General features: G+C 48.9%; 1 protein-coding gene across 1 annotated transcript; it reads right to left on the bottom strand.

The window, feature by feature from the left end:
• Positions 1 to 12,719: 12,719 nt before the first annotated feature.
• Positions 12,720 to 65,846, bottom strand: LOC119975860 (flotillin-1-like). Its single transcript, XM_038815738.1, has 13 exons — positions 65,647 to 65,846; positions 55,038 to 55,100; positions 39,063 to 39,138; positions 35,051 to 35,141; positions 31,524 to 31,667; positions 30,668 to 30,787; positions 28,598 to 28,693; positions 27,017 to 27,169; positions 26,203 to 26,384; positions 18,250 to 18,295; positions 16,645 to 16,782; positions 14,106 to 14,270; positions 12,720 to 13,655 (listed from the first exon to the last, which is right to left on the bottom strand). The coding sequence occupies exons 2-13, from the start codon at positions 55,081 to 55,083 to the stop codon at positions 13,626 to 13,628; spliced, it is 1,287 nt and encodes a 428-aa protein (XP_038671666.1). The 5' UTR covers positions 55,084 to 55,100; positions 65,647 to 65,846; the 3' UTR covers positions 12,720 to 13,625.
• Positions 65,847 to 72,089: the final 6,243 nt, after the last annotated feature.

Genomic DNA, 72,089 nt, shown 5'->3' with positions numbered 1-72,089 from the left:
AACACATGTAGGGACCATATACTTTGTATTTCAACAATTTCATTCGGACTTTAACCATCAAGTCCTGGGGATAGGATTCAAACCCAGAGCTTCTGGCAGAGGCTGGGTCACCACCTACTGTGCCACAAGACCTCCTCCTGATAGGTATAAGCTCTCAGTTTTTGTACTGCTTTATTAAACCTTTTTCAGACCGCATCCTTTCAATAATCTGGAGACCAGAGCTCAGTGCTCCAAGTGTACTGTAAGGCTATTTCTGCAAAGAAGGGACTGTTGAGGCACGTTCACTTGGAAATCAGGAGCAACATTCTCTGAAGATTTCTCAGTGACAACTTGCGAAACCTCCTCACCCCTGCTGGTTCCACGGAGGATTGATCACCAACCACAACCAGTGAGCAAAATCTGTAATTTCATCTTTTCCTGTTTCATGGGCATGACCTCACCTAATTACTGATTTGACTGGAATTCTCGAGTCGTTACAATTCACTTCCTGCCGTCAACATACTCCCGCCAGCGGGTTCCCCAGCGGGGTATGAAATGAAATGAAAATGACTTATTGTCACAAGTAGGCTTCAAATGAAGTTACTGTGAAAAGCCCGAGTCGCCACATTCCGGCGCCTGTTTGGGGAGGCTGTTACAGGAATCTAACCGTGCTGCTGGCCTACTGTATGTTGGCTATAATGGGAAATCCCATTGACACATTGGGGGGGGGGGGGGGAGGTGGTATAGAATCATGTCGCCAGTGAAGAGCACACCGCCGGAAAGCCGCGGCTGGCGGACAGGAAAATTCCACAGCTCATCCAAAAGTCTGCTACTCTTGGGGCAGTGAGAGCGAGAGTCAGGGAGCAAGGGAGAGATGGGGAATGATTAATAAGTGAAGTGTTGGCGCAACATATGTGCTCCACACCTGGAAGCGGCCAGCATTCAGACTTCCAAGCCTGCCGCCTAAAGACACTGAATAAAGTGTCAATTGGGCCAACTGAGAACACTGGGTAAGTTCCAGGCCACAACTGAGAGTATCCCACCCATCTGGGAGGGGGTGGAGTAGTGGTATCAGTCATTGCACTAGTATTTCTGAGACCAAGGCAAATGCCCTGGGGACTCCGGAGGGTTTGAATTCCATGCCAGATTGTGGAATTAAAAATCTAACAATCATTGTCGTGTGGAGTTTGCACATTCTCCCCATGTCTGCATGGGTTTCATCCCCACAAAGATGTGCAGGTTAGGTGGATTGGCCATGCTAAATTGCCTCTTAATTGGAAAAAAATAATTGGGTACTCTAAATTTAAAAAAAAAGTCTACCAATCATGAAATCATTGTCATAAAAACCGTCTGGTTCACTAATGTCCCTTTCGGGAAGGAAATCTGCACCATCCTCTCAAAGGACACCCTACCGAGGCCCAACTTCCTCCTACCCTATCCCCGTAAACCCATATAACCTTTTGGACACAGAGGTAATTTCATCGTGGCCAATCCACCTAACCTGGACATCTTTGGACTGTGGGAGGAAACCGGAGCACCCAGAGGAAACCACGCAGACATGTGGAGAAAATGCAAACTCCACACAGACAGTGACCCAAACCGGGAATCAAACCTGGGATACTGGAGCTCTGAAGCAACTCTGCTAACGACTGTGCTACCATGCTGCCCATAGAGTCATTTCAGAGGCTGCAATGGGAGAACTTTTACCTCTGGATTAATGAATAAAAAAGGGTCAAATGTTCTCTTCCTCAAACCTGTTGCTTTACCTTGCCATTAAAATGATGCAGCACTACCCTCTGCTGGTGGATGGATGGTACAACGTGATTAGAGTAAAAGTCACCAGGCATTCATTACAACGAAAGTCAAGTGTACGGGTACAAGTGTGATCATCTGGGGGCATAAATGCAAGTGAACCTAGCCATGTTTGGTACAAATGCTGCAAAGAAAGCCTGCTTCAACCTCAATTCTGAAACCGGGCAGGAAAAAGCGAAGAAAGCTCTGGTGACAAGTCATCTTGATCTGAAATATTAGATAGTGTCCTCCCCTGTTGAGTGATCCCTCTTTATTTGAACGGTTTCTATTGACTGTGCTAATGGATGGGCATCAATGGCAGCCTGCGGCCCCCACAATCACGCACAGTTGGACAAGATGCCCATTGGTCACATGGGTTGGGCAGTTCTGGTGGTGCAGGATCCTGAGAGAACATTCCGCACACCTCCACAAAGCCCTTCAAACCACTGATTTTTATTTTCATTCTCCCCACCGTCAAATCAGACTTTCACTTTCCTCCACTTAGATTGAGATTACGTCAGATGAACCCCAACCTCTCCAAGGGGCCTGCACCACCAGAACCACCCCAATCTCTTAAAGGGACCCTGCACCACAAGAGCTGCCCCAACATCTTAGGAACTCTGCACCACCAGAACAGAACACCACTTAAAGGGACTCTCGAACACCAGACCTGTCCAACAGGGACCTGCACCACCAGAACAGCCCCAACAACCTAAAGGGAGCACAAGATTTCAGAGGTGCTCTTTAGTTTGTTTAGGACACCTAAATAGTTATGCATTCTAAAATAGGGTAAATAGCATGAACCTGTTGAAGAAAAGCAGGCCCGAGTAATTGAACATTCTGTTAGAGATGCTAGACGCTGGAAACTAGGGAGGTATTTTATTCAGCAAGGCCCGTCAAGTAATATCAGACGGGAGGGATATTGAATGGTCCTGACAAACCTGGCTTAAGGATATCAATGGGGTGATTTAATCCTAGTGACGAGAAGCCCTGATCCAGGTGAGAATGTGAAGCAAGGGTTAATAGCTAAAACCATCTAGAATTAATGGGACACATTAGTGGAAATTTACTAAGGAGGGAGTTATCATTGAATTCGTGAGCCGATTCATGACTGTAAGCCAAATAGCCTTGAGAAACAAGGAAGATGGCTGGATGACGGAATATGAAATGTAAGAACCATTGATAAATCATGGCTGGACACCTGGTGTTTTGCTAAAATTGCTATACGCTCATGTGCCAATAGATAACCTCAATGTCTGTAAAATTATATATTGAAAATATGACAATAACAAATTAATCATGTACTAAACATTTGGTAAAAACAAGCTGTAATCTGTACTGGAGGCAAGTTCAAGTGAATGTAAGGGACAGCCCCTTAAAAAAATATATAAAGATAGGATGCTTTGGGAAAAACTTTGGCACACTCAGAGGTGTTTCTTTGGAATACCTAGAGGGCTGCCCAATAAAGAATATTCTAAGTACGAGCGTGTTCGAGACTTTCTTCCGGACTCATAGATAAGTGAATTAAAGAGACATTCACATTTGGTGTCAGAAGTGGGATTTCAAAGAGTCTCCGCTGGGCCTGGCGGCATAAGCGACTGATCGAGTTCGGGAGCGAAGGAGGAATTGGGCCACCATTGTGAGTAAAACTTTTGCCACTTTGGTATTCCCCTCCACTGTACAGTCCACAATTCGGCCCCGCTGTCAGCGCTCAGGGACGCTCCTACGAAATCCAGGTCAGTCCGGCGAACCCGTTTAATGGAGGGAGTGTAGCCCCTACAGTAATAGCTACAGGCACAGTCAGGGACTAGTGCATTTAAGGGAGGGAGTGTAGCCCCTACAGTAATAGCTATAGGCATAGTCAGGGACTAGTGCTTTAAAGGGAGGGAGTGTAGCCCCTACAGTAATAGCTACAGAAGAGGTTTCGGCATTATCATGATCCTTGCTTTTGTTTAAAAGTGCCCCCGCGATAAGAGGCTTTAGAAGGGTGCGTGATAAAAATATAACAAGGACGTTATAACCTTGTAGTTAGATAGGCTTGCAGGCACGGATGAGCCTGCCTGAATTGGGCAACGGAGCAGGATAACTCCGTTTAAATTTATGATTGAATAAAGTGATCCAGGACCATTTCGCTAAATAAACAATAATCGCAAGGATCATTAACTGCCAATAGTGTTAAAGATGGGTAACACGTTAGATACAACCTCTGATAGTGGAAGCGCGCTTCAAACCTTGTGAGAACAATATCCGGAATATTCCAAGCAAATGAGACAATTGTCAGAAGAATTGCATAAAAATTTAGAAGAAAAATGGCCACTGGGGGAAAACTAATGCATTAAAATTGGGTATAAAATTGACAGAGAAAGAAATAGTTAAAACAGCCAAGGTCTTAAAAAAAAAGGAAGGCACATATGGGAAAAGAACCAAGTCATTAGGCTATCCGCCTTGAATCTGTATATTAATTCATGTGAGTTTAAGCTTAAGTGAGATAAGGTGCTGTCAGGGACTGCGGAGTTCCCAAATCTTATCTCCCAGAATTCTGACATAGTAAACTGCTTTGTTACTGATATTCAGGCCTTTGTGTGAATATTTTCAACCCTAACATTTAGTGTAAGTCTGGAAGGATTTGCTGAGCTGGACGCCGTTCGAGCCGGTGGACAAGGTGAGTAGTCAAACCTTTGACCGCCTAAAATTAGAATCACTTGGCAAGGCGGACACACGGTGAGGTAAAGTCCAATAAATCTAGTATCAAGGCCAAATGAGTAAAAAAGTCAGTTTAAAACATTTTTTTGGTTTTTGAAGAGCAAAATACTCTGGTAATAAAAAAAAATGATCAAAGATGGGTGTGATTTCTGTGGAACAGAGAAAAATGGTGAGATACACAGAAGTAAAGATAAGACAAATAAAGTTCTAAGCACAAATTATATAAATTAAACCTTCACACCATTTGGAAGACAGGCTGGCTTAAAGGAATTGAGCTCTAACTCCTTTAAGCAAAGCAATCAAGTGGGTAAAGATAGCATAAAGACCTCACAAAACTGCCAACAATTACGGCTAACGACTGTCCTGGAATGTCTCAAGGAGAGAAAAAAAAATCAAATTAAGTGAAGTCCAAAAGATCAGAAAGGGGCTAAAACACTCAATTAGTTTTGTTCAGGAATATCGGAGGATGACTAACCCCCCCTCCCAAAACGAAAAAAATGGGGAGGAAAATCAATACAAGGTTACGGTTAGAAACTTAAGAATGGATACATGTCGAGAATAACTTCAGATAGTTTCAAGCCGTCCAGATAAATTCAGCAGTAATTCAACTCATTTGAAATAAAAGAAAAATAAACATCCAGTAATGTCTCTTTCCAAAAACCGGTTAAATAACGAACATTGAAAATTGAAAGAAAGGATAGGTAATGTCTAAGGTCACATAACGGATGGAGATGGCATCATGCCAAGTTCTCCACCACTTTTGATTCTGTACAAAAATTTAACCATTTCAGCAAGCAGGTCATCTGCACAAAGAAATATACATCTCTAAGAAAAGCTAATGCCTCTAAAATTAATCAGTGAAAATTGACTTAAATGGAATGACACAGATAAAGTTTTCGAAGGAGAATGAAAAATTTTGTTCAGTATTTTAATTTTGTTCCATTTTAGAGAAAGAGAGACAGACAGAGTTACGTAGAAAGAGAGAGACTGATAGAGACAGCGAAAGTTGAGAGCGAAAGAGAGCGAGCCAGGGAGAGAGAGAAGGGGAGGGGTAGTTAGATAAAGAGAAAGAGCGACAAGAGTTCCAGAGACAGACAGAGAGAGAGAGTTTTAGGCATTTAAACTTTGTTCTAAACTATTCACTGTCTTTGTATTCAGACTTTGACTTCAGACTTTGACTTTTTACGAGCTGTGATTATTTGAAAGCTTCAAATTGTCTACGCATTGTCTTTAAAGGGTAATTTTGATACACAGGGAATTTTAATCAGGGTGCAAAATCACGTATGTAAGAATAAGAAAATATTAGTTTTATGGTGTTCAGTGGAGGTTAGGATAGTTGAAATACATATGACAAATATGGTCAAGCCGGTGTTTCATTAGTTCAGGGTTAAAACTTCCCTGACACAAATAATCTTCAGTAGGGTGAAACTAAACTGTCTCACAACGCAGATGTTTTAATTATGAGATTGCAGAATTACTTATAAACAACTGATGGGTAAATGAAATATGCCCATGAGTTTCAATAACATATTGTGTTCCTTGAAAGACTTGATAATGGGAATTTGGCAGCACTCCAACTTTTACTCCCAGCCATTTGAGTGAAAAATATAAAAACAAGTTTTGAGATGCAAATGGCATCATTCCAATTTATCCACCCACTATACGCCCCTTTTTGTCTCTGCAAGACAATTAACCCTTTCAACAAGCTTTTGTGTGTAATCCAGAAGATGTCTTGACACTCCCATGCTGGTTTGCCTGTGAGCTCTGGCTTTTAAATTCTGATAAAGTAATGAACAGTCCACACAGCTGAAGATGCATTTTAATTGGAACTTACAAATCTTAAGTTTTGAATTTTCACCCTCTTAACGACCCAGACCTGACCATGTTCACAGATGGAAGTGCTTCCATCGGTGAAAGGGGGGAGCAGTTATCAGGATATGCTATAATCAACCAGGGTGGGGAGACAGTAGAATCAGCAGCATTTGAGACTCCGTTTTCAGCACAGCAAGCAGAATTGTTCGCACTAATACGCGCATGCGCAATAGGAGCAGGCAAAAAGTAAATATTTATACAGACTCCAGATATGCTTTTGGAGTTGTACATGATTTTGGACAATTATGGAAGGACAGAGGATTCTTAACATCCGCTGGCACCCCAATTTCCCATCAACAGCTAGTAACCCAATTACTCCAAACTCTTATGCTCCCAGAAAAGGTAGCAGTGATAAAGTGTACTGCCCATACGAAAGGTAAAACTCCAGTAGATGAAGGAAATAGGCAGGCAGACCACCAAGCAAAAGAAGCCTCAAAGTCAAAAGTCATGGTAGTGCCTAAAATGATGAGCCAGACTAAAAGCTCAAAAGACAAGTCTCCCTCTAAAAAAACCTATGCCGACCATTACTGATGTAATCCAGCTACAGGAGGACGCTCCTGCTAGCGATAAAAAGTTATGGGAAGAATTAGGATGTACATATGATAAAGAAAGTAAGCTGTGCGTCACCCCAGCAGGGCAGACATGTATGCCCGATGCTTTGGCAGCCTGGGTGACCGAATGTGTACACTTTGCAACTCACTGTGGTGCTCATGCTACGGGTGATATATTGTTAAAAACCTGGTGGCATCCCAGACTGCAGGAGATAGCCCAACGAACTAGCAGTCACTGCTTGATATGCCAGCAGTATAACCCTGCTAAGGCAGTGCCCTGTGAGCAGGGGAAAACACCATTGCCCAAGGGTCCCTTTGAGACCCTGCAACTGGACTACATTGAGTTGGAAAGATGCCAGTGTTATAAGCATGTATTAGTGATTGTTGATGTGTTTAGTAAATGGATAGAGGCCTATCCTACTGTAGATAATAAGGCTTCAACTGTAGTAAATGTTCTTATGCATGAAATTGTACCAAGATTTGGAATTCCCTATCGTTTAAGCTTTGATAATGGACCTCACTTTGTGGGACAGATCAATAAAGAATTTTGCACTCAACTGGGAATTAAACAGCAGTTACACTGCGCCTACAGACCCCAGGCAGCTGGGATAGTGGAAAGAGCTAACCAGACTTTAAAGACTAAGCTTTTTAAATTACAAACTATTACCTACTGCACTCCGCACTCCATGGGATTGTGAGATTCCCCAAGAGGTCCAGTTCCACCACATGACTACAGAAATGGCTAATTACATAATAGCCTTGACTAAAGTATTAAAGAGTCTCCACTTATGAGTACATGCCACACAAGAGGAAGTGCCACCCTTAGCTAGCTCTGATATTGTACAACCAGGAGATCATGTGATGATCTGCAATTGGACACGGAAGGGGTTGGAACCACGTTGGGAAGGACCGTTCCAAGTTCTCCTAACCACCCCCACGGCAGTCAAAGTTGAAGAACGCAATGCGTGGATTCACACCCACCACTGTAAGGTAGTGAAGTTTTTGTGATTATTAACTCTCGTTTTAAGTTTTAGGTACATACGACCTTACTCGGAATAGGAGCAGGACCCCACGATGAAGCTGCTCTTTTAACTAGTGATCCTCGCCAGCGCCATCCAGTTTACATTTACTAGAAACCGGCGATGTGGACCCGGTGGAAGAATCCTGCACCTTTGCCGTAAGGACACTTTTAGCTGTGCCAACAGCACCACAGATGAGACCTTATGGACAGCAACTCCGGTGGATACTTGTACCACCATCATTCATCAAGACGAGCAGAAGCCTTGGTTCCTGACTATCCGCGGATCCCTGACCTGCGATCGCTACGCTTGCCGGTGGGACTACCGGTGTACGAGGGAAAGGCAAGCCACGAGTTCCTGAGTATAAGACTATTCATACTCACCCGCCTACCAGGAGGAAGCGGGCAACGCACCATGTGACTGTGAATTCATTCCTTTTTATGTCTTGTACTTATGCAAAGAAATTGAATGTCTCCTCTTGTTGGGTATGTACGCATGTTCCTAGCCATGCCCATGGGGGTATTCCTTTGGTCCCTCTTTCTTATTTGATCGAGGAGGTCGCAGAATGGGCTCTGCGATGTAATCGTACCGACCCTGATAATGATACACAAGATATGATAGATTGGCGATCGGCCGGGTTCAATATGAGCAGATTTAAAGGATGGTGGTGGCCAAAATTTACTGCAACCCGTCAGCCACCCTACCTGATCCTTCCCAAGTATGCTAAATTTCCAAAAGGTAGTATATGTTTTAAAAAGGATCATGCCAATGGGACCCACCCGGTAGGCACCAGCCAATGTAACCAGACCTTGATTTGGCAACCACCCAAAACTAATCTTACACAAAAAGGCTTGTTCACATTTAATTGGTCAGCAATAGAAAACCATACAAGTGGTGGCCCCTGGAGGGGAGAGCCGACTAGAATCATGATGACGGACGCCAAGGGGAACTTGACCTCATACAATGATACCTATTTTATATGCGGACATAAAGCATATCCCTGGTTGCCGGAAAATCGGTCAGGTTCTTGCTATATGGGCTTTGTAGTCCCTGGTATCACCCATTATACAGATCTATCCAAACATCCCCATGCCCGAACCACTAGGTCCCTTGTGCCTTGGGAGGTAATAGCTACTGTCCTTTGGCCGCAGTTCGGCAGTATTAGAGCTCCGGGATATATTGGAGCAGATGGCCAATGATACCGCGGAAGGACTCAGTGAGCTCAACACAGAGTTAGTAGCTGTTCGGACTGTTGACTTACAGAACCGCATGGCTCTAGACTACCTCCTCGCCAACGAGGGAGGTACATGTGCTGTAGTGGGTTCTGAGTGCTGTACTTATATCCCTGATAGCTCAGAGAACATTACTCACCTAGTGGACCACATTAGGGATGGGGTAAAGAGACTCCGCCAGTTCTCCTCAGACGACTGGTGGGGAGGACTGTGGTCTAGTTCCTGGACCACCTATCTGTTTCATGGATTTATTATCTTTATCGCTATTTGCCTTTTGCTATGTATAATTATAACCTGTGTTAAATGCTTTTGTAATCATTTAGGCGCCTCTGTCATGCCACAGATGCTGCAGCAGCTTTCCCAGTTAGACAAGCAAGACTTAGTAGATATCGCAAATGTGTATGAGGACACTGGACCAAAGGATGATTTCCCGGAGGAATTCCTCAGACTCTCAAGAATAAGTCCCTGAGGGCTGTGTGATCATAGAATGATCACAGGGGGGAATGAGAATGTGAAGCAAGGGTTAATAGCTAGAACCATCTAGAATTAATGGGACACATTAATGGAAATTTACTAAGGAGGGAGTTATTATTGAATTTGTGAGCCGATTCATGACTGTAAGCCAAATAGCCTTGAGAAACAAGGAAGATGGCTGGATGACGGAATATGAAATGTAAGAACCATTGATAAATCATGGCTGGACACCTGGTGTTTTACTAAAATTGCTATACGCTCATGTGCCAATAGATAACCTCAATGTCTGTAAAATTATGTATTGAAAATATGACAATAACAAATTAATCATGTACTAAACATTTGGTAAAAACAAGCTGTAATCTGTACTGGAGGCAAGTTCAAGTGAATGTAAGGGACAGCCCCTTAAAAAAATATATAAAGATAGGATGCTTTGGGCAAAACTTTGGCACACTCAGAGGTGTTTCTTTGGAATACCTAGAGGGCTGCCCAATAAAGAATATTCTAAGTACGAGCGTGTTCGAGAATGTTTCTTCCGGACTGATAGATAAGTGAATTAAATAGACATTCACACAGGTAGCAGGTGGAGGGCAAATGTGTATGTGTGTGTATATGAGTGTGTGTATGTATGTATATATATGTGTATGTTCATGTGCATGAGTTTGTATGTGTGTATATATGTGTATGTTAATGGGTGTGTGTGCATGTGCACACATGTGTATATGTGTGCATGTTGATGCGTGGTATGTGTGTGCGCGTGCGTGTATGGTGTGTGTATGCGTGTGTGTATATGTATTGGTGTATGTGGTGTGCGTTTGTATGTATGTGTATGTATATGTTACGTGTTATGTGTTGTATATTGCGTGTATATATGTATATGCGTGTGTATGTATATGTGTTATATTATATGCGTGTATATGTATATGCGTGTATATATGTATGCGTGTATATATGTGCGTGTATATATGTATATGCGTGTATATATGTGCGTGTATATATATATATACATACATGTGTGTATGTATATATGTGTGTGTGTGTTTATATGTGTGTGTTTATATGTGTATGCATGTGTGTATATGTATGTATGTGTAGTATGCGTTTGTGTGTATGTATGTGTGTGATTGCGGGTGTATATTTCTGCATTTGTGTGTGTGTGCGCGTGTGAGAACATCCAATGCGTTCCTGAAAGCAGCCTCAATTGAGATGCCTTCCAAAGTTCAAGACCCCTCCCAACACAAAGATATACAGCCACAAAATAATGGAGCGTAGGAACAGGAGGAAGATACTCAGCCCGTGTTGTGGCAAATAGTTTCAAATATAGGCACAGTTTAGAGCACAAGAAAAACAAAACACTCAAGTTACTTTCAGAATGGTGAAAAGCTAGGAACAGTGGACGATCGAATGTACTTCGGGGTTCATGTCACACGGATCAATAAAATATCACAGGCAGGTAGAGAAACAACGGTTTTTAAAAAACTAATGGAATGCTCACCTTTTTCATCTCGAGGACTAGAATTGGGGGGGGGGGGGGTGGGGTGGGGAGAGAGAGCTGAACGACACACTTCAGCAGTACAAAAGCGCTGGTTAGACCACACCTGGAATACTGGGAGCAGTTCTGGGCACCACCTGGGGGAGGATATATTGACCCAGGAAGGGAGTGCCCAGTGAAGATTTACCAGGATGTTTCCCAGGGCTCGGAAGATTAAATTACAAAGAGAGATTGCACAGAACAGGGTCGTCTTCCCAAGTATTTCTCAGGAAAACCATTGAACCGGCCTTTACAAGGTTCTGGAGGAGGGAACTAGCGACTAGGTAGAGATAAAATGCCAGCTTGGGAATCACCCAAAGGATCACCAACAGGCTCCTTTCAGAGTGACGTTTGGGGATGCTCGTACTTAAGAATCATAGAATCTTGGGACAGCACAGTGGGGTAGCCCTGCTGCCTCACGGCACCGGTCCCAGGTTCGATCCCGGCTCTGGGTCACTATCCGCGGGGAGATTGCACATTCTCCCAGTCTTTGCGTGGGTTATGCTCCACAACCCAAAGATGTGCAGGCTGGGTGGATTGGCCAAGCTAAATTGCCCCTTAATTGGAAGAAATTAATTAGGTACACTGAACTTTTTTTAAAAAAAAACAGAATCATAGAATCTATACAGTGGAGAAGGAGGCCATTCAGTCCATTGAGTCTGCACCGGCCCTTTGAAAGAGAACCCTACTTGGCCCACTCCTTCACTCTATCTCATAACCCCACCTAAGACACTAAGGGGCAATTTAGCATGGCCAATCCACGAAACCTGTACACCTTTGCACTATGGGCATCCGGAGGAAACCCACGTAGAGGAGAAAGTGAAAACTCCATGCAGTCACCGGAGGTCGGAATCGAACACAGGTCCCTGGCGCTGTGTGACGGCAGTGCCAACCACCGTGCTGCCGACTCGCAAGCTTGCAGATAATTTGGCGGTCTTTTGCAAACGGGCAGATTGTGCTGGATCAATTCAAGAGGAAACTCACATGGAGTTGGACAGCAGACCAGCCACGATCTTCCAGAATGGCTGACCAGGGTCAAGAGGCTAGTTGTGTGTGTGTGTGTGTGTGTGTGGGGGGGGGGGGGGGGGGGGGGGAGAACAGTATGTGTACTAAACAGCCTCCTCCTGTTCCTGTGTCGCCTTGTCCTAGACTCACCCACACCACTGACCCCGAAAGTGGAACATGGTCTTTCTCCCACTTCCCGTCCCATTCCTTTCAACATCCAGAAGATCTCAATCAAATTGCCCTTCAACCCCTTCCTTCTTTCTGGAAAACACAAATAGGGGGTGGGATTCTCCGCCGGCAGGATTCTCCGTTTTGTCGGCGTCCAGGGATTTCCCAATGGGGTGGGGCTGCCCCACAATGGGAAACCCCGTTGACCGGTCAGATTAACGGAGAATCCCGCTGGTGGGTCGGGTCAGAAATATGGCACGACGGAGCGGAGAATCCAGCCCCCGGTTTCTGAAAAAAAAAAATCTCTTGTCGCCATCTAACCCTGCGCTGGGGCGGGAAAGAAAACTCCAGAATGCCGTCCACCTCAAGCGAATAAACAGCAGAAGCAGACAAAGACAGGTGAGATATTTTATTTCACTTTGTCAGAGTAGCTGGACAGTTTTTGTGTTAAACATGTTGTCAGTAACCTCAGGAGTCTCAGTAATCAATGCTCCAAGAAGGATTAGGCAACAGGGTGATTCCATGTAATATATACATACGCAACAAATGATCACGAGGGGGTTGAAAGTCATGTAACAGTCTCATTTTTGAGCTAATTTGATCACAGTCATTTTTTTTAGAAAGGGAGATTAAATGCTTTAAACAGCGGTGGAGAGAAAATCTTACAGGGCCGCACCAACAGGGTATTGTCAAAGAAAACAAAATCCCATGAATGGCACAACTGGTTAAAATCTGGGGTTGGTCAGAGGCTAGAAGTTTTTCCAGTAAGGCACTGCCCCTTTTGAAGAAAAGAATTCCTGTTAAAGTACAAGTCTTTGCTACACCTTCCCCACCCGAGTCTTCAATAAGGTGAAGCCAGTTTTCAGCATCTCGAACTGTGAACACGGTGCTCACTACCCTGACTTATTCCCACAATCCAAATGGGTAAGATTCCCGTCACAAAGTGCGGGGCATTTGACCACATTGCCCCTCAGAAAGAGGACAAAGCAGTAAACGCACAGGTTAGAGCAGCTCAGACTGTTCAAAACCAGGTGCAGGATTCAGAAAAGCAAAGTTAGATCACATGACCCACAGGGATGACTGTCCAATCTGTCATTTTTCCTTCAATTGAGATTTACTAACAGGGCAACACTAAGCAGGAGTATAAGGTTAGACACGGACTAAACAGTGACAGACACATGAATATGCATGCAGAAGTGGATCCCCCCCCCCCCAACCAACGGGCCCAAGTCAGGCCACACTTCCTTCGGATGTCCCAAAACACCCCTTCCGTACACTCTCGCTCATTCGTCCCATTAGTTTAAGACATCCGGGCGGGTCTTGTGGATCCCTGCACAAAGAACGGGATGTGGGGAAAGAGAGGGAGAGAGAATTTGATGTTAAACACTGTCACTTACTTCCACAAAACTCACGATCACAAACCATTGTCAGATAGCCAAATCCCATTATACAAATCACTGTCCCACCCAGTTACAGAGGGGCAATGGACAGTGTATGATCCACTGGCCCACCCAGTCCCAGAGGGGAAAGGACAGTGTCTGTCCCAATGTCCCACCTAATCCCAGAGGGGAAAGGGACAGTGCCTGACCCACTGTCCCAGAGGGGGAAAGGACAGTGTCTGATCCACTGTCCCACTGAATTACAGGAAGGGGTGGGGAGGGGGCAGTCCCAGAGGGGGACAGGACCATGTCTGACACACTGTCCCACCCGTCCCAGAGGCAGAAAATAGACATTATTTGTTTTTTTCTGGTCATGGACCTGAACTAGCCACGCTGTTCACCTGATTAATGCTGACTCCGGTGAGCTTCTCGATGGTCTCCGGGAGTCTGGTCATGATGTCCAGTACCTCACCGCTCAGTTTGGATGCTCCCACCTCACCATTCCCACTGCTGATCATCGTGATCTTGTTAACCTTGGAGAAGGGCTGGCTGATCTCAGCTGCTACCTGGAAAACAAGAAGAAGAGCTGCAATCCGATTCCAGTCGCAAAAGTTTCACTGCACCTACTTCCCAGATCACACAAAGATATTATTCAATCATCAAGAATTCGGGATGGTTATGACAAAGGGTGGTGGTGGTGTAGGGGAAAGATCATGTCCAGGAAAGAGAGAGAGATGGACGCTCATTATGCTGCGGGGTGCAAGCAGGGGATTGTCAACTCCCCAAAACTAACCTGGCAAATTCAAAGATCAATCTTTCGGACACTCGAGTCATAGATGTTTACAGCATGGAAACATGCCCTTCGGCCCAGCTTTCACATGCCACCCAGTTTCTATCACAAAGCTAGTCCCACTATCCCGCATTTGGCCCATATCCCTCAATGCCCACCCTGCCCATGTAACTGTCTTAATGCTTTTTAAAAGACAAAATCATACCTGCCTCTACCACTGCCTCTGGCAGCTCATTCCAGATGCTCACCACCCTCTGTGTGAAAGGATTTCCCCTGTGGTCTATTTTGTATCTCTCCCCTCTGACCTTAAACCTAGACCCTCTGGTGCTGGACCCCTCTACCTTTGGGAAAAGATGTCAACTATCTACCTTATCTATTCTCCTTATTATTTTATAAACCTCTATAAGATCACCCCAAGCCTCCTATGCTCCAGGGAAAAAAGTCCCAGCCTGTCCAGCCTCTCCTTAGAACTCGAACCATCAAGTCCTGGTAGCATCGTCGTAAATCTCTTCTGCACGCTTTCTAGTTTAACAATATCCTTCCTGTAATAGGGTGACCATAACTGAACACAGTATTCCATGTGTGGTCTCACCAATGTCTTGTACAACTTCAACAAGGCGTCCCAACTCCTGTATTCAATATTCTGACCAATAACACCTCGCATGCTGAATACCTTCTTCACCACCCTGTCCACCAGCGACTCCACCTTCAAAGAGTTATGAACATGTACTAAATCTCTTTGTTCTGTAACTCTCCCCAACTCCCTACCATTAACTGAGTAGGTCCTGACCTGATTTGATTTATCAAAATGCATCACCTCATATTTATCCAAATTAAACTCCATCTGCCATTCATCGCCCCACTGGCCCAATTGGTCAAGATCCTGTTGCAATCTTAATTGACCTTCTTCACTATCCACTATACCACAATCTTGGGTGCCATCTGCAAATTTACTAACCATGCCTCCTACATTCTCATTCAAATCATATATATATATATATTATATATATATATGTATATAACAAACTGGTCACAGTCCCCCAGTTTGAAAAACAACCCTCCACAACCAGCCTTTGACTTCGGACACCAAGCCATTTTGAATCCAATTGGCCACCTCGCCCCTGAATCCGAGATTTAACCTTTTGCAACAACCTTAGAACCTAGAACATACAGTGCAGAAGATGCAACTCGGTCCATCAAGTCTGCACCGACCCACTTAAGCCCACACATCCACCCTATCCCCGTAACCCATTAACCCCTCCTAACATTTTGGACACTAAGGGAAATTTAGCATGGCCAATCCACTTAACCTGCATATCTTTGGACTGTGGGAGGAAACCGGAGCACCCGGAGGAAATCCACACAGACACAGGTAGAACGTGCAGACTCCTCACAGACAGTGACCCAGTGGGGAATCGAACCTGGGACCCTGGTGCTGTGAAGCCACAGTGCTAACCACTTGTGCTGCCCTGATGACACCTCTGGCAAGTGTCGCCCAGGAGAATGCAGGTGTTGCAACACAAAACACCCCATTCAGTCCTTCGATTCCATGATGGCTCTCTGCAAGAACTCAGCCTGCCTCAACCCTTCCCTGTATGCCACAGTTTTTGTTCGCACCCCCACCCTCGAGGTGCTGACCCAATTCCCTTTGGAATAAGCCATGATTGAATTTGCCTCCACCATGCTCCCAGCAGCGCGTCCCAGATCCTAATCACTCGCTGAGTACAAATGACGTTCCCCCTGTCGCTTCTTCTGCAAGTCGCACGGGCCTTAACCTGGTCTGCCAAAAGAAACAGTTTCTCTCCCACCGATTGTCTACGGCCCTCTCGATTATGAATGCCTATACTAACTCTCCCAGCAGCCTTCTCTTCTCAGCAAGAATGGCCCCATCACCTGCAATCTATCCACCTTAGTGAAGTCCTTCATCTTTGGAATCATTCTCGTAAATCTCTTCTGCAGCCTCACATCTTTCCTCTGATCAGTTGGTGAGGAGGGAGGGGGCATGGGGGAAGGGGTGGCGGGGGGGGTGGGTGGGGGGGCATGATTGATAGAATATTTTAGACAGGTTCTTCTCCAGGCAACAGCTCCAGGCTTTCGGGCAAGTCCGCAGCCACAACTCTGCCACTGTCTTGGCAGCTGAGAGCACTCACCTCAGGCAGCTTACTCAGCACCATGTCGACCATGGCGGCGTCCTTGTATTCGTTGAAAGCCTCCGCCTTCTTGGTCATTTGCTCAGCCTCGGCTTTGGCCTTGGCGTGAATAGCGAAGGCCTCAGCCTCTCCCTTGACCTAGGGAAGAAACGGAGCACAGGGCACAGATTCAGAGACAACCCAAACTACCCACCGACAATGAGCCATCACCCCCAAACCACCACCCCTCCTCCTCCTCTCCACCAACCCCCCAACCCCATACCGACCCTTCATCATGCAAGTCCGTAGCTAACTCCATTTGCCCATCTTTAACCTGTACTCCCAGATAGCCTTACCCTTTAAAAGATCTGTTAATTTTAATCTGGAACTTCTCCCCGGGCCCAGTGTTATCTTAATTTGTTCCCCACGGGTGTGGACTTTGCTGGCAAAGCCTAATTTGCCGTTGAACGGAGTGTTTTGTGAGGCCGTAGTCAGAGAGGGGCTGTTCAGAGTTAAATATATTGCTGTGGGTCTTGAGTCAGAGGTAGGCCAGACCAGGTAAGGATGGCAGATTTCCTTCCCTCAAGGGGACGTCAGTGAACCAGATGGATTTTTTTTTACAATGGATGATGGCTGTTGCGGTCACTATTCCGGACACTAGTTTTCAATGCCGATTTTTAAAATTGAAGTTAAATTCCACCAGCTGTTGTTGTGGAATTTGAACCCGTGTGCCCTGGGCCCCTCTGGATGACAAGTCCAGTGACACTAGTCTTAAATTCTTTCATGAGGCGTGGGCATCACTGACTAGGCCTGCATTTATTGCCCATCTCCAATTGCTCTGAGACATGACTGAAAGCGGAAAGTACAGGAAAAAAAACTCAGGTCTGGCGGCACGAGAAACAGAGTTAACATTTCGAGGAGTCTGATGGTTAGCACTGTGGCTTCACAGCTCCAGGGTCCCAGGTTTGATTCCCGGCTTGGGTCACTGGCTGCGTGGAGTCTGCACATTCTCCCCGTGTCTGCGTAGGCTTCCTCCAGGTGCTCCGGTTTCCTCCCACAAGTCCAAAGATGTGCAGGTTAGGTTGTCATATCATGCTCGAAAAGTTAACTCTTGTTCCTCTCGCCATAGGTGCCACCAGACCTGCCGGGTCTTTCCAGAACTTTCCCTTTTCACTTCAGATCGCCAGCCCCCGGAGTATTGTGCTTTTACTTTACGCCCTTAAAACATGGAAACAACATCACCCTCTCCTCTGATTTTAGAGGGGAGGATGGGGGTGAATAAATGTCAGATTTTCACTACCCGCCGTGTGAAAACAAATCTAATTTTAAATACTGCAATTCGGGAGCCGTGTCATTAAATGGCACTGATGGAGGCCATTTGGCTCATTCTGTCTCTGTTGGTTCTTTGAGATATTCAGCTAATCTCACTCCTCCTTGCAGTTCACCCCACACAAAAGTCTAGTCTCTGCAACCAGTCCGCAATAATTAGACTCTTTTCTAGACTCTGCACTGCTCTTCTTCCAAGGCTAGTCCCTCCTTCCTGTGGCGCAGTGTCACAGCAGAATGCAGTCTCCACATGGTGCCCGAGCGAGGCTCTGTATGACACGAAGGGGGGGCATTACTCACTCGTATGGATTCAGCCTCTGCCTCGGCCTCCATGATGAGCTTCAACCTGGAAAGAAAAGGGACAAAGCAGAAGGAAGGTGAGAAGGGGATTCCCGCGAGAGGAGAGCCAGACACGGCAGAACGTAAAACAGGACCAAGAGCTCCCATTCCATACCGAGGGGAAGAAGCTGATGCAAACCATCTCTTCCCGCTTTGGCTCAAGTCCCCACTCCAGAGATCCGAGCAGAAATATCAAAGCTGCCTCTTCAGTGCAGCTCTGAAGGTGAATGAAAGTCAGATCCCAACACACGATTTGAAGAGGAACAGGTAACATCCCCCCCTCGCAACACCCCCCTCCATTTCTGATGCTTTGGCCAATTAAGAGGGGGTCCCTGATTCACTCACTCTTACCCTGTGTGTTTCCTGATTGACCCTGCACTTTGCATCATCGGTGAACATGAGAAAGTGGGGGAGGGGGTAAAAAGAGGTTTCACTTCAAATATTCCTGCATATGACCTTTCCCCCCTCCCCCTCCTGCTCCCCCCTCACAGCCGGGTCTTGTTGGGGAGCATACAGTGGCCAAGTTTTTTTTTGGCATGACAAACCAGAACTCTTTGTTTTATCACCTTTTCAACTTTCCTTTTTTTTTAAACAAACAATTTTATTGAGGTATTTTTCGGCATTGTAAACAGTTACAGATTTTTAAAAAAAGCAAAAATGTGCAAACATCAATGTGAAATCAATACTTCAATCAAACCATACTGCACAAGCCCGCTCCTCTCCCATAGACACTACCCCCCTATTTATCCCTCCTACTCTACTCTAATCCCACCCACCCTGCTGACGTTCACTCTCCCACGAAGAAGTCGATGAATGGTTGCCACCTTCAGGCGAACCCCAGTACAGATCCCCTCAAGGCGAACTTAATTTTTTCCATACCCAGAAAACTTGACATGTCCGAAAGCCATAGTTCGGTCTTCGGGAGTTTTGAGTCCCTCCATGCCAGCAGTATTCGCCGCCGGTTATTAGGGAAGCAAAGGCCAAAATATCGGCCTCTTTCTCCCCCTGGACTCCCGGGTCTTCCGAAAGCCCGAACATTGCCACCCCTGTACTCATCACCACCCTTGTTTTTAGCACCCGGGACATGATCCCCGCAAATCCCTCCCTGTACCCCCTAAGCTTAGGACATGCCCAAAACATGTGAACGTGGTTCGCTGGTCCTCCCGCGCATTGAGCGCACTTATCCTCTACCCCAAAGAGTTTACTCATCCAAGCTACCGTCATGTGGGCCCGGTGAACGACCTTAAATTGAATCAGGCCGAGCCTGGCACATGTTGCAGTTGAGTTTACCCTACTCAGGGCTTCTGCCCACAGACCGTCCTCCATCTCCCCGCCAAGTTCCTCCTCCCATTTGAGTTTCAGTTCCTCCGTTTGGGACTCTTTCTCCTTCATGAGCACCTTGTAAATATCCAAGACTCTACCCTCTCCTCCTTCTCCTCCAGAGACTATTCTGTTTTGGATCCCTATTGGCGGGAGGCGTGGGAAGGATGGGACCTGTCTGCGGACAAAGTCCCGCATCTGTAAGTACCTAAAGTCATTTCCCCTTACCTGCCCGAATTTCTCCTCCAAGCCCCTCAAACTCGCAAAGCTCCCCTCCAGGAACATATCGCCCACCCTCCTCACCCCCGCCCTCCGCCATGTTCGAAACCCTCCATCCATGTTCCCGGGGGCAAATCGATGATAATCACATATTGGAGTCCAGACAGACGCACCCACCTCCCCTAGCTGCCTCCTCCACTGGCTCCATATCCGCAGGGCCGCCCCCACTACTGGGCTGGTGGAGTACCTGGCCGGCGACAACGGTAGGGGAGCCGTGACCAGGGCTGCCAAACTGGTGCCCCTGCACGAAGCCGCCTCCACCCACTCCCAGATAGACCCCGTACCCACCATCCACTTCCTTATCATGGCTATGTTAGCCGCCCAGTAGTAGTTGATCAGACTCGGCAATGCCAGCCCTCCCTCGCTGCAGCTCCTTTCAAGCATCGCCTTCTTCACCCGAGGGGATTTTCCTGCCCAGACAAAGCTCATGATGATTTTGCCAGTCCTTTTGAAGAAGGACCATGGGATAAAGATCGGGAGGCACTGGAAGATGAACAGGAATCTAGGGAGGATTGTCATCTTCACAGTCTGCACCCTCCCCGCCAGTGACAGCGGGAGTGCATCCCATCTCCGAAACTCCCTCTTCATTTGTTCCACCACTCTGGTCAAATTTAACTTGTGCAACCTGCCCCAATCTCCTGCCACCTGTATCCCCAAGTACCGGAAACTTTCCTCAACCAGCCTAAATGGCAGCTCCTTCAGTCTATTCTCCTGGCCCCTTGCCTGCACCACAAACATCTCACTCTTGGCCATATTTAATTTGTACCGTGAAAACCGGCCGAACTTCCTCAATGTTTCCAGTATATTTTCCATCCCGGCCAGTGGGTCCAGCACGTACAGGAGCAGGTCGTCCGCATAGAGAGAGACCCTATGTTCCACCCCCCCCCCCCCCCCCCCCCCCCCCCCCCGCCCTGGTCATTCCCTTCCACCCCTCCGCAGCTCTCAACGCAATCGCCAACGGCTCTATGGCCAACGCGAACAGCATCGGGGAGAATGGGCATCCCTGTCTGATCCCGCGATGTAGTCTGAAATAATCTGACATTACCCTGTTCATCCTAACGCTAGCTTTTGGGGCCTGGTACAATAGTCTGACCCAGTTAACCAGTCCCTCCCTGAACCCAAACCATCCAAGCACCTTCCACAAATAGCCCCACTCCACCCGTTCAAAGGCCTTCTCAGCGTCCATTGCCACCACTACCTCCACCTCCTTGCCCGTCATCATGATCACATTAAGCAATCTTCTCAAGTTAGCTGTCAGATGCCTGCCTTTCACAAACCATGTCTGATCGTCTCCAATCACCTCCGGTACGCAGTCCTCAATTCTAATCGGCAGGACCTTTGCCAGGAGCTTGGCATCCACATTGATCAGGGAGATTGGCCTGTATGACCCGCAGGATTCCGGGTCCTTGTCCCTCTTCAATATCAGCGAGATGGTGGCTTGCGACATCGGCGGCAGCAGGGTCCCTCTGTCCCTTGCCTCATTGAAAACCCGAGTCAAGACCGGTCCCACTATCTCCGAGAACTTCTTGTAAAACTCTACTGGGTATCCATCCGGCCCCGGGGCTTTCCCCGACTGCATGGCCTTTAGGCCGCACAATACCTCCTCCGCTCTAATCGGGGCCCCCAGCCCATCCACTAGTCCCCCGCCTACTTTTGGGAATGTTAGCCCATCCAGGAATCTTTTAATCTCCTCCGGTTCTTCCGGGGGTTTTGAAGTATACAGCTTACTATAGATGTCCTGGAATACCTTATTCAGTCCTGCCGGGTCCTCCACTCTGCTCCCCTCCACATCAATCACTCTACTTATTTCCCTGGCCGCCTCCCTCTTCCTGAGTTGCTGCGCTAGCCATCTGCTGGCCTTCTCCCCATGCTCATACACCACTCCCCTCGCCTTCCTAAGTTGTTCCACGGCCCTACTCGTGGATAGCGCCCCCAGTTCCGCCTGTAATCTCCGTCTCTCCCTGAGTAGGTCCTCACCCGGGGACCCCGCATACTTCTCGTCTATCCGATAAATTTCCCTAACCAATCTGTCCATTTCTGCTCTGTCCGCCCTGACCCTGTGAGCCCGAATTGAGATCAGCTCCCCCCTCACTACTGCCTTCAACGCCTCCCACAGGGTCGCTGCTGAAACCTCCCCCGTATCGTTCACCTGCAAGTAGTTTTGCATACACCTCCGATGTCTCTCACATATTCCCTCCTCCGACAACAATCCTACGTCTAACCTCCATTGCGGGCGTTGGTAATTCGCCCCCCTGACCTGCAGGTCCACCCAGTGCGGGGCATGGTCCGAGATAGTGATTGCTGAATATTCCGTATTTTTTACCTCCCCTACACAGTCCCTGCTCAAGATAAAGAAATCAATCCTAGAGTATACTTTATGAACATGTGAGTAAAACGAGTAGCCCCTTCCCGTCGGCTATCTGGCTCTTCATGGGTCCACTGCCCACATTTGCTCCATGAACCCTTTCAGCTCCCTTGTCATTGCTGGGAGTCTACCCGTTCTGGAACACAACCGTATTAAAGTCCCCTCGTCATTATCAACCTACGTGAGTCTAGGTCCGGGATCTTCCCCAGCACTCTTTTGATAAAGTCCACGTCGTCCCAGTTCAGAGCATAATATGTTCACCAGCACCACTTCTCCGCTCCAGTTTGCCCCTTACCATCAGGAATCTGCCCCCTCTGTCTGCGACTATGCCTTCTGCCTCAAATTGAACCCGCTTATTGATCATAATTGCTACCCCCCTGGACTTAGAATCCAAGTCCGATTGGAAGACCTGGCTGATCTAGCCCTTCCTTAGCCTAGTCTGGTCAGACACTTTCAGATGTGTCTCCTGCAACATAATTACGTCCGCCTTCAGAGCCCGCAAATGCGCGAACACACGTGCCCTTTTAACTGGCCCATTTAGTCCCCTGACATTCCAGGTGATCAGCCTGGTTGGGGGGCACAACCCACTGGAGCAATCTCATTAACACAGGGAGGTCAAACAAAATGGCTGCTCCAGGTGCAATACAGTTCCCGCCGTGCACACAGAAAAGTGTTAACCCACGTCCCTTTCCAAGCATTGATAAAACAACACCACAATAACCCAGTACCCATAAAACACCCACCCGAAACAAACATAAAAACCATAAACATAAATGAAACGAAAGCCCCCAACCAACGGCTTTAATCCCCATTGCTGACCGGCCACCCCTTCGCTGCAATACCTGCTCCAGTGCACTCAGAGAGCCCAACAAAAGGTACCCACCACAGCAGAAAGACCAAGAAAAAAAAATATATAAAAGCAACACAAACAGGAAAAAGACAATACAAGAGGGTGGGGGGGTGGGGTGGGGTGGGGGGGGGGGGGGGGAACCCCTCCCCCAACACCCCCCCCCCCCCCCCCCCCCCCAAGGCAAAAACTGCCCACAAAAAATACCCCACATGGCACCTTTAAAACAGTAAACAGTCGACCAACAGTCCAGGCACAGTCGGCATCCCTTCAAACGGTAGTTCTCGGACCCTAGCTTGCGTCCGTGGGACCTCTTTTCGGGACCAGCCCCTGATCCCTCGCAAAGTCCATCGCTTCTTCAGGCTCGGAGAAGTAGTGGTGTTGACCCTGATGCATAACCCAAAGACGGGCCGGGAAGAGCAGATCAAACTTCACATGCTTCTTGACAACACCTCCTTAACTTGTTTAAAGGCTGCTCACCGCCTAGCCACCTCTTGGCTTAGGTCCTGGTAGATGCGACGAACACTGCTATTCCACGTGCTGCTCTTGGCGCTCTTTGCCCACTGCAGCACCCGCTCCTTTTCCACAAACCTGTGGAACCGAATCACCATCAGACGGGGGGGACCCCCCGGACGCACCTGTCTCGCCTGCACTCTGTATGCCCCCTCCAGCTCCTGCAGTCGTGGAAAGGCTTCAACCCCCATCAGCTGCATCAACAGGTCCGCCACAAACGCTGTGGCATCAGCTCCCTCAGCCCCTCCGAGAGGCCGATGATCCTCAGATTTTGTCTGCAGGCTCTATTTTCCAGCTCCTCTACTCTGTCCAGCAGTCTTCTCTGCCTCTCCTTCAACCCGTCGGCTTCTAGCGCCGCAATCGTCTGCGCATCTGCCTGCTCCTCCACCGCCTCTCCCAGTTCCTTAACTTTTTCGTCCTGGGCATCCAGCCTCTGGTTCAGCTGATCCACTGCCTTCTGAAGTCGGTCCAGGTTATCCCGCTTCAACGACTCAAAACCGCTCTTAATAACCTGCAGCATGTTTTCCAGAGCTTGCTGGTTTGCTGGGTCTGAGGTCCGCAGGTCCGCCATCTTGGCGCCCGGGTCAGCTTCCCCTGCACCTTGTCTTTGTCCCTTCCTCTCCCATTTTCGCTGCTTCCTGCTCTCCTGCAGTTCCATGCAGCTCTTCCCGCTCCTCCACACCTCTGTGGCCGTCCTTTTACCGCCCCACAGTCCCGCAAAACCGGGGAATCAGGTCCTCAAATCCCGCCTGAGTGAGAGCCCCCGAATGTGCGGCTCACTTACTCATGGCCGCAACCGGAAGTCATACAGAGGCCAAGTTGAGGGGTCGTGAGTAGGGGGTGGGGCACAAACTTTCAAACAGCCCAACCACCCAACCCTTCAAGCACCACTTGCCCCACACTAGACTTCCGAACCCATCAAACCGGAATGGAAATAAATCATCCTCGATCCTGAGAGACTGCTTAAAAAAAGAGGAACTCCAACCCCAACCCATTACTGAGAATACCCAAGTCTCTATGCCAATTAGCTGAGGCCCTTTTATCCCCGTTTCATTCTCCATCCCATCAATGTCTTATTGAACACCCCTTGTCTCTCAATGGCATTCCCATTGTAGAATCCCCTGAGCAGTTACTGAGCAATTACCACTGACCAGAAGCTGAACTGGGTTAGCCATAAACATAGTGTTAACAAGAGCAAGTTAATGGCTTGGAATCATGTGGTGAGTAGCTGATCTTGGGACTCCCCAAAGCCTTTCCATCATCTACAATGCACAAGTCAGGAGTGCGATGGAATACTCCCCACTTGCCTGGATGAGTGCAGCTCAAGTAACAATCAAGAAGGTCAACACCATCCAGGACAAAGCAGCCTGCTTGATTGCTCCTCCTTCCACAAAAATTCACCCCCCCCCCCCCCCCCCCCCCCCCCCACCTCCGACGCACAGTGGCAGCCGTGTGTACCATCTACCAGATGCACTGCAGGAACTCACCAAGTCTCCTTAGGCAGAACCTTCCAAACATAAGACTGCTACTATCAAGATAGACAAGGGCAGCAGATACCTGGGAACACCTCCAACTAGACGTTCCCCTCCATGTCACCCATTATCCTGACTTGGAAATATACCACTGTTGCTTCCACTGTCGCTGGGTCAAAATCCTGGAACTCCCTCCCATACAGCACTGTGGATGTACCTACAATGGGTGGACTGCGGCGGTGCAAGAAGGCAGCTGATCATCACCTGCTCAAGGGCAATAAATGATGGAGTATCCAGTAACACCCAGATCCCCTGAATGCTTTTTTAAAAAATTACTGGTAATGTTTAATGGCAATTGCGTTGTTCAACAGATGATGGGTATTTGTACATCTAAAAATGGAGATTTGCTGGCTCCTTCGAGGCCTTTCGTACCCAGTGGGCACCGTGGGGACTGGGGAGTTTTACTGACCCTTTTAATCACATTTTAATTTCATGTTTTAAGTTTCATAGAACATAGACCATACTGTGCAGAAGGAGGCCATTCCACCCATCGAGTCTGCACCGACCCACTTAAGCCCTCACTTCCACCCTATCCCCGTAACCCAATAACCACCGAACCTTTTTGGTCACGAAGGGCGATTTAGCACGGCCAATCCACCTAGCCTGCATACCTTTGGACTATGGGAGGAAACCCACGGAGACAGGGGGGAGCACGTACAGACTCCGCACAGACAGTGACCCAGCAGGGAATCGAACCTGCGACCCTGGCGCTGTGAAGCAACAGTGCTATCCACTTGTGCTACAGTGCTGCCCCATTTCCTTTGCAATTTGTTTTTGATTAATGCAGGATCCGTTTAAGGGGCTGCTCCTTTAATTTGTCCAGTTTGTTTAATTGTTCAACCCAAAATAATATAAATATAGACAGCTGGGACACTGGGTGGAGGTGGCAGTGGGGTGTGTAGGGCATTGGAGTAGCGTTGACTGTGAACTAAGTCAATCAACTTTGTCCAGCAAAGATAGCAGCGGCGTCTTAGCTTTAACTTCACCAACCGGCATGGATCAGATCAACACCTCGCTCTCCTCACCCCGTTTCTCCCACCCTCCAACAAATCACTTACCTCTCAGCTTCAGCCAGCTTCTCCAGACGGTAACGCTCTGCCTCGGCTGGCTTCTTGACCTTGGCCTCCAGCTCCTTCTCTCTCCTGAGGATTTCCTGCTCCTGGACCTGGATCTGTTGGCTCCGCTCCACCACCTGGACCTGCATTTTCTCCTCCTCGATCTGCTGCTTGGTAATGGCGACCTGTGGGGGAACGGGGTGAGGGGAACAGGATTATCGTCTATACCTTGTATCAATGCTACTGGCCCACTCCCCATCCGTAGCAAACCTCCCCTCCTGACCCCAATGCACTCCACTGTCTCCACCCATTCTCGCGCTCATCTGCTGAAAGCCTCGTCCCTGCCGTCGTTACCTCCTGGCTTGACTATTCCAACACCTGACAGCCCACCTCCCCTGCCCCCCAAAACAACGCCTGGGATGTCGCTGACTTGCGGTTTATAGACTAAGCCTGATTGGTCCATCACCCAGACTTCGCTGATCTGCAGTCAGTAGGTTAGGCTTTGCTGACCCCTGAACTCCTGGACCTAAACTTGGCAGGCCATTCCTACCTGACCCCTGACTTAATTGCCCGTCAGCTCACACACCAGTCCTACTTTACCCTACTACTCCCTGACACGCAGTCAGAAGTCCAAACCTGCTTGACACCTGCCACCTGACCTACAATTGCCAGGTCAGGTCTGCCTGCACCCCTCAACCCTTTCAACTTCAATGCCGTGTGGTTGGTCGGCCGGATCTCTGACCCCGGCCCACAATCTCACTGACTTGCAGCTGACAGGCCAAGTTTGCTTGTCCCCTGCCATCCTGGTCTTACTGACCTGCAGTTGGTAGGCGAGGTCGGAGGTAGCTTTCTTCGTGTTCACCTCAGTGTCATAAACAGCTTTCTTCAGCTCGAAATCACGCTGCGCTTTGGCCACCTCAATCTCATTCACGTATTGCGCCGAGACCTTCTGCTGCTGGGCCTTGGCTTCCTGTCCGGGGAAGGGGATGTAAAGGTGAGGTGTCAGCTATGTTACCAAGACTCCCAAGTGTTACTGTAGGTGTTACCTACACCACAAGGACTGCAGCAGTTCAAGGTGGCGGCTCACCATCGCCTTCCCAAGAGCGATTAGAAATGTGCAATAAATGCCAACATAGTGAGCGACACCCACATCCTGTTAAAGAATTAACAAAAGTAACAAGAACAGGCACAGGGCTCGATAGCTGCCAAGTGCATTATACCCCATGGTTAATCTTGTAAAATATCTACCTGAAGGGCCGCTTCTGTTCGATTGCAAACAATTCTCTTGCTACCACCTCCCAAACCAGTTTGGTTGCTTCAGAAGAACTCCAATTGTGGGATTGTGCTCTGGCAAAATTGCCCACCGCAATACTCAGGACTAGAACAGCGAAAAGATTTCACAATGTCCTTCTTTGGACTGCAAAGTGTTTGGGAAATCACAGGTTGTGAAAGACATCTGAAATAATGGTTTGTGTCCTGAGTTTTAGGAAGTGTCATTGAGGAACAAGGATTTCCTCCTTTATCTTGCTCACTCAAACGGTTCTCTGACCACAGGAAGGACCATAATTTGGGAGGGAAGTGTGAAATAGGGAGCCGGTGGCATAGTAATCCAGACGTGTAATCCATAGACCCAAGATAATGTTCTGGGGGCCCGGTCCAAACCTAACCACAGTAGACGGTAAAATCTGAATTCAACTGAAAAAGAAATCTGGAATTAAAAAGTCCCAAATTCCAGCTAGAGCAGCTATTGGATAGCTCTTTTGGGAGCCGGGTCAGACACGATGGGCCGAATAGCCTCCTTCTGTGCTGTAAACAAGCTATCTTAACTGGTCTGTCCTACATAACAGTTTACTCTTAAATGCCCTCTGAAATGGGAGTACAAGGGCAATTAGGGATGTGCAATAAATGCTTGCCCATGTCACCTTAATTAATAAAATAGTACCAGCCTGTACGGTGTTGCGCTTTACTCTATATACAACTCCGTTCTATACCTGTCCTGAGAGTGTTTGATGGGAACAGTGCAGGTGGAGCTTTATTCTGTATCTAACTCAGTGCTGTACGTGTCCTGGGATTATTTGATGGTGACAATGTAGAGGAAGCTTTACTCATCTAACCACATGCTTACCTGTCCTGTGAGTGTTTGATGGGGGACAGTGTAGAGGGAGTTTTACTCCATATCTAAACCATTCCGCACCTACCCTGCGAGTGCTTGAGGCAACAGTGTATCAAAATGTACAAATCCGAGCTTCAAACGAGCACAAAGCATATCAAGAAATTCCGCTGATAATAGGCAATGTTCAATCGAAACCGATCCACACTGACCTCTACTGGAAGGCAAATCAGCAGCTGAACTTCCCCCTTGCACTCACACCTACTCAAATGCATTCAAAACAGGTACCTTAATGCCAGAGTCTCGCTTGGCCTCTGCCTCTCCAATCCGGGCATCACGCTGCACCTGTGCCGTGCGGGATTTCCCCAAAGAATGCAGGTAACCCTGTGGATTCAGGGAATATGATTAATACAGTTCCTCCGATACAGTAGCAACACAGAGAGTCCAAGATGGGAGATAGAGTACTTGAAATGTAAAACACAAAAGCAAGTTACAGAAAGGAGGGTTAGGGGAGCAATTCTTCTGAACACTCCACGTACAATTTACCACAATGCTGTCATTGGTCTTCTGTTTACTGGTTGTGCTGGAGAGTGTTCAGGATCTAGAGTACATCATCTTGTCAACATACCGGAGAGGGTATTAAAGATATGGCGTCCATTGCAATGAATATACATGGGAGAGGGTATTAAATGTGAGAGGTATATCACAGTCAATATACACTGGAGATGATATCAAAGGTGAGGGGTACATAAGACCATAAGACATAGGAGCAGAATTAGGCCACTCGGCCCATCGAGTCTGCTCCTCCATTCAATCATGGCTGATATTTTTTGTAAACCCATTCTTCTGCCTTCTCCCCATAACCCTGATCCCCTTATTATTCAAGAACCTATCTAACTCTGTCTTAAAGACACTCAGTGACTTGGCCTCCATAGCGTTCTGGGGCAAAGAGTTCCACAGATTCACCACCCACTGGCTGAAGAAATTCCTCCTCATCTCTGTTTTAAAGGATCGTCCCTTTAGTCTGGGTCGAGTTTTTCCCTACAAGTGGAAACATCCTCTCCACGTCCACTCTATCCAGACCTTGCAGTATACCGCAAGTATCCAGGCCTTGCAGTATCCTGTAAGTTTCAATAAGATCCCCCCCTCATCCTTCTGTACTCCAATGAGGACATACCCAGAGTCCTCAACCGTTCCTCATAACAAGCTCTTCATTCCAGGTATCATTCTTGTGAACCTCCTCTGGACGCTTTCTAAGACCAGCACATCCTTAAATACGGGACTCAAAACTGATCACAATACTCCAAATGGGGTCTAACCTGAGCCTTGTATAGCTTCAGAAGTACACCCCTAGTCTTGAATTCTAGCCATCTCGACATAAATGCTAACACTGCATTTGCCTTCCTAACTGCCAACTGAACCTGCACATTAACCTTAAGAGAATCGTGAACAAGGACTCCCAAGTCCCTTTGTACTTCTGATTTCGTGAGCATTTCCCCATTTAGAAAATAGTCTATGCCTCCATTTCTCCTTCCAAAGTGCATAACCTCACACTTTTCCACATTGTATTCCATCTGCCACTCCATTGCCCACTCTCCTAGCTTGACCAAATCCTTCTGCAGGCCCCTGCTTCATCAATACTACCTGTCCCTCTACAGATTTTGTATCATCGGCAAACTTAGCAACAGTGCTTTCAGCTCCTTCTTCCAAATCATTCATGTATATTGTGAAAAGTTGTAGTCCCAGCACAGACTCCTGAGGCACACCACTAGTCACCGGCTGCCATCCTGAAAAAGACCCCTTTATCCCCACTCTGCCTTCTGCTAGTCAGCCAATCCTTCATCTATGCCAGGATCCTACCCTTAACACCATGGGCTCTTAACTTATTTAATAGTTTTCTATGTGGCATCTTGTCAAAGGTCTTCTGGAAACCTAGATAAATCAGGACTACTGATTCTCCTTTGTCTAACTTCCAAGGTATTGCCTCAAAGAACAGATTTGTCCCTTTGACAAATCTCTGCTGAATCAGTCCTATTTTAACATGCGCTTCCAAGTACTCCGCAATCTCATCTTTAATGATGGACTCTAAAATATTACCAATATACACTGGAGAGGGTACGAAAGACAAGGAATATATCACTGGGAATATATATTGGAACGGTAATAAAGGTTAGGTGTATATCACAGTGAACATACACGGGAAAGGGTATAAAGGCGAGGGCAATATCACTGAATGTACAATGTAGAGGATATTAAAGGTGAGAAGTATAACAGTGGATATTCACTGCAAAGGTTATATCACAGTGAACGTACACTGCACTGCTAAAGGGCACTAGCTAACAGAGGGTCTTGCCCTACCTGGTCATCGTGGATGTCCTTCAGGGTATAACTGACCACCCCGATGCCCATGTTGACCAGGTCAGAAGAAGCCACTTTAAACACCTGCTCCGAAAACTTCTTCCGGTCTTTGTAGATCTCCTGAGACCAGAACAAAAGAACCATGAGTGTGAAAATCAAGACGGCACCCACTCTTTACCTCACCCCCCCCCCCCGGCTCCGCATCAAGTCTCACCACTATTCAAATTCTGCAGCTTTCCACCAACTATGGTCAGCACGGTAGCATAGTGGTTAGCAAAGTTGCTTCACAGCTCCAGGTCCTAGGTTCGATTCCCGGCTTGGGTCACTGTCTGTACAGAGTCTGCACGTTCTCCCAGTGTCTGCATGGGTTTCCTCCGGGTGCTCCGGTTTCCTCCCAACGGTCCAAAGATGAGGTTAGGTGGATTGGCTATGCTAAATTGCCCTTAGTGTCCAAAAAAGGTTAAGCGGAGTTACTGGGTTACGGGATTAGGGTGGAGGTGTGGGCTTGGGTAGGGTGCTCTTTCCAAGGGCCGGTGCAGACTCAATGGGCCGAATGGCCTCCTTCAGCAATGTAAATTCTATGCGGCAAGCGAGGTTGTGTTGAGGTCTGGTCCCAAGCCGAACTGCCAAATTTGTTGGGGCTTGGGAACTTTTCCACAAGTGGAGAGTCCCAGGTGAGAAAGGCAGGAAATTCCCTCTCCCCTGCATCTGCCACCCCCACCTCCCCCTCCCCTCCATCCATCCATCACCCTCCACCTTCCCCAACCCACCAACTCCTCCCCCCTCCCATTTCCCCCCCGTTCCGCCCACACCCTCTATACCCCTCCTCCTTCAAGAATTCAGTGTTCAACCCTACCTCCACAGTCATGTGAGCCATGATGGCTCTCTGGTGACCCTCCAAAGTTTCCAGTGCGATCTGTGCGATTTCCGTCTCCGATTTCCCCAGGAACATCTGGCAGGCAGCAGCCAGCATCTCTTTATTCTGACCCTGAATCTTCACCTGTAAGAGGAAGAGGTCACAGTACAAGGGATGGGAGTGAGGGGACCAAATAGAGTTCAGCTCCGTGAGGGGGCGGGGGGGGGGGTGCTCAAAAGAGCCAACAGAAATGTTCCCCAGAGTCAAGCATTTACCAGTGAATGAGAAGAAGGACAGCAGAGGATTAATCCTGATAGGGCCAGGCCATTTTACAATATCCTAGTGGATTAAAGATCTTCATGTTGACTATTACCATACCGGAGCTCAGGAACTCTTCTTAAAAAATGAATCAGACCCTCTTCTATTCACCTCTCGGGAACAGATTCCAATGGATCAAAACCCCGCCACCTATTCATTCCTGTCGTGCAAATTGGAATGAATCCTAAACGCTCTCGCTTTACACAATCCATTGGTGAAATTCTTTCCTTATAGTTCCACTCTGCAGATGCCCAATGGTTCAAAGCCCTTTCCCACTGTCAAGACTCCAGCAGACTATTACAACGTCCAATCATGCCTCCCGTGCAGATTCAAGTAGATCAAATTCCTTCCCATCCACCAGCTCCGTACAGCTCCCATTGGATAAAATCCTTCCTCATTCATTCCCAGATCTTAATGGACTGGATCAAATCCCTACATGCACCTGTACAATGGTGAATTTGTGATCCAAACCCAATCTATCTGCAGATATCTGACTTCCAATGCCTCGAAAATCCTCCTGGCCGTATTGTCCAAATACCCCATTGGCTGGTATCAAATACGGGTTCTATTCTGTGTTGTGAATGAAGAGTTCACCAGGGATTCGATTCTGGTCTTGTTTGGATTGTGTCGATGAATGGCTGGACACTGGCAACTAAAGCAGGACTGCCTGCATTGCAAATTCAATGACTGTTCAGCAAAGGACCCTCAGCTGCACGAGTGGAGGAAAAGGCCTGCAAAGCTGGGATTGAATAGCTGGTTTTGATCCGTTAGAATTCTGTAGCAACAGGAAATGATGATCGGAAAGGGGGAATTCTCCTTTGGAATTCCCTGAAAGTCTTCGATCCACCTAGACAATGAGAACATCTGAAATTTCCTGCTGCCACCAGAAAAGGGCCAATGCAGAACAGGACGTGGGGGCATCAAGCCCACATGGACTCATGCAGGTGGAACTTAAAATTAGAACAATTAACTGGCAGCGCAGGAAATGCAGGAAGCAGCCCAGGGCTGATATTTTTATTTGAATTGGTATCGAATACTCACTAATGCACTGTCCAGGCTTCCTGTGCGCATCTTAATTTAGTCTTCAAAGCAGTCAGGAGAATCCATCAACAGAGGATGGAGGCCATTAGTGCAGAGAGAATACTCAGGAGGCAAGGCCTTTGGGAAATCAGATCCACTCACTGCCAACACAGGCTCTGGTACTAGTGTACAGTTGGCAGCGAATGTCAGAAGCCTCTGGGTTCAAGACCATAGGAAATAGGAACAGGAGTCAGGCCATTCAGCCCTTCGATAAGATCATAGCTAATCTAACACTTGCTAAGTCCACTTTCCTGCCTTCTCTCCGCCACCCTTAATTTATCATAGAATTTGCAGTGCAGAAGGAGGCCATTCAGCCCATCGTCTGCACAGGCTCTTGGAAAGAGCACGCTACCCAAGGTCAACACCTCCACCCTATCCCCATAACCCGACCCAACACTAAGGGCAATTTTGGGACACTAAGGGCAATTTATCATGGCCAATCTACCTAACCTGCACATCTTTGGACTGTGGGAGGAAACAGGAGCATCCGGAGGAAGCCCACACACACACGGGGAGGATGTGCAGACTCCGCACAGACAGTGACCCAAGCCGGAATCGAACCTGGGACCCTGGAGCTGTGAAGCAATTGTGCTAACCACAATGCTACCGTGCTGCCCATTGATTAAAAACCTATCGATCCCAACCTTGAAAATATTCAAGGATTCAGCCTCCATAGCTTCCTATGGTAAAGAATTCAAAGGATTTATGCCCGTATGCCACAACTATGCCCACTCCTATGAGTGGAAACATCCTCCACCCAACATGTACTGAGTGGGTCCCATGTCAGAGATTTGAGTGCAAATTCAAGTCAAGCAATTCGGAGGATTATAGACTAATTCCTGGAATAGGCAGGATGTCTTATGAGGTACGGTTGGACAGGCTCGGCTTGTATCCGCTGGAGCTCAGAAAAGTGGGAGATGACTTGACCGAAACAAGATCCTGAGAGTATTTGACAGGGTGAATGTGGAGAGGATGTTTCCTCTTGGAGAATCTAGAACTACGGGTCACGGTTTAAAAACATGAGATCATTCACTTAACACAGAGATGATGAGGTTTTTTTCTCTCAGAGGGTGGTGATATTTTATTTTTTTATTTGTCAACAGGACATGCGCATCAATGGCTAGGCCAGTATTTATTGCCCAACCCTACACACCCTTGATGAATTGCCTTCTTGAACCCCTGCAGTCCCGGAGGTGCAGGGACAGCCATGGTGCCGTCAGGGAGTTCCAGGATTTTGACCCAGTAACAGTGAAGGGATGAAGATGTATTTCCAAGTCAGGGTGGTGAGTGAGGGAATCTCCAGGTGGTGGTGTTCCCAGGTCTGGAACTCTCTTCCTCAAATGGGCAGTGAAAACCGAGCCTTTGAATATTCTTAAGGTTGAGCGCGATAGATTATTGATTAGCAAGTGAGTAAAAGGTTATCGGGGGAGGCGGGAATGTGGAGTTCAAGTTGCAATCAGGTCAGCGATGATCTTATTGAATGGTGGAGCAGGTTCAAGAGGCCGAGTGGACTACTCCTGCTCCTGCTGCGCGTGATCATGCGTACGTTCACAAGGCTGACAATTCCACTGAACAGCACTGAGTGAATGCAGCACAGTCAACCGTGACATTAAACCAAGTCTACCCCCTCAGGTGGATCCGAAAGATCCCATGGCCGCTATTTGGCAAAAGAGCTGAAAGCTCTACTCAGTGCCCTGGTCAATATATATCTATCATTGTGAGAAAAAAAATCATTACCTGGTTATTCGCTGACAAATTTGGGAAGGGTTATTATTTTCTGAGCCCTTTAATGCAACCCGAAATAGATTGCAAACACGCACAGTCTGGGCTGTGGTTACTTGGGTGAAGTAACTGAAATCGGTGTTTGCTCATGTGAAGTATTAGTGCAAGATAGCACCTTCAGGAGAGCGCAGCCAAAAAAAATGTTTTAATATCAGCAGTATACACACACGATATGTAAAACAACAGCTCCCCTGTTGAAGACATTCCTCGTTGACCTGTCATTGAAGCTGCACCATTTTAATTAGGGCTGCAATGGGGGAGGGGCATGAGTTAGAAGCAAACTGAGGTAGATCCCCTAAACTGTCCCTTTTATCCTCAGGGGAAAGGCAGTCCTTCCAGTACTGTACCTGTGCAATTCCTGTGACAGAGATAGGGACACCATGGCGTGTGTACACCTTCTCGCTTTTCACATTCAGCGTCAGAGTGCTCAGGGAAATCCTGAAGAGGTGGAGAGAGAGAGAAGAGAGAGAGTGAGAACAGGTTAGAAGCCACACCAGTTCCAGGAAGATATCACACTGAAGGAATAATTTTATAGGAGCGTGCAGAAGCGGCTACCTTCCCCCCACTCATTCAGTCAGCTTACTGTCTGACCCACTGTCCCACCCAGTCGCTGAGGGGAAAGGACAGTGTCAGGGCCACTGTCTCCGAGGATCCGACAAGGAGCTGCAGAGATAAAGGATGCATTGGTTGTAATTTTTCAAGAATCCTTGGATTCTGGAGAAGTACAGGAGGATTGGAAAATTGCCAATGTGACACCCCTCTTCAAAAAGGGAGGGAAGCAAAAAGTGGGGAACTATTGACTGATTAACCAGACATCTATTGTTGGAAAAATGTTGGAGTAGATTATTAAGGAAGTACATTTGGAAATTCATAATCTAATCAAGCAGAGTCAGCATGGCTTCATGAACAGGAAATCGTGTCTGACTAATTTATCAGAGTTTTCCGAGGAAGTCTCAACCAGAGAGGATGGAGGGGAACCAGTAGATGTCTTGTATTTGAACTTCCAGTAGGCGTATGACAAGGTTTTTCATTAAAACGTTGTTTCTCATTAAAAAGTTAAGTCATAAGATTAAAAGCCGGTGGTGGTGGACATTGGCATGGATAGAGAATTGGCTAACGGGCAGCTCTTTTTCAGGTTGGCGACCTGTAATCAGTGGGGGTCCACAGGTATCAGTGCTGGGACCAAACTGTTTACAATATATATTAATGACTTGGGAGGAAGGAAGCAAATCTACTGCAGCCAAATTTGCAGACAACACAAAAATAGGTGGAAAGGCATGTTGCGAAGTGATATTGATAGGTGAAGTGGGCATAAAGTTTTTTTTTTTTTTAAATTTAGATTACCCAATTATTTTTTCCAATTAAGGGGCAATTTAGCGTGGCCAATCCACCTACTCTGCACATTTTTGGGTTGTGGGGGCGAAACCCACGCAGACACGGGGAGAACGTGCAAACTCCACACGGACAGTGACCCAGAGCCGGGATCGAACCTGGGACCTCACTGCCGTGAGGCGGTTGTGCTAACCACTAGGCCACCGTGCTGCCAAGTGGGCATAAAGTTGGCAAATGGGGTATAATGTAGAAAAAGTGACGTTTTTGGAAGGGAGAACAAAAGAGAGCATTTTATTGAGAAAAACTGCAGAAAGCTGCAACACAGATTGACTTGGAGGGGGGGGGGGGGGGGGGGGGGGGGAGAGACTTTCGCACAAAACACAGAAAGCTAGCACAGAGGTGTAGCGACTAATCAGAAAGGCTAATGGAACGTTGGCCCTTATTTCAAGGGTGTTGGAGTAAAAGAGTCAGGACGTTTCCCTGCAACTGTACACGGTACTAGTGAGACCACATCCAGAGCACTTGTGAGCAGTTTTGCTCCCCTTAAGTACAGACATTATTTCATTGGATGCGGTTCAGAGAAGGTTCACGGAGATGATCCCCAGTATGGAGGAATTGTCTTCTGAGCAAATGTTAAACTGGTTGGGGCTCTACTCATTGGAATTTAGACGAACGAGAGGTGATGTGGGAGAAACATACAGGGTTTTTAAGGGGTTTGACAGAATACGTTTTCCCTCATGGGAGTGTCTAGGACCAGAGGGCACAGTCTCAGAATAAAGGGGTGCCAATTTAAGACCAAGAGAAGGAGGAATTTCTTCTCACAGAAGGTTGAGCATCTTTGGAACTCCTTGCCACAGAGAGCTGTGGTGGCAGAGGATGAGATAGATCGATTCTCGACGACCTTCTGCACTGTAAATTCTATGATTCTATGATCAGTAAGGGAATAAAGAGTATCTGGGAAAGGGCAGGAAAGTGGACATGAGGATTGTCGAATCAGCCGTGATCCTATTGAATCGTTGAGGGGTCGAAGGGCCAAATCCTGTTCCTATTTCTTAAGGTCTCATGGAAAGGACAGTGTCTGTCCCACCCAGTCCCAGAGGAGGAAAGGACAGTGTCTGACCCACTGTCCCACCCAGTCCCAGAGAGGGAAAGGACAGCGTCTAACCCACTGTCCACCCAGCCCGAGAGCGGGAAAAGACAGTGTCTGACCCACTGTCCCACCCAGTCCCAGAGCGGGAAAGGACAGTGTCTGTCCCACCCAGTCCCAGAGGAGGAAAGGACAGTGTCTGACCCACTGTCCCACCCAGTCCCAGAGAGGGAAAGGACAGCGTCTAACCCACTGTCCACCCAGCCTGAGAGCGGGAAAAGACCGTGTCTGACCCACTGTCCCACCCAGTCCCAGAGGGGGAAAGGAGTGTCTGACACACTGTCCCACCCAGTCCCAGAGGAGGAAAGGACAGTCGGGCCCACTGTCCCACCCAGTCCCAGAGGAGGAAAGGACAGTCGGGCCCACTGTCCCACCCAGTCCCAGAGAGGGAAAGGAGAGTGTCTGACCCACTGTCCCACCCAGTCCCAGAGAGGGAAAGGAGAGTGTCTGACCCACTGTCCCACCCAGTCCCAGAGAGGGAAAGGAGAGTGTCTGACCCACTGTCCCACCCAGTCCCAGAGCGGGAAAGGACAGTGTCTGACTCACTGTCCCACCCAGTCCCAGAGGAGGAAAGGACAGTGTCTGGCCCACTGTCCCACCCAGTCCCAGAGGAGGAAAGGACAGTGTCTGACCCACTGTCCCACCCAGTCCCAGAGAGGGAAAGGACAGTGTCTGACCCACCGTCCCACCCAGTCCCAGAGGGGGAAAGGACAGTGTCTGACCCTCTGTCGCATGCAGTCCCAGAGGGGGAAAGTTCAGTGTATGACCCACTGTCCCACCCAGTCCCCGAGGGGGAAAGGACAGTGTCTGACCCACTGCCCCACCCAGTCCCAGAGGGGAAAAGACAGTGTCTGACCCACTGTCCCACCCAGTCCCAGAGGGGGAAAGGACAGTGTCTGACCCTCTGTCGCATGCAGTCCCAGAGGGGGAAAGTTCAGTGTATGACCCACTGTCCCACCCAGTCCCCGAGGGGGAAAGGACAGTGTCTGACCCACTGCCCCACCCAGTCCCAGAGGGGAAAAGACAGTGTCTGACCCACTGTCCCACCCAGTCTCAGAGGGGGAAATGAACAGTGTCTGACCCACTGTCCCACCCAGTCCCAGAGGGGGAAAGGACAGTATCAGACCCACTGTCCCACCTAGTCCCCGAGGGGGAAAGAACAGTGTCTGACCCACTGTCCCATCCAGTCCCAGAGGGGGAAAGGACAGTGTCTGACCCACTGTCCCACCCAGTCCCAGAGGGGGAAAGGATAGTGTCTGACCCACTGTCCCACCCAGTCCCAGAGAGGGAATGGACAGTGTCTGGCCCACGGTCCCACCCAGTCCCAGAGGGGGAAAGGATAGTGTCTGACCCACTGTCCCACCCAGTCCCAGAGAGGGAAAGGACAGTGTCTGGCTCACAGTCCCACCCAGTCCCCGAGGGGGAAAGGACAGTGTCTGACCCACTGTCCCATCCAGTCCCAGAGGGGGAAAGAACAGTGTCTGACCCACTGTTCTGCCCAGTCCCAGAGGGGGAAAGGACAGTGTCTGACCCACTGTCCCACCCAGTCCCAGAGGGGGAAAGGATAGTGTCTGACCCACTGTCCCACCCAGTCCCAGAGGGGGAAAGGACAGTGTCTGACCCACTGTCCCAGAGGGGGAAAGGACAGTGTCTGACCCACTGTCCCACCCAGTCCCAGAGGGGGGAATGGACAGTGTCTGACCCACTGTCCCACCCAGTCCCAGAGAGGGAAAGGACAGTGTCTGACCCACTGTCCCAACCAGTCCCAGAGAGGGAAAGGACAGTGTCTGACCCGCTGTCCCAACCAGTCCCAGAGGGGTGGGGGAATACAGTGTTTGATCCATTGACCCCTCCCAGTTAACTTCTTTCCTGGTTGTTACCTCTCAATCTGTTGCACACATGGCAAAACGAACACTCGCCCTCCAGCAATCATCACCGGCGGGGATCGGCAGAATCCTGAAATAGACAGGGAAATCAGTGCACGTTAAAGAGGGTGAGGGTGTATGTCTCCCTGTATTCACATTGTTGAATGAGCACCACACCGACCATCCACGGATCCGGTTAGAAAAGCTCTCACTGTGGCGACCGACTGCCAAGTACGTGAAAAAAATAGGGTACAGACAGGACATGGCGGCAACTCTGAACTGCAGCAGAGAATGGTGCAGCACAATATCTCACTGTGCGGTTGTGCACTGAATATCAATCTGCAGAACATGTTCCTATTCAGCTTCTCCATTCGGATTATTAGATCGAATGACTCCGTAACCTTGTTATTCAGATTTTTTGAATGCTGAGTGGAGGTTTGGATGGTGCCAGAAAAGAAGAACAAAGCTTTTTGGAGAGAATTTCAAAGATGATGGCATTCCCATTGGTGCAAAGAATATTGAGGGAAATTTGATAGACGTGCTTCTATGTGATTATGACAAGTTAAACAAAGACAGGAGGCCATTCAGTCCCTCCGGCCTCTGCCAGCTCTCGAAAAGAGCGATCTGATTAATTGTACTACCCTACTCCCTTCCCCAAAGCCCCTGAAGTAGTTATCCAATCCCCATTTGGAACTTCCTCATATTTGAATCTGTCTTTATCGGCCTCTCAGACAACAGACTCCGATCTGGCCACGTAAAAAATACTTTTCTCTGCTTCACCCTTAGACTCTTTTGACATTTGCCTTAAATCTGCTAAGTGGGGGCAGCACGGTGGCCTAGTGGTTAGCACAACCGCCTCACGGCGCTGAGGTCCCAGGTTCGATCCCGGCTCTGGGTCACTGTCCGTGTGGAGTTTGCACATTCTCCTCGTGTCTGCGTGGGTTTCGCCCCCACAACCCAAAAAAAAAATGTGCAGAGTAGGTGGATTGGCCACGCTAAATTGCCCCTTAATTGGAAAAATAATTGGGCAATCTAAATTTATTAAAAAAAAATTTTTTTTTAAATCTGCTAAGTGACCTGTCTGCCACCGGTAACAATTTCTCCTTGTTGAATCTGCCAAACACCGTTCCCAAGTGGAACCACATGTTCTAAACCTTCCCTCAAATCTTCTTTGCGCTGATGGGAACACGACCGGCTTTGAAATCTCTCCCAATAACTGAACCCTTTCCTCCCTGGCGCCACTGAAACCTCCTCGGCGTATTCAAAAGGTACGAGCAACAAGGCTGCAGAGTCACGCGCTCTAATAATCTCTATTGAGTGGCCGAACAGGAATATGTATCTGTGGATATATATTCGACACTCGCGCACACAAAGCAAAAAAAAGATTCTTCAGATAATGGAAGCACTTGCCGGGCTGTTGGGGAAAGAGGTGAATGGGATTATTCTGTAAATCTGAAAGAGCCAGCATAGCGGGGCAGCACGGAAGCACAGTGGGTAGCACAGTCGCTTCAGGGTCCCAGGTTCCATTGCCAGCTTGGGTCACTGTCTGTGCGGAGTCTGCACGATCTCCCTGTGTTTGTGTGGGTGTCCTCCGGGTGCTCCGGTTTCCTCCCACAAGTCCCGAAAGATGTGCTGTTAGGTAATTTGGACATTCTGAATTCTCCCTCAGTGTACCCAAACAGGCGCCGCAATGAGACGACTAGGGGCTTTTCACAGTAACTTCATTGCAGTGTTAATGGAAGCCTACTTGTGGCAATAAAGATTATTATTATTATAGGTGCAATGGGCTGAATGGTAACCTTCTGGGCTGCATGAATCCATCATTAGAAGCTCGCTCGGGCAGCACGGTAGCGCAGTGGTGAGCACTGCTGCCTCACGATGCCGAGAATCCAGGTTCGATCCCGGCCCCGAGTTACTGTCCTCGTCAAGTTTGCACATTCGCCCCATGTCTGCATAGGTCTCACCCCCACAACCCAAAGGTGTGCAGGTAAGTGGATTTGCCAAGCTAAATTGCCCCTTAATTGGAATGTAAATTTATACTTTGGTAACTTTTGCAGCTGAGGAAGTAAAAAATGATAAGGAGGGAGGCTGCGTCTGAGCAACAGGCTGAAATGTTTTAATGGTGCTTCACCAACCGTGTTTGCCAAAGGTGTGTGATGGGAAGCAGCAGAGGTGGGGGGATGGGGGAAGGAGAGAGATTAACTTTCTGATGCGACCATCAATTCAAACAAGACGGAGAGTTGAAGTGAACAGTGGTTTTAATCAGCTAGAACTGTGCCTGCCTGCGCCGCACTGAGAGCCGCCTGCAGGGCAGCAGATCTACATACCACCCCGCGAGGGGGCAGAGCCATAGGCGGAGCCCACAAGGACACCAACTGATACAATGTAATGTAATGTAATACAATGGTGAATGGTCGCAGTAATACATTCACCACATTCACCCACTGTTAAAAATTGATGTCCAGCGGGGGTGAATTGGGCTCACAGGTTGAGTTTGTCCGGCGCCCTGATCGTTCGCTGCGATCGCCTGAACTCTGGTTTCGCTGCGGGCACGGGTGTTGAACTCGTCGCTGCGGGCACGGGTGTTGAACTCGTCGCTGCGGGCACAGGTGTTGAACTCGTCACTGCGGGCACAGGTGTCGACTCCAGGAGCTTGTGTTCTGGAGCTTCACCCCTGTAGATTGGCGATGGGGGCAGGGGGTGTAGGAGGGGGGGTGTAGACCATGTAGAGGTGGGGGCGATGTTCGGTGTAGGGTGGGGGGGTAGCTGATGGTCGTAGGGGAACCTGCGGGTGCCAGGTCCCGGAGGGAGACAGTATCTTGTCGGCAGTCGTGGTACGCCACGTAGGCATACTGGGAGTTGGCGTGAAGGAGCTGGACCCTCTCTACCAGGGGGTCGGGCCTATGGCTCCTCATGTGTTATCAAAGGAGGACAGGCCCCAGTGTCGTCAGCCAGGACGGAAGTGAGATCCTGGAGGTGGATTTCCCAGGGAAAACAAATAGGCGGTCATGAGGGGTCTCGTTCATGGCTGTGCAAAGGAGTGATCGAATGGAGTGGAGCGCATCGGGGAGAACCTCCTGCCAGCGGGAAACTGGGACACTCCTAGACCGTAGGGCCAGGAGGACGGCCTTCCGTACCGTCGCGTTCTCCCTCTCCATCTGCGCGTTTCCCCGGGAGTTGTAATTGGTAGTCCTGCTCGGGGCAATGCCCTTACCGAGCAGGTAGTGATGCAGTTCATCGCTCATAATCGAGGAGCCCCGGTCACTGTGGACGTAAGTGGAGAAAGCGAACAAGGTGAAGATACTATACAGGACCTTAATGACAGCCGCCGTGGTCATGTCGGAGCAAGGGATTGTAAAGGGGAAACGGGAGTCTTCGTCAACGACGTTAAGAAAATACACGTTGAGGTCAGTCGAGGGGAGGAGACCTTTGAAATCGATGCTGAGGCGCTCGAAGGGCCGGAATGCCTCCACCAGATGGGCTTATCTGGTCGATAGAAGTGCGGCTTACACTCCGCGCAGATTTGGCAGTCCCTGGTCATGGCCCTGACTACCTCGGTGGAGTAGGACAGGTTGTGGGCCTTGATGTACTGGAGAAGCCGGGTGACCCCCGGGTGACAGAGGTCGTTGTGGATGGCCCGGAGTAGGTCATCTTGTGCGCTGGCGCATGTGCGATGGACTATATACAATATCAAAGTTATAGGTGGAGAGTTCGATCCTCCACCTCAAGATTTTATCATTCTTGATCTTGCCCCGCTGTGTATTGTTGAACATGAAGGCTACCAACCATTGGTCGATGACGAGGGTGAACCTCCTACAAGCGAGGTCGTGCCTCCAATGCCGCACAGCTTTCACAATGGCTTGAGCTTCTTTTTCGACTGAGGAGTGTCGAATCTCGGAGGCGTTGAGGGTACAGGAAAAAAGGCTACGGGCCTGCCTGCCTAAGGGTAGGGGCGAGGGTGACCTCTGACACGTCGCTCTCCACCTGGAAGGGGACCGCGCGCATCGCGGCTTTGGCAATATCTGCCTTGATGTGGCTGAAGAACCCGAGACATCTTTTCAGGGCCTTGGTGCGTGGGGGAGGGGGAGTTGCAGGAGCGGGCACATACGGTCGGGGTAGGGTCCTAGATCTCCATTTTCCATGACATAGCCGAGGATGGCCAGTTGGGTTGCGCGGAAAAAGCATTTCTCCTTGTTATAGGTGAGACTGAGGGATTGGGTGGTCTGGAGAAACTTCTGAAGATTGGCGTCGTGGTCCTGCTGATCATGGCCGCAGATGGTGACATTGTCCAAGTACGGAAATGTGGCCCGCAGCCCATACTGGTCCACCATTCGGTCCATCGTTCTTTGGAAGACCGAGACCCCGTTGTTGACGCCGAAGGATACCCGGAGGAAGTGGAAGTGGCGGCCGTCTGCCTCAAAGGCCATGTAGTGGCGATCCTCCAGGCGGATTGGGAGCTGGTGGTATGCGGACTTCAGATCGACAGTGGAGAACACCCAGTGTACAATCTGATTCACCATGTCCGCTACCCGGGGAAGGGGTAGGCATCAGGGTGCGTGTACCGGTTTATGGTTTGGCTATAGTCTACAACCATCCGCTTCTTCTCCCCGGTCCTGACGACCACCACCTGGGCTCTCCAGGGGCTATTACTGGCCTCGATGAACCCTTCCCTCAAGAACCGCTGGACCTCGGACTTGATAAAAGTCCTGTCCTGGTTACTGTACCACCTGCTCCTCGTGGAGACAGGTTTACAGTCGGCGGTGAGGTTCGCGAAGAGCGGGGAGGGTCGACCTTCAGGGTCACGAGGTTACATATGGTGAGAGGGGGTAGGGGCCCGCCGAACTTCAGGGTCAGGCTCCTGAGGTTGCACTGGACGTCCAGTCCCAATAGGAGAGGAGCGCAGAGAACGGGGAGGACATATATTTTAAAATTGGCGCACTCGGCGCCCTGTATCGCGAGGTTCGCGACACAGTACCCCCGGATCTGCACTGAATGCGATCCGGAAGCGAGGGAGATTGTTTGGAGTGTGGGAGAAATTTGGAGAGAACAGAGCCTTACCGTGTCTGGATGTAAGAAGCTCTCCGTGCTCCCAGAGTCAAACAGGCAGGGCGTTTCGTGCCCATTGACCCGGACGGTCATCAAGTTTCTGAGGTGCTCGGGCCGCGACTGGTCAAGGGTGACAGCGCCGAGTTGCGGGTAGCCGGCTTGGCCGGCGGTGGTGGGGTGTCCCAAGATGGCTGCTCCCGTTGGCCGCACGTGTCGGGCGGCGATGAAGATGGCGGCCAAGATGGTGCCCCCCGAGTCGCACATGGCGGGCCGTGTGGGAGATGGCGGCCAAGCTGGCAGCCCCCGTGAGTCGCACGTGTTGGGTAGAGTCAAAGACGGCTGCCCCTACGGGCAACACGAGGCAGATGACGCGTCCAAAGGGGGCGGTGCCAGCAGGCACGCTGCCACGATGCGGGGTCTGCGGGCCTGTGAGTCTGAAAGTCGGGCCTGTGATTTAGAAGTATTGGATCTGCCCAGGCAGACTTTGGCAAAGTGTTCTTTGTTATGGGAGCGGTGTTTTCAGAACCCCAAAATGTATCGGAGTTCAACCAACCCCCACCTCTAATGGATTGTTGCTTTTGAAGCACACGGCTTGTTCCCCAGGTGTGGTATTACAATTATGGACACGTGGGTTTTTAAACACAAAACAATGTTTATTCCATGAATTTAACTTAACCTTTTAAATAAACATTGAATCACTTAACACCCCTTACTTCAAAGATAACCCCAAAAATAATACAACACTGAATAATCCCTCAAAATGTTCCTTCAAAACTCCAAAAGACTTCACCTTTAACAACAGAAACACATCAGGTTAAAGACATTACTATTATGAGTTTAAATCACCCAAATGATTCAGAGATAGTCTTTCATGGCAGAGATCACCGCAGATCCAGCTCACTGCAAACACAGACACATCCAAGCTCTTTTCCTCAAAACTGAAACCAAAACATTGCAAAATGGCTGAGCTAAAAACCCAGCTCCACCCACACTCTGACATCACTGCATTTCTTAAAGGTACATTGCTTAAACATCCATTTCTTAAAGGCACTCTCACATGACACTTTTCTTGCCGCAGTCGCTACAGGTAGCGTTCCGAGCCGGGCAACGCTACCTGGGGTGCTGGTGCTGGTTGCAGAAATACCAGGGCAGCCCCCCAGGTTGGACGGGCAGCCTCGCAGCACAGGCCTGGGGCACTCTCTGGTCAGGTGTCCACGAGGGGATCACATGGTCGGAGGGGAAAGCATTGAGGCTCTGAAAAGCTACTTCTCAGGAGGTGGATAGTTTTACTGCCTTCCAGGTTGAGGGCACCCTTTTTGAGCAGGCGCTGTCTGACGTAGTTGAACTGGACTCCAGCCACATAGATGTCCCGGATGGTGAGTTCCATATGCCGTGAGGCCGTGACGTCCTTGTAGTTGCAGTTTCACGCGAGTACTTTCAGGTCGCATAGGCCTGTGGGTCAAGTTCCAGTCAATCAGGTTTGAGGGCTGTTTCCATAGCAATGTTGTAGCTGATTAATTGATGTGGTTCCCTGAGGCGCTGACGACGAGTGGTGAGGAGATGCCGCGTGAACACTTCGTTCACCGGCCTCACGTACTGCCTTTTTAGGATCTCGATCGCGTCTGCGTACATGGTTGCTTCCTCGATCTGCACGGAGAGTCTGTGGCTCACCCGGGCATAGAGGTAGGCCTCAAAACAGCGGAGCCAGTGCGAAAAAATCTCTTTGGCTTCAGCGGCCTGTGGGTCGAGTTCCAGTCAATCAGGTTTGAGGGTTGCTTCCATAGCGATGTTGTAGCTGATTAAATTGATGCGATCATCAATTCACACAAGACGGAGAGTTGAAGTGAACAGTGGTTTTAATCAGCTCGAACCGTGCCTGCCTGCGACTGCTCAATACTGAGAGCCGCCTACAGGCTGCAGATCTATATATCTCCCGAGGGGGCGGAGCCAGGGGCGGAACCCACAAGGGCATCAACATAATACAATGTAATGTAATGCAATACAATGGTGAATGGTCGCAGTAATACAGTCACCACTCTTTCCAAGACTTGTGCCGGCTAAGCCGCAATAAGGCCCTGCCTTCTCGACCTTTCCCATCGCCTGAGGTGTGGTGATCCTCAGGTTAATTCACCACCAGTCAGCTCTACCCTTCAAAGGGGAATGCAGCCTCTGGTCATCTGGGACTATGGCGACTTTACCTTTATCTGTATACAGCAGCAGGAACACCAGAGTGCGCACCACTTCAATGCTTTCTGGACTTGAATGCAACTTCTCACAACGATTGCAAGGAAGCGAAAACAAAACAAAATTGGGAAGTACTGTGAGGTGGAAAATTGGGATAGATTCCCAATGTGGCATGGGACCAGCTGGCGGAAAGGGCAGACACATTGCAGATGACGTTCAATAAGGGAAAAAACTGATCGATTTTTGGTCGGAAAGGGCAATAAAAAGGATACAATTAGAAAAGGGATGCAGGAGCAGAGGTACTCAGGGTGCAGAGCTGGCACATATCACTGAAGGTGGCAGGGCGGATCATCAAAGTGGCTGTTTGGGACTTTCAACAAAGGGGCTTTTCACAGTAACTTCATTGCAGTGTGAATGTAAGCCAACTTGTGACAATAATAAAGATTATTATAAAGATTATTATTGAAGGTGGCAGGGCAGGTCAACAAAGTGGCTATTAAGGCATAGATGTTGCTGGACTTTATAAATAAGAGGCAAAGGCACAAAAAACATTGTGGTGAACCTTGATAAAACACCGGTTCAGCCTCCGATGGTGCACCACCTCCAGTTCAGGGCATCACCCTTTGGAAAGGATTCAAAGCCACTGGGGAGAGCGATGAGGTGGTTAGCGCTGCTGCTTCACAGAGCCAGTTTCCCAGGTTCTATTCCGGTCTAGGGTCACTGTCTGTGTGGAGTCTGCACCTTCTCCACCTGTCTGCGTGGGTTTCCTTCAGGTGCTCCGGTTTCCTCCCACAATGGGCCATGATAAATTGCCCCTTAGTATCCACGGATGTGCAGTTTCGGTGGGGTTACCTGGTTAGAGTGATCTCTCGGAGAGTCTCTGTAGACTCGATAGGCTGAATGGCCCCCTCTGCACTGCAGGAATTCTATGCAAAGGATAACGAGAATGGCTCCGTGATTGAGAGACATCAGTCATGCGGACCTGATGCAGAAGCTTGGGGAGCGCGGTTGGGGGGGGGGGGGGAGGGGGGAGATCAGGGCTCGTGTAAATGGGAAGAAACAGTTATCATCGATAAAGGATTGAGAACCAAAGGCACACATTTAAGGTGAATGGCAAAGAATGTGAAGGAAAAAACATTTTATGCAGCAAGAGGCAAGGATCTACGATGTCTTTGATGTCGCCTAAGGAGGCGACAAATTCAATCTTGGCTTCCGAAAAGGGCAATGGATCAATGCCTGAGGAGAACAAGCTTGCAGGGCTACAGGGCAAAAGCGGGGAGATGGGACCAGCCGAGTTGCTCTTGGAGAGAGTCAGCAATGCCATGACAGGTCGAATGGCCTCCTTCTGTGATGTAACCCTATTGTGATTCTACAATTCCTTATATCAATGCAGAGAGCTGTTTAGGAGTGATTAGGTAAGACTGTAGTATGAAGAGAGATCGGGTCAACTGGGCCTCTGTGAAGAATGAGAGGGGAGCTCCTCGAAAGGTATACAATTCCAACAAGGGCTGGACAGACATTGGATGCAGGGATGTTGTTTCCTCATTGGGGAAGGGACAGTGGGCTGGTGGTGGTGAGAAGTAGGAATGACAGTCTCAGGATACAGGATAGACTAAGATAAAGAAAAATTCCTTCACTCGAGGGCAGCGATCCTGTAGACTTCTCGACTACAGAAGGCAGTGGAGGCCGAGTCACTGAATATAAGTAAGGTGTTGAGATAGAGGATCAGCCAGGATCATAGTGAATGACGGAGCAGGCTCACAGGGCGAATGGCCTACTCCTGCTCCTAGTTTCTCCATTTCCATTTGATGCTGCCCGATATTAGTAGGGCTACGGGAAGACTATGGCAAACACTTTCCCTCACATATTACGAGGATGGTGGGTCACTGCAGATAAAAGGATTCTCTCCACAGTTAAACCCAACCAGAAAATTATTTTAGGCAGCTGCTTTGAGACTGCACCCTGGCCTGACTCTCTGCAGTTCAATATGTTGAGTGAACGAGTGCAAGACGGAGAGTGGGGATGGGGGAAATGCTTCTCCCTCTACCCTTCCCCTGCAATCCAGGACTGGAATGGAGATCGGGCATTCTCTAATTTCAGCGATTCCCAGGATTTGTTATACTGATCTCCAATAGACAGAGAAAGCTGGAACCCAAATACTGCCGCATGTTCTGTAGATTCCTGCCAAACCACACACTGACTTAGAAATATGTCGGCTGTTCCTTTACTTTCAAAATTCAGGAATTCCCCTCGCTAACAGCACTGTATACCCACTCCCCCACCACACACCATAAGACCAGAAGACCATGAGACATAGGAGCAGAATTAGGCCACTCGGCCCATCGAGTCTGCTCCGCTGTTCGATCATGGCTGATATTTTCTCATCCCCATTCTCCTGCCTTCTCCTTATAACCCCTGATCCCCGTATATCAATGCAGTACAGTACACAGTACAGGTCTGGCCAGTGTCTGGACTGTAAAACACTCTGGCGCACTGTAACGTGCCGTAAAGATGAAAGTTCTTTCAATCGCTCTCCCTTTCTTCAAAAGGCACTTGAAACCAAAAGTCATTTTTTTTTAAATCGTAAATAGGTCAGCACTTGCCAAGAACCATCTCATTGCTGGGAACGCAGTTAACAAGGGTTTGCACAGCTGGAAGCTCCTGGACTGAGTGTCCCAGATTTCTAGTTTCAATAACCCTCTCAGGTTACGGTCTCAACTGTCACATTTGCACGCACATATTTGTTTTTTACTTCACTCATGGGATATGGGCATTGCTGGCGAAGCTAATTGTCCTTGAAAAGATGATGGTGAATTTCCTTCTTGAACCGCTATAGTCACTGTGGTGTAGGTATGTGGTTAGGGAGGGAGTTTCCGATTTTGCCCCAGCGACAGGGAGGGTGGCGAGTGACGTTGACGGGAATCTCCAGGTGGTGGAGTTCCCATGTATCTAGAACATACAAGAACATAGAACATACAGTGCAGAAGGAGGCCATTCGGCCAATCGAGTCTGCACCGACCCACTTAAGCCCTCACTTCCACCCTATCCCCGTAACTCAATAACCCCTCCTAACCTTTTTGGTCACTAAGGGCAATTTATGATGGCCAATCCACCTGACCTGCATGTCTTTGGACTGTGGGAGGAAACCGGATCACCCGGAGGAAAGCTACGCAGACACGGGGAGAACGTGTAGACTTCGCCCAGACAGTGACCCAGCGGGGGGGTCGAATCTGGGACCCTGACGCTGTGAAGCCACAGTGCTAACCACTTGTGCTACCCTATCTGCTGACCTTGTCCTTCTGGATTGTAGTGGTCGTGGGATTGGAAGGTGCAGCCGAAGCAGCCTTGGTGAGTTACTGCAGCGCATCTTGTAGATGGTACACACGGCTGCTACTGTGCATCGGAGGTGGAGGGAGTGAATGTTTGTGGAAGGAGTGCCAATCAAGCGGCGCTGCTTTGTCATGGATGGTGTCGAGTTCCTCGAGTGTTGTTGGAGCTGCCCTCATCCAGGCAAGTGGAGAATATTCCATCACATTCCTGACTTGTAGATGGTGGACAGGCTTTGAGGACTTAGTGAGTTACTTGTGCAGGATTCCAAACCTCTGACCTGCTCTTGTAACCATGGTATTTATACGGCTGTATAGTTCAGTTTCTGGTCAGTGGTAACTCCCAGAGGATGTTGATATACATACAAAAAGCTTCTGGGGGAGGAGGGGGCAACGCTGGCCAGAGAGCTCAGTGGGTGATGGGCAAACAGGATTTGGTGTGAGTTAGCAGAGGAGCAGCAGGGTCAGGTGAGCAGGAAGCATGGGTTTTAGTACAAGATGCATCAATGGAGTCACACGACAACTGTCTCTCTACCAATGTAAACAGGAAGTGGGGTGGTTACTGGTACAGTACTTTCTCCCCAAGCTCACAAGTCGTAACTGGAGAGTGCATCCTCGCCATTCTGGGACAATTGAACAAGACTGCTTACTTTTCTAAGACCATCGGATCTCACACTCCCGACCTGCCTTCCTTGCTGGTGACCCCATGAGGGAGACCCAGCAGCAACTGTACCTGCCTGCACCCACCATCACCTCATGGCCCAGAAGCCTTGCCTTCTTGCCCAAGTCAGGAGATGCTGGGTGGATTCCAATCCCACTCCAGGGACTTGAGCCCATCCATGCTGAAAGTCCAGTGCAGTACTGTGAGCGTGCTGCACCATTGGAAATGCCGTTTTCCAGATGAGAAGAGAGTTCAACCAAGTGGAACAGGCAGCAATGATTCCCTCGCCTGTACGACAACCAGTAAATTATCAACCACTTCAATCTGAGGGAGTTATGAGATATAGCCAATGGTGGGGGGAGGGGGCGGGGAAGTCCTGGCTTCTTGAAGGACAGTCAAATGGCTCCACATGCCGAAGGGGCAGTACTGTTAGCACAGTTGCTTCACAGCTCCAGGGTCCAAAGTTCGATTCCCACTTGAGTTACTGTCTGTGCGGAGTCAGCACATTCTCCTCGTGTCTGCGTGCGTTTCCTCCGGGTGCTCTGGTTTCCTCCCACAGTCCAAAGATGTGCAGGTTGGGTGGATTGTCCATGCTAAATTGCCCTTAGTGTACAAAAAAGGTTAGGAGTTAACGGGGTTAGGGTGGAGGTGGGGGGTTAGGGTGGAGGTGGGGGGTTAGGGTGGAGGTGGGGGGTTAGGGGGGAGGGGGGGGGTTAGGGTGGAGGTGGGGGGTTAGGGTGGAGGTGGGGGGTTAGGGTGGAGGTGGGGGGTTAGGGTGGAGGTGGGGGGTTAGGGTGGAGGTGGGGGGTTAGGGTGGAGGTGGGGGGTTAGGGTGGAGGTGGGGGGTTAGGGTGGAGGTGGGGGGGTTAGGGTGGAGGTGGGGGGGTTAGGGTGGAGGTGGGGGGTTAGGGTGGAGGTGGGGGGTTAGGGTGGAGGTGGGGGGTTAGGGTGGAGGTGGGGGGTTAGGGTGGAGGTGGGGGGTTAGGGTGGAGGTGTGGGGTTAGGGTGGAGGTGGGGGGTTAGGGTGGAGGTGGGGGGTTAGGGTGGAGGTGGGGGGTTAGGGTGGAGGTGGGGGTTAGGGTGGAGGTGTGGGGTTAGGGTGGAGGTGTGGGGTTAGGGTGGAGGTGTGGGGTTAGGGTGGAGGTGTGGGGTTAGGGTGGAGGTGTGGGGTTAGGGTGGAGGTGTGGGGTTAGGGTGGAGGTGTGGGGTTAGGGTGGAGGTGTGGGGTTAGGGTGGAGGTGTGGGGTTAGGGTGGAGGTGTGGGGTTAGGGTGGAGGTGTGGGGTTAGGGTGGAGGTGTGGGGTTAGGGTGGAGGTGTGGGGTTAGGGTGGAGGTGTGGGGTTAGGGTGGAGGTGTGGGGTTAGGGTGGAGGTGTGGGGTTAGGGTGGAGGTGTGGGGTTAGGGTGGAGGTGTGGGGTTAGGGTGGAGGTGTGGGGTTAGGGTGGAGGTGTGGGGTTAGGGTGGAGGTGTGGGGTTAGGGTGGAGGTGTGGGGTTAGGGTGGAGGTGTGGGGTTAGGCTGGAGGTGTGGGGTTAGGCTGGAGGTGTGGGGTTAGGGTGGAGGTGTGGGGTTAGGGTGGAGGTGGGGGTTAGGGTGGAGGTGCGGGGTTAGGGTGGAGGTGCGGGGTTAGGGTGGAGGTGTGGGGTTAGGGTGGAGGTGTGGGGTTAGGGTGGAGGTGTGGGGTTAGGGTGGAGGTGTGGGGTTAGGGTGGAGGTGTGGGGTTAGGGTGGAGGTGTGGGGTTAGGGTGGAGGTGTGGGGTTAGGGTGGAGGTGTGGGGTTAGGGTGGAGGTGTGGGGTTAGGGTGGAGGTGTGGGGTTAGGGTGGAGGTGTGGGGTTAGGGTGGAGGTGTGGGGTTAGGGTGGAGGTGTGGGGTTAGGGTGGAGGTGTGGGGTTAGGGTAGAGGTGTGGGGTTAGGGTGGAGGTGTGGGGTTAGGGTGGAGGTGTGGGGTTAGGGTGGAGGTGTGGGGTTAGGGTGGAGGTGTGGGGTTAGGGTGGAGGTGTGGGGTTAGGGTGGAGGTGTGGGGTTAGGGTGGAGGTGTGGGGTTAGGGTGGAGGTGTGGGGTTAGGGTGGAGGTGTGGGGTTAGGGTGGAGGTGTGGGGTTAGGGTGGAGGTGTGGGGTTAGGGTGGAGGTGTGGGGTTAGGGTGGAGGTGTGGGGTTAGGGTGGAGGTGTGGGGTTAGGGTGGAGGTGTGGGGTTAGGGTGGAGGTGTGGGGTTAGCGTGGAGGTGTGGGGTTAGGGTGGAGGTGTGGGGTTAGGGTGGAGGTGTGGGGTTAGGGTGGAGGTGTGGGGTTAGGGTGGAGGTGTGGGGTTAGGGTGGAGGTGTGGGGTTAGGGTGGAGGTGTGGGGTTAGGGTGGAGGTGTGGGGTTAGGGTGGAGGTGTGGGGTTAGGGTGGAGGTGTGGGGTTAGGGTGGAGGTGTGGGGTTAGGGTGGAGGTGTGGGGTTAGGTAGGGTGCTCTTTCCGAGGGCCGGTGCAGACTCAATGGGCCGAATGGCCTTCTTCAGCACTGTAAATTCTCTGATCCTGTGATTGTAATGGGTTCTTGCCACTTTTGGGCGGTACTTGGGAATTCTGCACTGCAACAGATGTGTTTTAAGTGCTAGGACCAACTTTCTCCAACAACACACTGTTTCAACACTTCCGGTGTAGATGCTGGCAGGCCTGGTCCTTGCCGTGGTCTCAGCGTGCACCCTCCGTATTCCCGATTTGCCCAAATCTGCTACATGTAACCTAGCTTGCATCAAGTTCTGTTCATCCGCCACCACCCAGTGCTGGTTGACCCACACTGGCATGCTGTCCGGCAACACCTACATTATAAAATTTTCACCCTGCCTGTTGCATCCCTCTGTTGCCTCCCCCTCCCCCCACTGTGTCTGTGATCTCCTGTGGCCCCACAACTCTCTGAGATATCAGTGCTCCATTAATTCTGCCCTCTTCAGCATCCCCGATTTCAATCGCCCCACCACTGGCGGTCGTGCCTTCAGCTATCTGGGTCCCGAGCACCGGAATTCCTGCCCTAAACCAGTCCGTCTCTTTCTCGCTAACACTCCTTAAGACCAACTCTTTGATCTTTTGAGCATCTGTCCTAATACCTGCCAATATCTTAATCAATCCCTCTCAGAGTAGATGCAACAAACCACATAGGCCATTAGTTTGGAGAGGAGTTTAGCCAAGTGTTCTGACCGATATGTATCCCCCAATCAAAGTCACTAAAAACTGATTCTCAGGTTATCACTTTATTGCTGTTTGTGAGACCCTTAAACTTCAAGTAGTACTTCACTGGTTACAAAGTGTTTTAGAATGCATGAAATTGTGAAACGAACCGTATGAATGTATGTTCTTTTTTCCCTTCTCTTCTATTCTATTCCCTCTGGCTCCTTCAATGGTTGAGTCCCAATCTCTGTTTCCTTCGCTTTATCTTCACCTTTCGGGCCTTAGGGGTGGGCCCTGCTTTGCCATTCATGGCCGATCATCCAACTAAGTAATCTCTTCCCGCCTCTCTCCCTTTCCCTTTCCCCCCTCCCCCCCCCCCCCCCCCCCCCCCTCCCGGCGATATCCTTTGATCCCTTCCGCCCAGAGAGCTATATCTCTTCTTGAAAACATTAAATTGTTGGCCTCAACTGATTTCTGTGGTAGAAAACTCCACATGCTCACCACTCCCCGAGTGAAGAAATCTATCCTCATCTCAGTCCTACACAGTCTATGTGTATCCTCAAACTGTGACCCTGGATCTGGTCTTCCTCCCCCCCCCCCCCCCCCCCCCCCTCCCCTCCCCCCTCCCCCCCCCCCCTCCCCCCCATCAGGAACATCCTTCCTGCATCTTCTCTGTCTAATCCTGTTACAATTTTATAGGTTTCTATAGGATCCTCCTCCCTCATTCCTCGGAATACAATCCTAACCAACTCATATGCCAGTCCCTCAATCCCAGGAATCAGACTGGTGAACCTTGGCTAAACTCCATCTCGAGCAAGAAAATTCTGCTTCAGATAAGAACATCCTTCCTCAGATAAGGAGACTAAAACTGTCCTCAATATTCTAGGAGTGGCCTCACCAAGGCCCTGTATAATTGCACCAAGACATCCCTGTTCCTGTGCTCAAATCCTCTCACTATGGAGTCATAGAATAAGTCACAGAGTCATAGACTTTACAGTGCACGAGGCCATTCGGCCCATCGGGTCTGCACCGGCCGTTGGAAAGAGCACCCCACTTAAGCCCACACCTCCACCCTAGCCCCGTAACCTAGTAACTCCACCTAGCCTTTTTGGACACGAGGGGCAATTTAGCATAGCCAATCCACCTAACCTGCACATCTTTGCACTGTGGGAGGAAACTAGGGCACCCGGAGGAAACCCACGCAGACCCGGGGAAAATCTGCAGACTACTCACAGACAGTGACCCAAACCGGGAATCGAACCTGGGACCCAGGAGCTGTGAAGCAATTGCGCTAACCACTACATTACCGTGCTGCCCCCAACAACCGCCTGCTGCACTTGCAGGCTTACCTTCAGCGATTGGTGTACAAGGACACCCATGTCTCATTGCACATTCCCCTCCCTCAATCCAAATCCATTTGGATAATAGTCTGGCTTCCTGTTTTTGCTACCAAAGTGGATAACCTTGCATTTATCCACATTATACTGTGTCTGCCATCCATTTGTCCAAATCACACTGAATCACACAGGGGATGGATTGCTGGGAGAGAAGAGAACCAGGCACCGCTGTGGTCAAAGAGCCCGAGTGGATACGCACTGAATGAAAACAGCATTACTGTACCTGAAACTACCATTGCCTCATTGGGACCACACGTTTGGAACGACATGTTAGTGTTAGAGAATCCTGAAAGAGAGAGAGAGAGAAAACAAAGCCATGAATTGGTTGTCACGTCACATTAACAGCAGGCACACCAGGGCAATACAACAACTTGCATTTACATAACACCCTTAACAGAACAGAATGATCCGAGGCATGTCGCAGGTGGGCTCAGTGAAAGTCTGACACCGAGCAACATACAGAGATATGAGAACAGGTTCAGTCAGAGCTCAGCCTAAAGACTGTGTTGAAGGTGAAGGAGGTAGAGAGAGATAGATAGGCGGATCAGTTCAGGGAGGGAATTCCAGAGCTTGGGACACAGGCAGCTGAAGGCACGGCCGCAAATGGTGGAGCGATTCAAATCTTGAGGATGCGCAAAAGGTCAGCATTAGAGGAGCACAGACATCTTGGAGGGTCGCGGGTCTGCAGATCATGGGGGGGGGGGGGGGGGGGGGGGGGGGGGGGGGGTGAAGAGCCACAGGCGGCATTCGATAGCCAGGATGAGAATTTCACAATCAAGGTGTTGCCACTGAGAAAGCCAGTGTGGGTCAACGAGCAAGGGGGGGGGGAAGAGAGAGAATTTCAGTCCAGCACTTAAAAAGACCCTTCGGTTGCAGTGCAGTACTCCGTGCTACCTGAGCACAGAGTCCCACTATAACAGGCAGGTGGAGACTTCTGACTGCGCCCAAGAAATAAAGAGTCCCTATCCTCAGCACACCACCATTGATACATCTCATGCTCATTCACAACGATGTACAAATTGAGAAGCCATCCGTTGATCCACAGGCAAGGGAAGTGTCATGTCAGAGTACCTTTAAGAAATTGTTGTTTAAGCAATGTACCTTTAAGAAATATAGCAGCTCATATTACTGAAGTGATGTCAGAGGGTGGGGGTAGCTGAGTTGAGCTCACTTCTGCTTTTAGTTTCAGTTTTGAGGAAAGGAGCTTGGGTGTGCCTGTGTTTGCAGTGAGCTGGATCTTCTGTGATCTCTGCCAGGAAAGACTATCTCTGAATCATTTGGATGATTTAAACTCATAATAATAATGTCTTTAGCCTGATGTGTTTCTGTTTAAAGGTGTTAAGCCTTTGGAGGTTTGAAGGAGCATTTTGAGGGATTATTTAGTGTTGTATTATTTTCGGGGTTATCTTTGAAGTAAGGGGTGGTAAGTGATCCAATGTTTATTTAAAAAGGTTCAGTTGAATTCATGGAATAAACATTGTTTTGTGTTTAAAAACCCACGTGTCCATAATTGTAATACCACACCTGGAGACCAAGCCGTGTGCTTCCAAAGCAACAATACATTAAAGGGAGAGGTTGGTTGAACTCCATGATACATTTTGGGGTTCTGAAAACGCCGCTCCCATAACACATATCTTTGGCCTTTCCCAGGGTTTCTCAATGGAACATTCTTTGCGAGAGGGAGTGTCCAGATATGTGTCTGTAATTCGATCCGTGTGAGCTTTCTGTCGCAACACAGAGAAAGAGGAGCTGCTAATTGAAGGGGAACAGCCCACAATTGGATCCATCAGCATCTCCACACTACAACTAAAAAGCTCCATGAGAACGACTTGCATTTTTGTAGCGCCCTTCCCACCACCGGGACATATTGACTTGCTTTACAGCCAATTTGGCACCGAGTGTAGTTACTGCTGTAATGGGGCAGACTCCGCAACCAGCTTGGAGCACAGCAAGATCCCAAAATTAGCAATGTGACCATGAAAGGATAACCACTTTGCCTTTGAGGAAGAGTTGCCTGGGGGATTAGTATTCCCGGAGCTGCTGAATCTGCGAAATGGCGGCCGTGGGACATTTTCGGCCCTCATGACAGGGCTTACCCTAAAGACAGCACAATTCTCTGTGAAGCTGGGCTTCGACTCTACGCCCACTTGACCCAGAGTTGAGTGTTGTTACTCAGCCGAGCCACAGCTGACACCCAAAGGCGACGCCAGCCTCTCCTGTCCACCTGAGTACTGACAGACTGAAACTTTCAAAGGTCTGGCAGGCTCTTGGGTAACAAGGGTGGAGGCTATTTGCATCTCTCCATCTCACCTAAAGAGGAATAAGCTGACTGCTTCGCATGACACCCTTTCACGGGCACTGGTCAACATTTGCTCTATTTTCCCCCCTCCCCTCCCCTCCCCCCCCACACCCCAACAAACTAGTAGCCGGTCCTATTGACAAGCCTCAGTACTGTGCACCACCACCTATTTGACTCGGCATCCTCCATTCTGCCCTCGCATGCCCCAAATCACCAAGCGTTCATTTTTGCACCAGGCTCCTTCGCAAGTGATTAGGAAAGGGCTAATACCCCCGAGCTACAGTCGTACCGAGGCCAGGAGAATTGCCTCTTGCTGAAAAAGAGACATGGTATCAAAGTTTTTTGTCCTGCACAAAATCAAGACAAATGAAAGTACGTCAAATTTTAAACTCTCACAATAATTTATACGACAGGAGAAAGGGGTGTTGACTGGTTCATCATGACCAATCAGAGCCAACTTGCCAATCCTTTACTCCTGCAGAATATGTTGTTGTGAGAGTTTGAAATCTGGCATTCTTGCATTTGTTTTGGCCTTCCCCAGGGTTTCTCAATGGAACATTCTTTGCGAGAGGGAGTGTCCAGAGATATGTCTGTAATTCGATCCGTGAGAGCTTTCGGTCGCAACACAGAGAAAGAGGAGCTGCTAATTGAAGGGGAACAGCCCACAATTGGATCCATCAGCATCTCCACATTACAACTAAAAAGTTCCATGAGAACGACTTGCATTTTTATAGCGCCCTTCCCACCACCAGGACATATTGACTTGCTTTACAGCCAATTTGGCACCGAGTGTAGTTACTGCTGTAATGGGGCAGACTCCACAACCAGCTTGGAGCACAGCAAGATCCCAAAATTAGCAATGTGACCATGAAAGGATAACCACTTTGCTTTTGAGGAAGAGTTGCCTGGGGATTAGTATTCCCAGAGCTCCGGAGCTGCTGAATCTGCGAAATGGCGGCATGGGACATTTTCGGCCCTCATGACAGGGCTTACCCTAAAGACAGCACAATTCTCTGTGAAGCTGGGCTTCGACTCTACGCCCACTTGACCCAGAGTTGAGTGTTGTTACTCAGCCGAGCCACAGCTGACACCCAAAGGCGACGCCAGCCTCTCCTGTCCACCTGAGTACTGACAGACTGAAACTTTCAAAGGTCTGGCAGGCTCTTGGGTAACAAGGGTGGAGGCTATTTTGCATCTCTCCATCTCACCTAAAGAGGAATAAGCTGACTGCTTCACATGACACCCTTTCACGGGCACTGGTCAACATTTGCTCTATTTCCCCCCCCCCCTCCCCTCCCCCCCCCCCCCCCCGCAGCCCAACAAACTAGTAGCCGGTCCTATTGACAAGCCTCAGTACTTTGCACCACCACCTATTTGACTCGGCATCCTCCATTCTGCCCTCGCATGCCCCAAATCACCAAGCGTTCATTTTTGCGCCAGGCTCCTTCGCAAGTGATCAGGAAAGGGCTAATACCCCCGAGCTACAGTCGTGCCGAGGCCAGGAGAATTGCCTGTTGCTGAAAAAGAGACATGGTATCAAAGTTTTTTGTCCTGCACAAAATCAGGACAAATGAAAGTACGTCAAATTTTAAACTCTCACAATAATTTATACGACAGGAGAAAGGGGTGTTGACTGGTTCATCATGGCCAATCAGAGCCAACTTGCCAATCATAGAACATAGAGAACATAGAACAGTACAGCACAGAACAGGCCCTTCGGCCCTCAATGTTGTGCCGAGCCATGATCACCCTACTCAAACCCACGTATCCACCCTATACCCGTAACCCAACAACCTCCTCCTTAACCCTACTTTTATTAGTACACTACGCGCAATTTAGCATGGCCAATCCACCTAACCCGCACATCTTTGGACTGTGGGAGGAAACCGGAGCACCCGGAGGAAACCCACGCACACAGGGGGAGGACGTGCAGACTCCACACAGACAGTGACCCAGCCGGGAACCGAACCTGGGACCCTGGAGCTGTGAAGCATTTATGCTAACCACCATGCTACCCTGCTGCCTTTACTCCTGCAGAATATGTTGTTGTGAGAGTTTGAAATTTGGCATTCTTGCATTTGTTTTATTGAGTGCACAACACAAAGCTTTGAAAACACTTCTTTCTTTTCAGCAATCTTCCATGTTCTGCACTACCCAAGCGACTGCTTGCAATTAAGTTGTCCTTCCATGTCAAACTCAGCTCCCCACAGCACTGGGATCGTCCTGGTCAGTGCTACTTAGGGCAGTCGCATCACTCACTCGGCAGTCAAAAAGGAACTTGGGAGTTAATTGGTGGCGAGGAAAAATCTCCACATCATCTCGAGGGGCTACGGAGGGGTGAAGGAGAAAGTGCAAGCACTTTCAGCAGAGGAGTCGAGCACCAAGGGACAACAATGCATTAACAATTAGGACTAATATCATCCGAGTGTCATTTATTTACATCCAGGAGCTGAAGTACTCTGAATAGCTCTGGGCACCGCCCTGTATCGGCTTTGGAGGAAATGTCAACTTTATAATGATCAAATTCAGAATGGACTCTGATGGTTAAATAACGAGGAAAGCTTTGTTGCCCCCGACTGCGTTCATTTATGGGATGTGGGCATTGCTGACAAGGTTAGCATTCATAGCCCAGTTTCCCTGGAGAAAGTATCGGTGAAGCATCATTGCACAAACTAGGGCCAAAATGTTAGAAAGTTAAGGGGCGGTGTGGTCAAAGTTCCCAAGATTTTAATGGGAACTAATCGAGTGAAACTAATTTGGTTGTTAGGGAGTCTGGGACAAAGCAAACTAGTCCAATACAGAGTGTAATTTGGAAACAATCACGACCACCTTCTCAAGGGGGCAATTAGGGATGGGTAATAACTGCTGGCCTAGCCATTAGGTTCCACTTAAAACATCTCTTATTAAAACAGCACTGTTTCCAACATTTACTGCTTTGTCTCAAATAGACAGAATACTTTACATCATTCATTTTTTACGAGAGGAATTGAAGATAAAAGTTTCAGATATACAGGGCATTGGTGAGCCCACATGTTGAATACTGTGCAGTTTTGGCCTCCTTATTTAAGGAAGGATGTGAATCCATTGGAGGTGGTCCAGCGGTTTCCCGGATTGATACCTGGAATGAGCGGGTTGCCTTATGAGGAAAGACAATCAAAGGTTGTCGGGCAGCACGGTAGCATTGTGGATAGCACAATTGCTTCACAGCTCCAGGGTCCCAGGTTCGATTCCGGCTTGGGTCACTGTCTGCGGAGTCTGCACATCCTCCCAGTGTGTGCGTGGGTTTCCTCCAGGTGCTCCAGTCCAAAGATGTGCAGGTTAGGTGGATTGGCCATGATTAATTGCCCATAGTGTCCAAAATTGCCCTTAGTGTTGGGTGGGGTTACTGGGTTATGGGGATAGGGTGGAAGTGTTGACATTGGGTAGGGTGCTCTTTCCAGGAGCCGGTGCAGACTCGATGGGCCGAATGGCCTACTTCTGCACTGTAAATTCTATTAGAATTCTATGATAATGGGGACGTAGAACTTGAAACTCAAATCAGCCGGGACCTTATTGAATTTTCTATGTGTATTTCTATTTCAGATAGAATGTTTCCGATGGTGGGGGAGTCCACAACTGGGGGTCATAGTTTGAGGATAAGGGGCAAATCTTTTAGGACTGAGGGGAGGAGAAATTTCTTCACCCAAAGAGTGGCGAGTCTGTGCAATCCGCTGCCACAGAAAATTGTTGAGGTGAAAATATTGCAAAATTTCAAGAAGGAATTAGATATAGCTCTTGAGGCTCAAGGGGTCTGGGGGAGGGGTGGGGGAGATGAGGATATTGAAATAGATGATCAGACATTATCATCATGAATATTAGAGCAGGCTCAAAGGGCCGGATGGCCTGCTCCAGCCTCTATTTTCCATGTATGTTTCTATGAAATGGCAGAGCATGCTCCAGGGACCAAATTGTCCACTTTTGCTCCTATTTTAGGTGTTATATATAAATTTAAAAGGGTCATCACGTTTTCCTGGAATGATATTAAAAGATCTGTTAACCAGGGTGTGGGGAGGGTTGTGCTCTCAATCCTAAAGGTTGCACATTTTAACTGTTTGAATATTGAGAAACAATGCAAAAGCAGTTAAATTTTCCAGAAGAAAGTCACGCAGTACTTTCACAATCTAGCCCCACTTCCTGAACCAATTCACTACATTTTTTTTTTAAATGCATTCCTGGGGTTTTACATGTAACCCCCACACTGAAAGGATGCAAAGCCACTTCAGACAGCTCACAGTTTGTATTTGCATTTGGCCATTATCATCCCAGGGCGCATCCAAAGGCGGGTCTCAAGTCAAATTTAGCAACAAAGCCAATTATAGGGTGGCACAGTGGTTAGCACTGCTGTCTTTGGGTCAGGAACTCGGGCTCCATTCCGGCCTGGCACGTCACTGTGGAGTTTGCATGTTCTCCCCATATCTGCGTGGGTTTCCTCCGGGTGGTCCGGCTTCCCTCCCCATGTGCAGGTAAGGTGGATTGGCCATGCTAAATTGCTCCTTAGTGTCCAGGGATGTGCAGGTTAGAATGTGCCATGATAAATGCACAGGGTTAGGGCGGGGTGTGGATCTAGGTGAAGTGCTCTTTCAGTGTGTCAGAGCAGACTTGATGGGATGAATGGCCTCCTACTGTACTGTATGGACTCGATGGCTCTATTTACTTCTTAAAATTTGCCATCTTTTCCCCTTCTAGGTCTTCCCTTCAGCCTCTCTGTGCGTCCTCTCTTCCCCCTAAGCCTCTTGGTATCCTAGGGTTGCCAACTGTGATGAGAGGTATTCCTGGAGCTTTAATCACACAACTTGCCCCCACGCTTCAGCCATTAGTCGGGCAGCACATCCATCCTTGTGACTGACCACCTTCTTAGCGCCAATTGGAAAGCAGAAAGACTAATTTCCCAATTGCACAATGCTTGACTATTGCCCAACAACTTTTTTGCACCCCCGTTTTCAAACATGTTTACATCTTGCAAAGAGGAACGTTAAAAACAAAATGACAGAAAGTATTTTTTCCCCCCGAATGACCTGATGATTTTTCTCGAAGATTGCACGCAGCCATGTCCCGGAGATTGATCTTCAATTCCAGGAGAACCCTGGATGGTTAGCAACCCTATCCACATCTGTAGGCGGGCCTCCTCGATGTTTTTTTGCTTCTAGGCCCCAGTCCTTACTTTGCGCCTTTGAACATCTCGCAACCCTCCCTCACTCCTCATTCATTCATTTCTCACATCATCACCCCAAATTCTTCTTTTCTCTTGCACTCAGTATATTTGTTTAAAACAGCAGAGGCTTTTCACAAGAGTAAATATCTACATCAGGCATCCTTCTTATAAACTTGACTGGACTTTGCTCCTACACTCTCAGCAACCGTGCTGTCTCACAGCTTACTTTCTGCACTACCTTGTGGAAGGGCACTAAATGCCAGATTAACCTCAAGCACTGCTGAATATCCAGGCAGATGACCAAAAGCATAGTCATGGTGAGAGATGTTAAGGAGTGCATTGAAGGAGGAAAGCGAGGCCGAGAGACCCAGGGGTTCAGGAAGCAAATTCCAGAGCTCAGGGCCCATGCGGCTGAAGGAGATCGCCAACAACGAAGCAATGACAATTCCAGGGCTCTGCAGGAGAGCAGAACTGGAAGAGCACTGGGATCCCCGGAGGTCACACGAGCTTGGGGTGGGGCCAGCGCAATATTTGAATGCCAAAGGGTGAGAATTGAGGATTTGCCAATGTACAGACCAGCAAACATGAAGGGGGTGGAGGTGAACAGGACATGGTACGAATCAGGACACGGACAGCAGGACTTTGGACATGCTCGGTCTTTCAGGAGGGTGCAAGGTGGGAGTCAAAAGGAGTCGAAGGAAGCTCGCGAATCGGCAAATGAAATGCTGAAAAAGAAAGAAACTGAGTTTTTTTAAAATAAATTTAGAGGACCCAATTATTTTTTCCAATTAAGGGGAAACTTAGCGTGGCAAATCACCTAACCTACACATCTTTGGGTTGTGGGGGTGAAACCCACACAGACGGGGAGAACGCGCAAACTCCACACGGACAGTGACCCAGGGCCGGGATTCAAACCCAGGTCCTCAGCGCCATAGGCAGCAATGCTAATCACTGCGCCACCGCGCTGCCCTAGAAACAGAGTTAACGTTTCAGGCCGTGACTTTCAAATGAGCTGGCCTGAAATGTCAACTCTGTTCTTCTCTCCACAGGTGCTGCCTGACCTGCTGAGCATTTCCAGCATTTTCTGTTTTATGTTTCAGATTTCCAACATCTGCAATATTTTGCTTTTCGTGGGAGCCCCGGAATTGCGAGGTTACAGAGACGCGGATGAGCCAAGTCGAGCGGAGACTGGCAGTGTTGGTGATGGAGCGTGTATACTCGGTGGAAGCACAGCCGGAGTCAAGCTCAAAATTGTGACACCAATACAAAGTATCACGAGGTGTACGTGCTGCACAGAAACAGGCCAGAGAACCCCAAAGGTCCATTATATTGTCTTTAATTCACATAAGATCTCATTCCACTAACCTATCCTTTGATTCTTTTCTCCCTCTGGTACATGTAGCTGTCCCTTGAATGGATCTACGCTACCCACCTCAACAACTCCCGCAATCGTCAGCCCTACACTCTGACCACAGTGCTGTGGCACGCTTTTGTGAAAACTGTATCTCACCGGTGGCACAACGGTTTTCCCTGCTCATTTACCTGTAATTCTCTCAAAACTTCATGGAGAGAAATGCACCACTCTTCCCTCTGATTTTTAGAATCTCACATTCTTCTCCCAATTTACAGACCAAGAGCTCAACAGAACAGCTCCTGCAATCTGCCGTTGCTACCCACAAACAGAATTGCACCATCAGTGGTGCAATGCCCTGGGTGACCCCGCTTACAACCAAGAATCATAAACTCATAGAATCCCTACAGTGCAGAGGAGGCCATTCGACCCATCGAGTCCAAACCGACCCTCCGAAAGAGCATCCTATCTCGGCCCACTGCCCTGCCCTATCCCCGTTAACCCCACCTAACCTGCATACTAAGGGACAATTTTTTAGCATGGCCAAGCCACCTAACCTGCACACCTTTTGACTGTGGGAGGAAACCGGAGCACCTGGAGGAAACCCACGTAGGCACGAGGAGAACGTGCAAACTCCACACAACAGTCACCTAATGCCAGAATTGAATCCAGGTCCCTAGTGGTAAAAGTCAACAGTGCTAACCACTGGCCACCTGTCTGCAATTCCAGCTCTTTCGGTGAAACAAACATCTTTCCCTCGTTTAGCCCATGTCTTGACCCATAACTTCTCAGATTTTTAAATAAAGTGCAAAGATGTAAAACTGTTTATTCGCAACGGACCTGCCAGCACCCAACTCTCCAAAATGGTAAAGTGCTAACTCAGTCCTGGCCCTCAATATCCTGGTTCCCTTCACCTCATCCAAGCAACCTCCTGGACTTCCATTGCCCAAACCATTCTTCTGACTCTTGACATGCACAGAATCAATGAATGTCCACAAAAAAGAAACAAGCCATTTAGCCCATCATGCCTCACGGTAGCATGGTGGTTAGCATCAATGCTTCACAGCTCCAGGGTCCCAGGTTCGATTCCCGGCTGGGTCACTGTCTGTGTGGAGTCTGCACGTCCTCCCCGTGTGCGCGTGGGTTTCCTCCGGGTGCTCCGGTTTCCTCCCACAGTCCAAAGATGTGCGGGTTAGGTGGATTGGCCATGCTAAATTGCCCGTAGTGTAAGGATAATGGGCGGATTGTTGGGTTACGGGTATACAGGTTACGTGGGTTTAAGTGGGGTGATCATTGTTCGGCACAACATCGAGGGCCGAAGGGCCTGTTCTGTGCTGTACTGTTCTATGTTCTATGTTCTATGCCTGTGCTGTGATCTCCGCAAAAGCAACTCAAGTCAGCACCACATGCCTGACGTTTCCCCAAAGACCCTGGAAATCTTTTTCTCCCTTTGTCCCCTTCCACTCCCACCTGCCGGAGCCATTCTCGGTGCAAACCACGACCCCCCCCACCCCCCCACCCCCACAAAGACCGCTGCAGGCAGCAGTTTTCACCACTATCTCTCCCCACCTCCTGCTCGAACTGCTCTCTATTTCCCTTGCATCACTGGCAGGGAGGAGTGCAGTAGCCCTGACGCCACGAGAAGCACTATCATTCCTGCCATGAGAATTCACAGCCAAGCAAAAAAAAATAACCAAAAGGACTGTTAAACATTGTAAATATCACTCACAACCCAATCTGTTAACAGTATCTAATTTGTTAACAGTCAGGACATTCACTGCCTGAGTGGCACTTTCTTCTCTCTCACACACACAGGCTGCTCTTTCCTCACAGCATTTGCTCCCTGACTTGTTGTGCAATGTTGTGAGCCCAGCCCCCATTCCTGGCTCCTCAGCTCCAAGGCTGCTCTGGTGTAAAAAGGCCCAAGTTCAGGTTCAAATCCCAATCGCTAGTTACTATATTCCTGGTGTCTCTGTTGTGTCTCCACTCACCCTGCTCCACCAGTTGCTCCTACTGCCACTCTTCCAGCTCCGGTTAGTTCCTTGGCTCTGTTTACTCCCCGGCTCCCGTCCCTGCAGTCACGGACTGACAGACACACCCAAACTTCAGCTGCAACAAGCCGCCAAGCTACTCCTCCAGACACAGCGCCACCCCTGGCAGGGAGCTACCCGCTCCTCCCGGCATAGCGCCATTACTGGCGGGGAGGAGCACCGACACTACAGCGCCACTGCTGACGGGATGTTCCAGGTGCTCCCGCACAACAGCTCCGCCCGGGAGGGTAAGCGCACTGAGACTCCAGTTACAGCGCCACCCCTGGCGTGGAGGGGACGATCACCTCACACAGCGTCGCCCCGAGAGTGGATGAACACCGATGCTCTCCGCTGGCTGGGGAGTCACCGGTGCTTCCTTGCACAGCGCCACCTCTGGAGGGGAGGAGCACTACTCACAGCGCCACCCCTGGCAGGGTTGAGTTGGGGTCCTCCAGTCACAGCGTTATCACTGGTGGGTAGGAGCCGTTCGTCCAACAACAGCGCCACCCGGATGAGCCGGTTCTCCAGCGTCACCCACGGCGGGGAGATAGCTCCTCCAGTCACAGAGCCCCTTCTCCAAGCATAGCGGAGCCACTTTTGAAGAAGTCATATTAGACTAGAAACGTTAATTTGGTTGCTCTCTCCACAAATACTGCCAGACTTGCTGAAGTTTTCCTGTATATTTCGTTTTTGTTGCAGCGCCAGGAAATTCAGCGACCCTCCAGGCACAGCCCCACCCCTGGCGGGGAAGAGCTGTGACACTTAAAAATAAATTGCTGCAGATGCTGGAATCTGAAACAAAACAGACGTGAGAGTCATCAGGCTCGAAAAATTAGTCTGTTCGCTGTCCACAGATGCGGCCAAACCTTTGTAGATTTCCCAACGTTTTCTATAAATGCAGTGACACTCTAGGCACAGAGTTGCACCTGGCGGGGAAGAACAGTGACACTCCAGGTACAGCGCCATCACTGGTGGGGAAGAGCAGTGACACTAGGCACAGCGCCACTTATGGTGGGGAAGAGCAGTGACACTAGGCACAGCGCCACTTCTGGTGTGGAAGAGCATAGACATTAGACAGCGCCACCCCTGCTGGGGAAGAGTAGTGACACTAGGCACAGCGCCATTCCTGGCGGGGAAGGGCAGTGACACTCCATGTACAGCGCCACACCTGGTGGGGAAGAGCAGTGGCACTCAAAGCACAGCGCAACGCCTGGTGCGGAAGAGCAGTGACACTGGGCACAACGCTACACCGAGTGGGAAGCAGTGGGTGCAATTCTCCCCCCCCCCCCCCACGCCGGGTGGGAGAATCGCCGGGGCGCCGGGCAAGTCCCGCCACGCCGCCCCGGCACCCGCACGCGATTCTCCCAACCCCCCAAACTGGCGCGGCGAGATTTACGACTGGCCGCTCGGAGAATCGCCGCTCGCCATTTGTCACGGGCCAATTCTCTGGCTCGAATGGGCCGAGCGGCCTGCCAAATACGTCATGTTCCCGCCGGCGCCGTCCACACCTGATCGCTACCGGCGGGAACAGCGTGGGAACGCTGGGGGTGGCCTGTGGCGGGGGGGAGGGGGGATCCAGCACAAAAGGGAGCTCAAAAGGGGTCTGGCCCGCGATCGGTGCCCACCGATCGACGGTCCAGCCTCTCTGAAGGAGGACCTCCTTTCCTCCGCCGCCCCGCAAGATCACTCCGACATTTCTTGCGGGGCGTCCGCGGGGAGGACGGCAACCGCGCATGCGCGGGTTGGCACCGGCCAACCTGCACATGCGCGGGTGACATCATTTACGCGGCACCAAGGCCCGGCACGTGTAAATGACGCGCCGCCGCTCCTAGCCCCCCAAGGGTGGGAGAATAAGGGGTGAGGAGCGGCCTCCGACACCGGAGTGAAACACTCCGGTTTTCACTCCGGCGTCGAGACTTTGTCTCCCGATTGGAGAATCGCGACTAGTGACACTCAGCACTGCGCCACCCCTGGCGGGGAAGAGCAGTGACACTCCAGGTACAGCACCACCCATGATGTGGAAGAGCATAGACATTAGGCACAGCATCACCCCTGGTGGGGAAGAGCAGTGACACTCTGGGCACAACGCTACACCTGGTGTGGAAGAGCAATAATACTTGATGCACAGCGACAAACCTGGTGGGGAAGAGCAGGGACTTTTTTTTTCAAAAAATATACTTTGTTCATCAAATCGCTAATAAACATTACAAAACATTTCAAATTGTCTTGACTGTACATTTCCATCAAAGTTACACATTCACTTGTCTTTCTTCCATTCAATTGGGATGATATTGCACACATATCCCTCTTTACGTTACAATTCTTTCTTGAATATTTATGTTTCTTTTATACATTGGAGTGTTGAAGACCCAGACCGAGGGGTTTTACACTGTTACCTTTTTGTGTACATTTGTTGGAAGGCCTTACACAGTGGTCTTTCTCCATTGCGCCTTGGAGGCAGCTGCCCCAAGCTTGAGTGCGTCCCTCAGCACGTAGTCCTGGACCTTGGAATGTGCCAGTCTGCAACACTCGGTCGAGGACAATTCTTTGCACTGGAAGATCAGCAAGTTACGGGCAGACCAAAGAGTGTCTTTCACCGAGTTGATGATCTTCCAGCAGCAGTTGATGTTTGTCTCGGTGTGTGTCACAGAGATTCTCGGGATGAACCTTGACAAATACCACTGCATCTCTCTCCAGACCTTTGCAAAGGCACATTCCACAAGGAGGTGCGTGACCGTCTCATTTCCCCCACAGCCACTCCAAGGTCAGCGTGCAACAGTGCTGAGCCTTCGGGTGTACATGAAGAATCTGACAGGGATGGCCCGTCTCACCACCAGCCAAGCTAGGTCTTGGTGCTTGTTTGAAAGTTCTGGTGATGAGGCATTCTGCCAGATGACTCTGACAGTCGGCTCAGGGAACCTTCCAACCTCCTGCATAGTCTCCTTTTCCCTGAGGGCCTCGAGGACATTACGTGCTGACCACTGCTTCATTGCCTTGTGGTCAACGGTGTTTTTCTTCAAAAAATTTTCCACAAGGGACAGGTGGTACGGCACGGTCCAACTACTTGGAGTGTTCCGCGGCAATGAGGCCAGGCCCATCCTTCTTAACACCGGGGACAGGTAGAACCTCAGTATGTCATGACACTTGGTGTTTGCATACTGGGGGCCCATGCACAGCTTGATGCAGCTGCACACAAAGGTGGCCATCAGGATGAGGGAGACGTTGGGTACGTTCCTCCCTCCTTTATCTCCAGGCACTGCACCAGCCCTGGTGGAGAAGAGCACTGACACTCTAAGGCAGAGTTTTTCAAACTTTTTTTCCAGCGACCCACTTTTGCCAACGGGCCGACCTTCGAAATCCACGTCCCGTTCGCCTCCCCAATTTTCCCTGAGTCTAGGCCATGATTGGAAGACTAAAGCTTCTTTTTCCAAGACAAGAAGAGAAAGAAAATCATCTAGTTTTCCTGCTCTTAATCACTATCTAGTAGCCCCTGGTGTGTTGAATTTATTTCAACATTGAGTGAGGAGAGGATAATTGAGCTAATGGACCCCCAGAATTCAAAGTACCTGAATTTAAAACAGACAACACTGAAAATAGTCAAGAGATCAGGCAGCACTGGTGAGGCTGGTTTAGCACAGGGCTAAATAGCTGGCTTTTAAAGCAGACCAAGACAGGCCAGCAGCACGGTTCAATTCCTGCACCAGCCTTCCCGAACAGGTGCCGGAATGTGGCGACTCGGGGCTTTTCACAGTAACTTTATTTTGAAGCCTACTTATGACAATAAGCAATTTTCATTTCATTTTTCATTTCACTTGATGGCTGTGATGGAAGTCCATCGATCTGAAAAGTTTAGCCATTTGGTTTTTAATCACTGAACTTGGAAAAGCTGCTCAAAGTTAAAATGAAGGGTAAGAGAAAGTAACAGTATATCCTTATTCAGTCATCCTGTCTCCCCTTTCTCAGCAACATGGTGCCTTCCATATTCCATGTGTTGAAACTGCTGAGAGTTATATCAGCTGGCCGAGTTGTGCGATTGAATACATCCGCCTTCACAGACGTGAAATCAGCACAAGTGGTCAGGCATTTAATTAAAATAGAGAGAGATGCGAATGATAGTTTTTGTGGTCTGTGGGGTGGAGAGATTTAAAACAAATATGTGCAGAATCACAAAACAGTCTGAATCCCATTTGCAGGTCTTTCCAAACAGTTCCAATGGTCAATTGTATTCAGCAATTAGAACAGAATTTTAGATGGGACCTGTTATATCTTCGGATTGTGAAGTTTTATTCAATTTACCGGTTGTTGTTGAGACATTGCTGAAACTCAGTAGAAATTCAAGTTAAAAACTTGTCAGGTGCAAATAAGAATTGTTTTATTTGAAGTTCATTGGTTACAACTTGAATTTCATTTAAAAGGTAGTTTGTAGACAATTTGATTTTCTTCAAAGAATCACAGGAATTATCTTCTGAGACAATAGCCTGAACACAACTTTAAAAGTCAAAGGCTGAAGTCAAAGTATGAAAATGAAATAGGAATACAGAACTCTTTTCTAATTCTCTTCCTTTACTTTCTCTCTCTCTCTCTTTCTGTCTTTCTTCTCTTTGTCTCTTTCCTGTCTCTTTCTCTCTGTCTCTTTCTGTCCCTTTCTGTCTCTTTCTATCTTTCTGTCTTTCTGTCTTTCTGTCTAAAATGGTGGCCAAATCATTTGGTGGCCAAATCATCCATGGATATACTATTTCATATCTGTCTTAAGCGATCCGATCACACCCCAATATAATCCTAATTGGTTTAAGCTATATTCAAAACACATTTGATTTGATAACAAGCCGTCCATCCTCACGATGCAATGCCACTTCCAATTGTTGCTTATCTGCAACAATTAAGACGTTATGTCATCTCATCATACTATAATTTCGAAAATATAATTGAAACTATCTTAACACAGTCTAAAATGTTTTGGCTTGCATACGTTATGGAATGTGGTTCAGGCTGTTATCACAAGTGGCCTGAAATCAGAACAATGGAGCCTTTAATGATTCCACCTTACAGCCCATGGGATTTAGCCCCTGTCCTTGAAAGAATGTGATGTTTTTATCAGTGGTTCTGTGTTTCCCAAACTCATGTCTGAGTTTGGAAATTATATGTTTCTTTCATTTTAAAACTGGGATTTAATATTTATGCTTTAAACAGCCTTCTTACCTATATTAAGTGTATTTAAAATACCTGACTTCTACAGTCGCCCCTTTGATAAATCGAAAGATCAAGTGAGATATATCAGAATAAGATAAAAGATATCATTAAAGCGATAGGATAGATAAAAGCGCAAAGAATAATTCATTTATATTGTCATTGCAGATTTAAACAATAGAATGGAAACTTAGCATTGCAACAAGTATTTCAACAATAATCATTAAAATTCTTAAAGAATCATTATTACAAAATAACAATTAATGAATTAGTCAAATTTGATGCTACAGATTCAGTATTAATAGATTATACAAATAATTGATTGATATTACGGTTAACATTTCAACAAAAGTATTTCACCTGAAATTCATCAATTGGGGGTGCAGTAGGGTTAGTGTGAATCATTCTGACAGTTGGTCCCCTGCACTTAGCGAATAGTTCTTTGATGCACGTAGCACATTGGTATGTCATATAAATGATGAATCCAGCTGCACAGGAGAATAGGATTATTCTCATTATGGATATTCCTGTGTGTCCAAACCACCCGCAAATTCTATCCCAGAGAGAGAGAACTTGGGATGGATCAAGTTTTTTGATTTCTTTTTGGATATGTAATACCAAATCTTTAACTTCTTCAGAGTTATCAGGAATGAAAGTGCAACATTCTGCACCAATCAGGGCGCACATTTCGGCTAGCACATAGTGAAGTGCCATTCGATTTTGCAATACCACGGTTCGAATTGTTCGCATTTCGTCAGAGATTTTGTCTAGGGCAGTGGCAGTGTATTCTGCCACATTTTGTATGATGGTTGTTATTTTATTTAACTCATTCTCCATCCTTACTTCCCAATAGAAAGGAATGATTCTAGCAAAAATTGCATCTCTAAAGGTGATAGAACGTTTTTTTCTTGAACAGTCATTTCTGAAATATGCAGGAGATTAGTCACATGACGAATGGCAGGTACCATGTATCCTAAATAGCAAGATCCTGACCAGGATCTTGGGAGCCAGGGATATGCTTTATCATCACAAATAAAATAAGTTCCATTATAAGCAGAATATGAGTAAATATATTCTAAGAGCCATTGGTCTTCGAATATTTTATTATTTCTGAGGTTAGGTATGCCTGTTATCCTTGAGGACCGCATAACTCTTTCTAAGCGGTTGTTAGTACATTTAAAAGCTGTGTTAACATCTACATAGTTAGTACAATTACT

This window comes from Scyliorhinus canicula, chromosome 13 (genome assembly GCF_902713615.1).
Source record: "Scyliorhinus canicula chromosome 13, sScyCan1.1, whole genome shotgun sequence".
NCBI classification, from domain to species: Eukaryota; Metazoa; Chordata; class Chondrichthyes; order Carcharhiniformes; family Scyliorhinidae; genus Scyliorhinus; species Scyliorhinus canicula.
The sequence above is the reverse complement of the archived record's forward strand: the minus strand, read 5'-3'. Positions and strand labels throughout refer to the sequence as shown.

Excerpts from the sequence above, each read along its gene's own strand:
- LOC119975860 (XM_038815738.1), bottom strand. The coding sequence starts at position 55,083 with ATGTCGTTCCAAACGTGTGGTCCCAATGAGGCAATGGTAGTTTCAG. Across the intron at positions 39,139-55,037 it reads TGAGGCAATGGTAGTTTCAG|GATTCTGCCGATCCCCGCCG; the intron begins GTACAGTAATGC and ends TGTCTATTTCAG. Across the intron at positions 27,170-28,597 it reads AGCGAGACTCTGGCATTAAG|GAAGCCAAGGCCCAGCAGCA; the intron begins GTACCTGTTTTG and ends TTCCCCGGACAG.